The following is a 57498-nucleotide window of genomic DNA, read 5'->3' on the forward strand; positions in this document are numbered from 1 at the left end:
CTTACATTGTGAAACGGAGGGAGTATGTGTTAAATGTAAACTAAACATTAGCAATATACAAGTACACACGAACCTTAGCTTTCTATAGTTCATTATTAGAGATGAATCTCCTGTGGTCACGCTAGTCCACATGAGTAGATTGGATCTATATCAGTGTAGGTGCAACACGGCGTGTGAATAGAACATGGTGCATATTGTCGAATGATCAACCCCCATTATGGTTTCCTGTTGCCCCATATATAGGTGCGGAGGCCACCGGCTAGAGATGGTGAGGTATCCCTTATAATCTGGGTACCTATCATCTATTTACATTGGATAAGACTGACTGTCTTATCTTCAATCTTTCTTAAAACAAGTGAACCAGACGGACCCGTCGGACCCAAAGCATATAGCCCATCCCATACGACAAGCTCCAAGAACCATCTCGTGGATACTCAGGCACCATGTACCCAACAGTAATTTTTGAGTACTAAGTTTGACGAAGACTCGGAAATTGATGAAGTCCGCTAGAAGAAGAGGTGAGACTAGCTAAGTACTCATCCCCAGCCTAGCCGAGTCAATCTCCCTCAGCCGAGTAATTGTTTCCTTGGGGAGGTATTGTAAACTTTATCAAAAAGATCTTTTGGGCGGAATTTCGCCAATGCGGTTCGGCTGTCAATAACGCCATACCCCAAACCAGGCTTGAAGAACACGATGTTTTCATGATGCCACGGCACAATATTTTGGTGTGATCCTACACAATATGCCCGAGAATCCTGTCTTTAACTCGACCGTAGCCTAAGTAAAGGCTATGGTCAAAGCCGCCGTCGTCCAACACCAAGAGATGGCGCCAACCGTCTTCAACACAGAAGCTGAGTCGTCAAGCCAATCATCCTGTGGATTCCATGGTGCCATGTGCCCTACAGGGTTGGCAATTTTGCTACGGAATAGCTATATTTATGGTGTCATATTTTTTTTAAAAAAAAGTCAACATGTATTTACATTGTAAGTCCTTAAATTACGTATGTAATTTTATGTCCCTAAATTACGTATGTAATTTTATTATTTTTTTTAATGTAAGTCACAAAATTACACATGTAAATAGAGTGTAAAGTAGGGTGTAAGTAATAAGGTGTAAATTAGCAAAAAAGAATGTAATACTTGATTTCCTCGGAGAAGGTAGTAAAGCAATTTACTGTTAAACGCTAGTAACAAAGCAAAGAAGATTGGATAGTCACAGTGTGTGGAGAAATTGAACGACCGAAAAGAGGCACAGCCGAATACTTGCGGATCAATCGGACGGCTAGTAATACCGACCGTAATCAGCTCAGAAATCTGTCGAAATCTTTTTAGCAATTCCGTTTCCGTTTTGCTACAGTTAGTTTTGTGTTGGGTTGGATTCTAGCAGGCCCGCGTGCCAGTGGGTGTGTGCTCGTCAAACCCGAGAGGAAGAAGAAGGCGAGGCCAGATAGGCAGGCAGGCAGATTAGAGGCAAGGCAGGCAGGCAGGCAGGGCTCGAGCTCCCCCTTCCCACACCCATGTCCTCCTCCGCCTCCTGCCTCGCCCCTCCCCCTCTTCGTCTCCCGTGCTCCTCCTCCTCCTCCCCCTCTCCCGCCGCCGCCGCGAGGTTCGGTTCTCGGAGGAGGGCGGTAGCCGCGGCTGCTCCGGCCAAGGTACGCCGCGCCCGCCCCTCGATTCCGGCTTGATGCGTGCGTGCCGGGGAGTAATTTGAGGTTCTCTTGTCTCTCTCTCAGGGATGGAGGCTGGTGCGCGTCTCCTGCTTCAGGCAGGAGGATGTCCCGACGACGTCTGACGACGGGCCCGGCTTCGAGCACATCTCGCGGCCGGAGAGCTCGCGGGGCGCGGAGGCGAGTGGGGAGGAGGGGGAAGGGGAAGGGGAAGGCTCGAGCGGGCAGCGTGAGCGCGGTTCCGGGGAAAGGGATGATTGGTTCCTCAGAGCGCAAGAGGTTAGCCCTGATTGTGTTTTTCTAGTTGCAAAGCATTCCATTCGAGCTCCTTTTTGTGTTATGAGGAATGGTAGTCAATTCAGATTTAGAAATGCTATTTACTCCCTCCGTTTCATGTTATAAGACACTTTGATTTTCTTTCCTAGTCAAACTTCTTTAGGTTTGATTAAGTTTGTAGAAAAAAAATAGCAACATCTACAACATCAAATTAGTTTCATTAAATCTAACATTGAGTGTCAAAAGTTTCAATGCATGTTTGTTTTGTCTTAAAAATGTTACTATATTTTTCTATAAACTTGGTCAAACTTAAATAAGTTAAACTAGGAAATGTCAAAATGTCTTATAATATGAAACGCACGGAGTAGTTAGATGCTAGCAAATGGACTGTGCAAGGTACCAGCTGGCTGAACCAGTTTCTATATTCTCGTTTCACGTCACGATGCCTGCAATTGTGCAATTACCATTAGAAAACCATGAATCCATAGTTGCATTCTCTCAGTGCCTTGGATGTTTTATTACAGCGGCACATAGATCAGTGTCAAAACTTAATCTATTTAGTTAGATGGAGTTGGTCCACATTTACATATACTGTCCAATTCTTCTAATGCATAATAACTGAAATATGGGGTACACATGAAACACACTCTTATGTTATCCTCTATATGGTCTGTAAAATTTTAATTTTCTATCTACTTGCCTTAAAACACAGAAGCAAGGGAAAGAGCACCTTTTATACATTCAAAGGGAGAAAAGTTGTACATCTGTCTGCTTAACCTCTAAAAATGAGAGATCTGCTGGATAGGAACCTTAACCTATAGAGTAGAAGGATCATATGCAACCACAAGAGAGAAGTTGCTACACTTCCTGATGTTGGGAGAATTAGCAATATCACCACCCACTTGCAACTCATATTTAAGAACCTCTGACGAACATTACAATCATGCCAATTCTTGCATTTCGACTTCTCTTAAAGGAAATAAGAATCTTGAACTTACCCTATGTAAAATATTTGTACTTTCACGAGTTTATGGTACTGGTGATGCTCCACATCTTAGTCTTTCTTAACCAAGTAGATCTAGGCTTGTAGGCTTACTTCCGAACCAAGCTTAAGCCAAGGACTAAATACTGTACCTATCCTCATGAAAAAAGCTGAAGCCTGTTGTGGGATTATAGCTGCAGCTTGCTTCACCCAGCATTTTGGGATTAACTAAGAAACTTGTTTATTAATCTTAACACCGAGCTGTATAAGTTACTTTTTATGATGAGCACAGTCAAAGTGCAATCGAGGCTTTAGCAGGCAATCTTTTTCCTTGTTATCAAAATGAACAAAAATCTAGATCACTTTATTTTTATTTTTTTTCTCATTAGCAACCTTTTCCTTTACACTTTGCGTTGTACCTAGAGAAAATAATTAATATTTTTCATTAAAAATCAGCTTTTCATGACTGCCAACAGAAGGATAAATGAAAGCTTAATAAATTAGAAACAAATCTCCCAAAACAATAACTTAATCAATAGGTTTAGCCCTGAATTGTGATTCTTTTTTTTTTATGTATATATAGTGGACGTAGCAGAACATTCTAATCTTCTTGCTAAAAAAGTTACTTGTGCATACTGTCCCATCACTAGTTTACAATGCAATTTACTCATACATACATTGTCAGCTAGTCTTGATATTGTATTTTCTTGTCTTCAGTGTTTGTCTTTGTCGACTCCTTATCATCACGTAGGCTTTGTTTTTATCTTAATTTTATAATTTGTCTTGCAGATAAAGAGAAATTTACGAGAAAGAATATTCAGATTTCAGACTCAACGATGGACTGTACCTTGGACCGGAAAAACCATTGCTCAGGTTAATTCTTTACTTCTTCAATCCATGCTCTCGGTGCTCCTTTGTCTATTGCAGTAATAGACACTAGTAGACAGCTAGCTTACAACTGATTTTATCTTAAATGTGCATCATCTACTTAAAATGGGAGTATGCTATAAAGATGTATTGCGCATCTAGTGTTGATATGGATTGAAACATGCTATCTGTTATGATCCTAGGATCATCAAAGGGTAAACATCCATCCAGAGGGAGGCCGGAAGTAGAACAGCGGTATGATGGAGGGCCTCCAACTGGAGAGGAATAGATCTAGAATAGCTGGCCATATGAGAGGCCAGAACTGCAATTAGAGGCTAGAAACATGTTCAGTCATCTTTCCTTGCTTAATGAACATAGATACAACCTCATCCTTGTATAGATGGATGATTTCTCTAAAAAATATAAATAGATCTGATGATTGACCCTTAAGAAACTTATCTCTAAGATACAGGAAATAGATGATTACTCAATCTAATCTTAACTCTGAAATAAGATACCTAAAATTGCTGTACAGGAAATCTGAGGCTGTGTTCATGCACATGAAATTTTACACATGAATTGTAATTCCTGTAAGCGACACTTAATGTGCTGAATGAATGGAGATCCAATTCAAGATTTTTATTTTAGCATTGTACTGATTTGTTTACATATGGCTTCTTAGTTGTTAGGTTGTAGATGATATCACTATCTTTTATTTAATATTTATGCAAACAAACTAACACTTTTTTCCTTCAATGCATGTTCCATTTTTAGTTATGATTATCTCCAAAAAAAAGTTATGATATGTATTCTAGTGAGGTATTGACGCATGATAGAAAGGGTGATTGGTGGGCATATCGCAAGAGGCCTCATTCAACTTTTCCTTCTCACAGGGTGTATATTGGCTATGAATTACCAGGCTAAAGTTTATTAGTCAAACCAATGCTGTTGACTAAGTCAAATGATCTCTTAGTAGTTTACATAAAATGTGGCAAAATAGCTTAGGACATATAAGCTAAATGATAGTAATATATATACACATGATACCGTATTCAACTATTCCTTCTTCTCACAGGGTATATTGGTTAAGGATTACCATGCTAAAGTTATTAGAAATTGATGTTGTGGATTAAATCAAATGATCTCTTAGCAGTTTACATAAAATGTGGTACTAAGATAAACTTGGTTACACTTACTGAATGCAGGTCATGATTTTATGGATTGCCACATTTTGGTTTGTGGGTTCCTGGATAGTGCCATTTTTGGCTCATGCTGCTGGCTTTAGCAAGGAATCATTGACACATAGGGGCCAAGCACTCTATAGCCTCTTGACGGACATAACTGAAGGCCTTACTGGAATTGCTATTCTTCACCATTGTCTTGGTAGATTTCGTCCCCTTCCTCCAGGCTGGTTTGAGTTCAATTTGAAGGGCAGATGGTATTTGGATGTAGCGTTGGGGTGCCTGTTATTCCCGCTGGTCAATTTTCTCTCTCACATCAACATCAACCTAATACCAATGTCATCAGGGCCAGTCGCTGGGGTTTCCAGTGTAGAACAGTCCATTGTGGCCCGTGATCCAGTGGCGATGGTTTTGTATGCTGTGGTGGTCACTGTATGTGCACCTATATGGGAAGAGATTGTGTTCCGAGGTTTCCTCCTTCCATCTCTAACGCGTTACATGCCACTTCCATGGTCAATCCTGGTAAGCGCTGCAGCTTTTGCACTGGCACACTTCAATGCACAGAGGGTTATGCCTTTGGTTTTTCTTGGTGTTGTGATGGGAGGGGTCTTTGCAAGATCACGCAACTTGTTGGCGTCAATGGTGTTGCACAGCCTATGGAACGGTTTTGTGTTCTTGGATTTGATGAAGTGAGCTATTCTGGTGAGACTGCAACTTCGGGCACCTGAGACAAGTTCTACTAAGACTATGTTTTGCGTCTTTCGTGGAGATGATGAAGACCAGTCTATTCAGGACACAGGGGCACAAGGTGGTAGTCAGATTTTTGTGGAGAAATTGTGTAGAGTAAAGAGAAAAGAGCAGTTTGTTGGCGCGCTAGTGCAGGAGGAATAGTCTTTAGGGTGTTATTCCTTGCCTGAGGCCCAGAAGCGTCTTTGTTGCTTTCGTGTAAATTACATACGCATGAGAATAATTGTCTCATCGTGTATAGATTTCCCATTTCGTATTAAATTGTGTATTCGTTTCCCCTAGTGTGGGCTCTGGAAAATAAATTCATTTAGCAAGACGGCCACTATGCATTCGACCGATTCTTTTGCCCATTAGATTAATAAGCTGTAGTGATTCTAAATTCAGAGAAAACTATCAGTATTATGTGTTGAGATGCTTTGAGCGATGTTATGTATCTAAACGTGAATGAGCATTGGTGGTGTTCTGCATATCTCGTGTGAGTTGTAAAAATCCAGGAGAATGCCTCGATCGATGGAATATTATTTTCATGGCTCTCTTACAAATTGTTGATGTTGCTGTTATATACTTTCACCATTTTGGAGATGCAGTTTTGAGACAACGATGCGCTGAAGCTGTAGAAGTACAATATTACCAGCTGTAAAGAGTTGCAACATTAGCAGAGCAACTTCAGTGGCAGATGCGTGAGTGCTTCTTTTAACTTTGCACCTGGTAGTATCATAAACATGATATTACTACTGGCTATTATTGGTTAATGACACCTACTACGTTTACTAATTTGCCACTAAAGGGAGCATGTTTTAAATTTTAATGCCACCGAAGGAGAGACATCAATTAATCTCGTCAAAGAATTGGTTGATGCAAAAACTATAGTAATAAAATCTACTCCTGCGAGAAGTATGACTCATGGGATTCATCTAACTGCAAACCTGACTCGATGTCTTACCATTACCAAGCATGTGTCGTTCATTGTCTCCATCCACTTTGTTTCCATTAGTTTGATCCCAGCAAGAGCAGCAGCAACTTAGGACGGCAAAACCATGGCGCTGCTACCCCTAAAACTTGCCTCCATCTGCCCCAGCCCCATGTGAAACCATGTTACTCCATATTGTTGTCCCGTTCTGCGGACTGCAGCCTGTGAGCGAGAGAAGATCGTGTGTTCTCTGAACAGGGTGCAACAGAGCAAGTTAAAATGCATTCGAATACTGATTCAGTATTCACCATTTTTTAAACAACCCACACTAAGCAGTGCGAAGTTTTATATTAACACAGCAAAAGAAAATTACAAGATTCTAGGGTTGTAGCTGGAAAAAAAAAACAACACGCATCACTACAATCTGACAGCTCCTCAGACAATAGAAGGAACTAGTACCAAGCCGACCGCCTCTAAACGAGGCCGATTGCCGCTAGGTCTACAAGATGATCGCAAATGTCACACCAAAAACCAAAACCACACATCAGGTTGTCGACGAGTTTCAAGTTATCCTCAAATAGAGGGGTTCATGAGAGAGATAGAATGAGAGCAAAGGAGATCCACTCGTTTTCCGTGCCAACCTGATGACGACCTAGGAAACAAGCAGAAACCACTAGCAACAAAACCGAGGGAAGGCGGCAAAGACAGGGAACAAGGACCTCCTATACATTATACAACATCTCCAAGAAGGTCATGATGCCTTTAGCGCCACCGTCATCCGTCCATCCGAATTGGGTTTTCACTAGGAGAGTCATGCCAAGAAGGAGGCAGCCACTCGACAACACCGCAAGGGGGGTTCATGGTGCCCAGAGCCGTTGTAGTTGTTGGCTCACGGAACCCTGAACTAAGCCTATAGCACCCTCTCTCGTATCTGCCATCACCATCCCAGAGCTTCGTCACCCGAATAGTCTCTGCCAGCCCGTAGCTCTACTGCTCCAATGGACCCACCTTCGTCGGGTCTTCCGTACGACACTCTTGTAGCTGACAACTGTTGACCTAGCCGTTGGCGCTGTTTTTCCCGTTGCAACGCATGGGCCTTTTTTCTAAGTATCTATTAATATTTATTTACACAACAAATTAGCATGTGTTAGCATAATAGATTTATCTTAGTCTTTCTTCTATTTTTTTATTAGTGTGATCAAATAAAAAATAATTATATTTATCAAGAGATTATCATTAATATATACTCTCTCCGTTTCACAATATAAAACTTTCTAGCATTACCCATATTCATATATATGTTAATAAATTTAAACACAAATATGCGTCTAGATTCATTAACATATGTATGAATATGGACAATGCTAGAAAGTCTTATATTGTGAAATGGAGGAAGTATATTATATTGCTTATGTTGAGCTCGACCTCGAACCAAGCTACTTCCTCCATTTCATAATGCAAGTCATTCTAGCATTGCCCACATTCATATAGATGCTAATGAATCTAGACGCATTAGACATATATATGTGTCTAGATTCATTAGAGCACCCGCAATGGTAAAGTAAGGTGCTCTCTATAAAATATGTACATCTCAGCAATATAATAGATTAATAGTAAACCACCTCAATAGTATGTCTACATGGGTATCTATAGCTCTCTAATCCATTGTCTCGTTTTTCTCTATAGACTATCTCCAGATTAGTAGATAGCTTTGCTCTCTCTCTTCATTTAATCTCTTTCAAGTAGGAAAATATGGTGACATGGATCTCTTGTAGAGAGCTTATAGATAACCATTGCGGGTGCCCTTAGCATCTATATGAATGTGATTAATGCTAGAAAGTATTACATTAGGAAACGGAGGGAGTAGCTTAAAAGCCTGAAAGTGTAATAATTAGACTATTCCCAACCCAATAACTAGGATGGTGTTCATAGTACTCCCTCAATTCCAAATTGATCTACATATTTTATAGGTACACTAAGAACAAGAAAAGCTAATAACTCTCTTATACTATATTTATTCTAACAACAAACTCAATGCATGCACCATCCCCACTATTTCCTAGCCAACAACAAATCAAGATATTGCATGTGGGTAATAAAATACTTGTGTGCATAGATGCATGCATCAATGTCTATTTACTTCGATGCACAAATAACGAATAGACTTAATGAATGAACATAAATATATTAATCATTTAGGAATAACCTAAAAAAAACTATATGTAGATCAATTTGGAATGGAGAAAGTATTAAATAAGCTGTCACCTAAAATAAAAAATGATGTGTCAAGTGAGTAAATGAGGAAAGAGAAGGAAATCAAATCTTACATGGGACATGGTTTATACACAACATCCAAGACATCATGTGAACAAGTAGCATTGAATTTAAGTATATAAAAATGGTGTTTGTATTAAAAAAGTAGTGTCTAATACTAGATGTGGAGTTAGGTTAGGACTGCCATAAGATTGGCTCGAGATTAATATCGAGCTGGAGCCCGGGCAAATGGGCCGCGGCGCGCGGGGTGATATGCCTCTCGTGTGTGACTCGTGTCGCGTGACTAGGGATGGCAACGGGGCCATCCCGACGGATTGTGACCACCCGTCCCCGTCCCCGGGCAGTTGGAAATCCCCCCCCCCCCCCCCCCCCCCCCCCCGTCCCCATCCCCGTCATCGGGGGCAATCTTTCCCCCATCCCCGCCCCCACCGGGGTTGCGGGGCTCCGACGGGGGCGCACACCCGAGGAGAGGAAACACGGGGCAGCACTGTGCATCAATTTGGGAATAGAGAGAAGGGAGACGCGAATACAAATTGAGAAAATTTTAGGAATTTGGAAGTAGAGAATTAGAGATAATGGATACACAGAAGTCCCGTACGAATTGAGAATAAAATGCTTACACATGCACACACAGATGACAAATCTATTGTCTTTTTGTTTTAATAAAGACATACATCAGATCCATAAATCAAAAGAGAGCAGTTACATGATTCATTCCAATTCCCAAGATCAAGCGGTAGAACCAAATCAAAAGATTGCATGTGGCTGTTGTGCAGCTCTCACGCTGTGCGTTGCATTGGCAGGCGGCGACTCGGCCGATGAGCAAGGCGCACAACGGCAGAGGGTCAGGGCGCGGCGCGGGAGCCTGAAGGCGTCACTCCTCGGTGACGACGACGGAGCTTTGAGGCGGCGATGGCGTGGGGGCGGGGCGCGCAGCCTGGAGGCACGTCGCTGCCTCGCTGGCGTCCTGGCGGCCTCCCTCGCCCTGGCCGATCGGACTTGTTCAGAGAAAGAGAGGAATGGGGAATTGGGGATCATGGATAGAAAGAAAAACGCGATGTGTTCTTCTCTGTGCGCCTGTGTCATGTGACCGGCGGCCGGGAGTGGGAGTGGGAGTGGGGACGGGATTAGGGTTTCTCCATATATATATGGTCTCTCATTGGGCCTAGAGTTGGGCTATTATTTTCTAAAATGGACTGACACCTAAGGAATTTGCTCATGGGCTGATATGGCTTGGGCCCCCATGGGGATACGGGGCCGGGGAGCAGTGGAACGCTCCTACCCCCGGCCCACCCGATGGAGCCTAAATTTGGCCGTTCTTTACCCCGTGGTGGAGGATTTCACCCCATTAACTCCCCCTAATAGAGGAATTCCCCGTCGGATACCGGGTACCGGGGCCCCATTGCCACCCCTACGCGTGACTCGCGTCGTGTCATGCCGCCCCCACCCGTCAATCGCTGATTCGCTGGCAGAGGCCCCCCACCCGTCGGTCACTGATTCGCTGGCAGGGTGGTCCCGCGTGTCATTGGGTGGGGACAGTGCCGACCTCCTCCTGGGCCCACATGTCATTGGGTCGTCTGCTGCTGATGCCGCCGCCTATAAAGACGAGGCGAGGCGAGGCGCGGCGCGCACGTTGGTGGCGTTCCCGAGCCCGAGATTTCAGGGGAGCAGATAGCAAATTCGTACAAGTTCTGAAATTCTGGGCGGAGAGGAGACAGAGAGAGAGAGAGGGGGAGAGGCGCCGCGCCGCCGCCGCTGCTCTCCTCCGGTGGTGGACGCTGTGTCCGGTCCGGTTCGCCGCGCCGCCCTTGCGTGAGCGCGAGCGTGCGTGCGTGCCGCGGAGAGGAGGAGGAGGAAGAGGAGGAGGAGGAGGGGGAATGGCAGCGGCGTGGACCTCGCTGGGGCTAGCGGCGGTGGCCGTGGTGGTGGTGGGAATCGCAATGCCAGCCGCCGCCTCCGCCGCCGCCCCCGCGCAGCCGCCCGCCCCCGCGCCCTCCAGCGACGGTGACAACTCTCTCCTTGGCAGTTTCAATCCACCCCCTGTTCCTCATTTGTGTATGTGGCTGGCGCGTGGGCCCCACGCCATAATTCGATTCTCGTCCACGAAAGAAAAAAAAAATCATCTGAGACTCGCGAAACGAAGGTACTAAAGGATGCATCCGGAGTGCGATGAAACTTTTTGTTTTAATAAAAAAACGTAGTTTAATTCTGCTTCTTAGGAGCTTCTCGTTGTTGATGTAGGAGTAGGTTTCGTTTTTCGAAACGACATGGAGTAAGTTTCAAAACGACATGAGAGCCAACATCCTTAATTTTTTTTTGGTACCTCTCTCCTCCACATAAGTTTACAGTAGGCTTATAGCTCACTATTATACTTGCTCTTAGAAAAAAAACTGATTTTGCACGATCAAAGATTTTCTCCCTCCTGTAATAAGTTCATTTTTAGATCGTTTCATTTGTTCCAAAATAAACTCATTTTTAAGTAATCATTGCATCGGAGCTTGTGAAAATAAAAAAATAATTATATTAGAAGTAGATAAAGTAATAAATAGTTGCATTGGGATTTGATAAAACAGGGGTATTATAGTATTTTTGGTTCGTATTGATATATGTGAGGTGAGTGACAAATAAATTTATTTTAGGATGGATGTAGTAATTTACAAGGTAGTTTGTTGTTTGGGAGCATGTTTTGTCCCGCGCATCCGATAAAAGCTTGATAAGGATTTCCATGGAACTACAGAGTATTGAAATTTTCCATGTTTCGTGTAAAAGTTAACGTGGAATTCTAATGAATTCTTCGGAATTATTTGAGAAATTAATTACATTAGACCTTTAAGGCTGCAGATTTTGGTGATATATAGAAGATCTTCTATGATCTTATGATGCTTGACATCTCTGACTCGTACACGTTGATTCGGAAGGCCTAGATGGGTCGCGACTGTTTACGAATATTTTTATGATGGTGAACACCTCAGTCAGTATTTTTAGCGTGTCAAATTTCACAAGCAACTGTTATTATGGGATCAAATAATGTTGCCGCTAAAACACTATTTTTTACTAATGTAATAATTGATTCATTATTTGCACAAAATGAATATGGCCTCTGCTGTAATTTCCTGAGAAAGTTCAGTTTTTGTGATATACATGGAATCCCTGAATGTGTCTCTGTCAAGTTTTTCACTTAAGTTTTGTTCTTGCCAAATGTTTTGTGCGTGTTCATTGTACGTATTCTGGTACATATTATGGGCAATACTGATTGAAAGGAACAGCTAGGAGAATCCTCACATTGTGTGTCCATATGTGGAAGTGCTATTCATCGATGAGCAGTGAGCACAAATGCTGTGATAGATCACACTAGAAGGGTGCTTGCTGTCCACCTCTCAAGAATCTTGTATTTTGTTCTGCTGTACTTGTTGGGTTAGTTTGCGCTTCATTTTCATTGGTAGTATTCGCTCTTCATTGAGTAGCTTCCACTGAATGCATGATACCTAGCATCTGCTCGTTTACACTCTTGTATTTGAAGGATGCCGGGAATTTTGTTTGCCTAAAAGTGACTTCAGGTTCTCCAGAAGTTAAATGTCTCTAAATCCGATAGGTTTTCCTGTTTTACCATATGCAAAACATTTGATTCGTTTTCTTTTAGGATTAGTTCTTCTTGCAACGTGTTACAGAAAAAAATGCTCTTGGTTTGCCTCAAAAAACAATGCTATCGGTCATGCTACTCATCACGACAATTTCGGATTAGTGACGTCTTGTTGGAACTTGAATTATTATTTGGATGACTTGGTACAGGACATTCAAACCTTAGGGATGCTATGCAGAAATTTTCAAGCAGCCTGAATTATTTTAGTCCTAAAAGTTATTTTTCACCCAGAACATCTAGAGTGCATGTCTCTTCAAGGCGCCCGATTTCAAATGTTGAGCTCATTTCCACGTGTCTAAATTAGTGAATTTCTAAACTGACAGTCAATGATCCAAACTTCTTACATTTCTGTTTTGTCCTTTCGTGGCCAGTTTTTCTTTTGTTTTCTCGAGCCATCAGGCTAACCCTGCAAATACCTGCTGCTAATAATATATTCACGCAGGCACATCAATTGACCAGGGAATTGCATATGTGCTGATGCTGGTGGCCCTTGTGCTCACCTACCTCATCCATCCGCTGGACGCCTCATCTCCATACAAGCTATTTTAAGCACCTACAATCCTCTAATCCTTGTACCAGTAGAGCTAGCTATGTGAGGATAAACAGAATTTAGGTGAGGTTGAGGAGTGCTCTGATTATTTTTTTTTTGTACGCGTGACATAATGGTTATCAACATGTTTGGTGGTGATTTCATTGGCTGGGCATGATTCTGCCATTCGATTGTGATTTGCTTCTGCCCCAGTTCTGGCTATTATATGTGTGTATCCCACCTGCTTTGTGCTACTTGCCATGTGCTTGTGATATGGAGTAGATTGGGGTTCTTGTAGTTTGCATGCTGTATAAGCTACCAACCATGTGGTTGCTTTGTCCCACCCCTGTCATGGTTGATCTCTGCTGTGGGCCAAAAAAATTGTTCGGTCAATGTTCAGGTTGATCGTTTTCTTTTGTTTGCCTGTAATTGTAGTGTAAGGCTGTAAGAATTATTTTCCTGTCTCGGATAGCGACTTTTTTATTATTTGCGCCTCTGTTGTGGGGCAAAAATTCAGTTAATGTTGAAGTAGATAATTTTCATTTGGTAGCCTGTCTGCAACTGTTAAGTTTTGGAACTTTTGAGAATTATTGTTGCCTCTGGGTTATCCATATTTTACTGTTTGCAAACATTCCATTCCAATTAGAACTACAAAATAATTTCAAAAAATTCTAAATCGCCGTCCGTGGGGATCGAACCCACGACCACGTGGTTAAAAGCCACGCGCTCTACCACTGAGCTAGGACGGCTCTGTTTATTTGTAAGAAATATTTACTTTATAATTTATTGAGTTGTGCTAAAATGGATAGTCATAGTCTTAAATTTCCAATTTAGACGCAGCACGAATATAAAACTTCCCATTCAGGCCCAGGCCCCTCTGAATTTTGTTTCCTTTTTTCGTTGGATTGTAATTCATGTGAAGACATGCCCCTTTTTTTTGAAAGACTGGAAAATTCTGGTGTAGAATGTTGGATTGTGTTCCCTATCGTTTTTTCCTCCCAAACCACTTTGATGCATTTTGTTCAGAAAAAAAAATGTTTTGCACTCCCTTCTGGTTCCTAGTCTTTCTTACGACCAGGCCCTTCCTGATATTTCAGCGCAAGAAAAGGACTGGCCTTTTTATCAATAAATAATAAAGTAAATTACACTTTGAGCTACCTTTCATTAAGAAATATAGTTTTCTTAAATAAATAATCATTAATATTGTAATTTTTAAAATATCCTTTGGTAGATTTATCAAATAATTAATTTAATCTGATTTTTGATAAAATACTCAAACTATACTTAATCTTGTATGTAAAAAAGAAGATAATTGATGTTGGATCTTTTGACTTTTATCTTTTATCGAATCTATAATAGGATGTCGGATGAAGAGGGTATTGTCAAATGATTAATAGTAATCACTAATACAGAATTGCAGGTGGATCATAATTGCTCCCACTTGCAAAAATCACTCCCGCAAGGTTGGTTCAAGGGCCGCATACGAAAATGCATTTTTATTATCTTAGATTGTAACATATTGAAAATTAGTTATTTTCTAATTATGCATCATGTCGGTTCTTATGTTTTTATTAACCTCCTAAACCTAGGATATTATAATTAAAGAGACCTCCTAAAAATTAACCTGCATAAAATCTCTTTCTGGTATTTAATTTCTTTTGTGTCTTTCCTTTAAAAATATATTTAGTTAAATTAAGGAGTTTCTTGATTTTGGGTTTTAATTTAAAAACCTTCTTTTGACAAAAATTCCTTTTATTCAAATTTAGTTTGAAAATCTTTTTACTTTTATGAATCATGGTCCAAGAAATCCTCCAACACTATCCTTGAACTTAAACCGAAGCAATTCCAAATTTGTTGGAATTAATTGTCAACCTATCCTTTGATTCCAAACCTATCCTTAGTTCTCTTTCCAAATTTCAAGTATCTAAATTCCTTCTTTCAATCTAGCCGCCAATTTAATTCCCGTGGCTTGATTTCCTCCTTGGCACAAGAATAATATTATTACAAATATTGTGAATAATTGCTCTTGTGCTAAGAGAATAGACTTTGTCCCTCCGCCCCAAATTCAAAACCTCATTTAGCCCATATCTAATTCTCTAATTTTCATTCCACATATTTTGGGCTAGAATTCTATTTACTCTACTCCCTCCATATCGCCTCCATATACTCAAAAATATTCAAATCTAGAGCCATATTATTTATGGTATTGAATATTTTGAATTTCTATTTGAGTGCATTAAATAAACTCCATCTCTAAAATATTGCACTCAAACCAATTAGAGGAATATCTCTTTTGGAAATTATATTCAAATATAATTTCCTTTTAAACTTTCCTAGTCAATCTCCTCCAAATTCTATTCAAAATTTAGAAAATCATCTATTTTAAATTGGGCCAAAGTCTCCTCTTTTCTTCCTTTTGGCCCAATTGGCCAGGGTCGGCCAAGCTAAGCCGAGCCGGCCCAAACCAGCCCACACCCTCAGCCGAGCCGCCTCCTCCTCCTGGTGCGCGTGCCGTGCACGGCGCATGCCGCCGCCAACTCCTCTTCCGTCGTCGCTAAGAAACGAAGCCCGCGCCGTCTCCTTCTCCTCCACTCCACCGACATCGTGACCCTCTTTCCCTCCTCCTCCAAACCGCCTTCTCTCCCTATAAATAGCCGGCCATCCCTCTTTTCCACACAAAACCGAGTTCCAGCTCTCTCTCCTCCCCATGGCCGCCACCACCCGATCTCCCTCACCGGAGCTTCGCAAGCCAAACCATCGCGCCATCGTGTTCGCCTCGACGAGGTGATTCCATTTTTCCCCTTTCCCCTCTCCCTCCACCTTGAGATAAACCGCCACCACCACCTTCTCTTATAGCCGGAGTTGAGCTCTTGTCGCCGCCGTTCCGGCCATCTCCCTCGCTCCCTCTGCTTGCCACCGACCTTCCCGGATGCGCAGCGAGCGGGAACACGTTTGGACGCAGCCGTCGAGGCCGTTCTACCACCGGAGCACCAGCGCCCCTTTCTCACTCTCTTCTCCCTTCTCTCGGCTCTCTGTGAAGCGGGAGGAAGAAGAAGACGAGAAGGAGAGAGAAAGAGAAAAGGAAAAGAGCAGGTACTGACATGTGGGTCCATGAACAGTACATTTTCGTATTTTCTAGATTTAATTCAAAACCCAATCTTTAGAAGCCCATATTTCCTAAACCATAGATCCGATTCTGATAAAACTTGGACCTAAATTTATCTAAATTCAAACCCTATCTTTTGACACCAAATTTGCTATTTTATAATTTTATTTGAATTTATTCAAATATCGTTTGAATTCATATTGCCTTTTCAAATATTTTCTTTTGTCCCAAATTACCCTTTTAGCCACTAAAAAGTCGCCGGTTGGAACTTTATGCCTTCCATGGGGACGTTCGTGGTTTTCTATCCCCGACGTCGAACCGTTGGTTATAAAGCCCGGCAAAGCCCAAACCCAAGGTTGAAGTGCTGCTCCTGACACCCCACGCTTTGATGCGTACAGCGGTCGGAGCTTCACTATTCCCTCGACCTCCACAGCACGCCGCACAGTTAGCTCTCGGGCTCTGTATGATCCTAGCCGCTCCGCCGCCACTCACGGTTGTCAGAGTAACACTTCCGCCCCACTAAACCCATACAAACCTCCTATCCCTCTAGCCGTTATGCTGTCTGTTGACACCGGCTAGAGAAGATACCAAACCTAGTCGTTATGCTCTAGCATCGACTAGCACACAACCAAACCCTAGCCCTCCTAACCATTTATCGTTTTCTTGTTATTTTATGGCTTTTATTGAATTTAGTTCTTCGTCTTTCTTAGTAGAGTCTATTATCTTTTAGATGGCAACCTGTGATGTTTCGAGGATCGGATAATCAGGTTGCCTATCTCGGATTTGTTTGCGTTGGAGCAAGACAAGTTATTATTCCTCTCCTTTGAGCATAAATGCCCTATATTCTATATCTCTGTTCTATGTATTAGTCATACATGATTTCAAATGCATAACCTGAACATAGCAAGTCAGATATATGCTAGATTTTGCTTAGCCATGCCTAGTTAGATTGCATAAAACATAATGAATTTAGATTGGAACAGTACGGTAGAAATGGTTGATTTCCGGGTGGCTAGTACTGTTCCAACCGACATAAGATTGCCAAGTACATGTGAAGAACGAATGAGTACGACTGCAATTCTAGAATGGGGACAGACCTTGCAAAGTAAGTTATCTAGCAAAGGTGGTACCTCTGTACAGTGGTTCTTCTTTAAGTCCTCGCGCAGGAGGCAAATTTACGCCAAGCAGGGCGATTAATATTTACCGAGGCGCAGGTAAATATATTGATTATTACGCGCTGTGTGTGTATTGTGAAAACCTGGTTGGGATGACGGGGTCTCTCAACCAGTTGTCTCTAAAGACCTCGGGAATGCTAGAACTCCTCTTGCTGCTGATAACGTTACGTTTAGAGCGCATGGGGATTATAGTTCATAGAACAGGTACCACTGATGTTAGTAACCGAAAAGCTTTGCCATGACTAAGCTGATGAATATTAGCATGTCATGGATTACGGGTAAAGCGTACATCTATTGCAGTATGAGTATCTTTGAAACTATTCGAATAGCCGTGCTCACGGATATTGAGCATTAGGACTCACTATGGCATCTTGGTTAGAAATATAACTCTGGATTTATTAAATACTGTTGCATTTCAAAACATTATAGACTTTCTCCTTCTACTTTCTCAGCTTTCTGCAAATAGATCTAGCTCTACTCAAATACTATTATTTCATACATTCATACTTGAATATAATAGCTTGCTGAGTACGTTGTACTCACCCTTGCTTTAACCCCCCTTCTTTCAGAGTTAATTTGGAGTTCTTGCCGAAGCCGAGAGTTCAATCATATAAGTTAGTTTCATTTCAACCTAGTTTTCAAGTCTAGATAAATGATTTAAGTCTATAGCAATACACTAGAGTTGGTTTATTCTATAGCTTCTACTGTATTAGTTAGCCACAAGTTTGTAAATACCCATATATTTTGTAATATCAACTCCTCTGGAGCCCTGTTCAAATGTATGCGATGAAGATCCAGATTGTTGAACCTGTATCAATCTACTGATCCAGAGCTTGATACAGTTAAACATGTCGGTTTCCGAATCATTAGTTTTGGGACCCGACATAGATAGACCTCTTAAGGGGCCACAGATGAAAATGCATTTTCGTAGGCCCACCTACAAGTCCGACCTCCCACCTCTCTTCTCTTAGTATCTTAAAAACTTTCAAGTCCTCATCCTTATCTCCTCACCTTCTCTCTCACCTCTCTTTTTTCCACAACCTCTTCTCTCTCCCCGCTCATTTTTCTCTCCCCTCTATCTCCCACTCTTCGGAGAGAGGGGTGGTGGTGGCACCGACGAGGTCTGTGGTGAGCTTGGGGTGGCGGTGGCCTTGGCCTTGGACTGCTATGGATCCCACCGTCTTTCCTCCTCTCTCCCTCGGCTTCTCTTCTAACGATTGATGGGCATGGGGCGCAAGAGCGGAGTAGCTGACGGGCACATTACCCGTTGCCACCGACGAAGGAGTGGGGGTGATGAGCCAAAAAACCCTAGCTAGATCTGTTGGCCATGGGATTGGTCGGGGCAGATCCAGTAGTGGCAGGAGGTGGCGGGCTTAGGTGATGGCGGGAGCAATGGTGGTGGCGTCAACGAGGGCTATGGCGGGCTCGGCCTTGGACCGCGCGGATCTCGTCTTCTCTCCTCCCTCTTTCCCTCGGCTTCTCCTCTCATGATGGCCAACGGCCGTGGGATTTTCCGCTATCCACCACTACTAGAAAAATGATTTTTCATGGTGTCACCCTACGATTTTCGCTGGCTTAAGACGACCACCAACAAAAATGAATTATCGCTGGCGGCCGATAATCGCTAGCGAAGATCTTGATCTTCACTGGCCTTTACTTTGTGGCGGCTCCAAATTCCACCAGCGAAAACCCAAAAATGGCCACCACGGAAGATGGTTTTCGTAGTTGTGCACGAAGGAGTGGGGACGGTGGGATGGAGTGCAACGGTGACTGGTTAGCAACGGATCTTTCTAGGGTTCCGATTTTAGTAGTTTTTTTCACCGAAATTATTTTCATGCGGTCGGTATAGGTGACCGCATGTAAAAATTCTGTTTTTCGCATGCAGATGTGGTGCCCGCATGGAAAAATATTGATTTTTTCAAACACCTGATTGCAGGCGGTTGCTTTGTCTACATGCGAAAAAAAATTTGCCTGGGTAGCCCGACGAGTTACCCACTTATTTACCTATAGGTGGGTTCACGGGTCTACTCCATTGCAGCCTTAATGTTTGTGCATCAAATAGTGATTAGTTCTTGTCACAATGCGTAATGGGCTGGATCGTTGTGGGCCGGACCTTTGTCATCACGCGATTATACAGCAAATTAGACGGGCGTCCGATTAATCGCTAATGATATGATTTATGCGTAACTGATTAACGTAACAGACTGCCAGCCTACCTGTATTAATGGCTGTTAAAACCGTTTTCCATTTTTTAAGATAATGGAATGTAACATCCCGGTTTTTCTCAAAAAGTTACAGCCAATTATTACAGTCTAAACTCTAAAAGTGTGTAGTTCAAACAAAACATCAAAAACATCCACCAAAAATTAAAGAAAGACCAAACTTAGATAAGGTGAACACATTTATTGAAGGCTATTTTTGTGGCAAAGAGTTGCATAATCGTCGTATCAAGCTTACGACATGCAACTTTTATAAACTCATCATCTTCATCAGATCTTTGTAGTTGAACCCAGAGCCGAAGCCAATATGTTGCCTTGAAAATTACCTGCATATATGAAATAGATGGTCAAAAACCATATCATTCCTGGCTTCCTGCACAACCACAAAGCCCAACATATAGCAGAAACTCCTACAAGAATAAACTTGCTCTCTTCCTTGTCCACCCCAAAAGCCAACCACCAAAAACCGTTTTCCATAGTATAGAGGTCTCAAAAACCATTCGAAATTTCGTTCGAATCTACTTTTTGTCATGTCGAAACCTCCAATTTTTATGATTTTTTATCGATTTTTATCGAAAACATAAACCATGCCCTGTGTTAGCCATTTTATGCAATATGCTGATTTTACTTGTTTCTACTTTAACATAGAGGGTGTTTAGATTCAGGGGTGTAAAATTTTGGCGTGTCACATCGGATATTATATAGGGTGTCGCATGGGGTGTTCGGACACTAATAAAAAACTAATTACAGAATCCGTCAGTAAACCACGAGACAAATTTATTAAGCTTAATTAATCCGTCATTAGCAAATATTTACTGTAGCACCGAATTGTCAAATCATGGAGCAATTAGGTTTAAAAAATTTGTCTTGCAAATTAGTCGCAATATGTGCAATTAGTTATTTTTAGCCTATATTTAATACTTCATATTGGAGTTTAAACGTTTGATGAGACTAGGTGAAAAATTTTGTGGTGGGCTCTAAACAGGGCCTTAGGCCCGTTTGAGTTACGTTTTTGAGCGGATTATTATTGTGAATTATCCGCTTGGTTATGGGGTAAGGTAAAATTGCATAATCCGATCAGACTTAATTCCTTGGCGGGCCATACCAGCTAGTTGTCCAGCGTAGTTATGTCTCGAGCTTTTTCTTAACCAAAGAATGATGTTACTTCCAGCTGACAGCAAACACACCTTTCACTCGACCTTATTCGAGAACTAGTTTAACTTGGCTGATATAGTCCACTACAAATCCATGTGAAAAGAAAATAGGCTGAATGACCTACTCACGTGTGCGGAGGGATCAATTTCGGTCTAACAATATTAAGGTGGGTGAGCTTTTATAATAAAATATGTTATGGGGCTGAATCTCAAAATAAAGGTAATGATTAGGATGGTTTATATAATTTTGTCATAAATTAAATATTTTAAGCAATATCTATCTTAATAAATAGCTTAAACCAAGTGGTAAGTAAAATTTAAGCAATATCTATCTTAATAAATAGCTTAAAGTAAGTAAAATATCGTTTTGGCGGAAATGTATTTTTCAAAGCGTTTAGCGAACAATCTGAAATATTTTTATTTTTAGAAAATGAACAAGTCCATTGTCGTTTCGTGGAATTTAATTAAATTTATTTTAAGGATTTTCAGCATATCACATATCCGCATAGCTATTTTATACGGGACTACTTTAGAAAAAACCGCAACAAATTTTTTAAACAATTTTTCACTATAATTATACTATAACTACCATACAACTTTATGTAAGTATTAAAAAAATACAATTTCATACTGAGTTATGTAGAGATACATTGTCATTATAGTTATGTAGTTATTATGTAACTATAATATAATTATATTTTACAAGTTACTAGTTATACCACAAAACTTAATTATATTGTTACATATAAAAGTTTTCTCAAAAGTAACTTCCCATTTTATATACCCACCCTCTCTCACGACAACATCATCACTTCATTATCACATGACAGACCAACATATAATGATGATTAAGAAAAAAAATAAAATTGTTAACAGAATACGGAAGGAAAAAAAATAAAAAAAAAACGGCTTCTCCGCCTATCGTGCCCAGGGGTGCGGCTCTCTTCTCCTCCATCGGCGACGAGCCACTCCTGCGATGAGATGAGATTGCCCGCATCGTCGTCGTGGGCGGCGGGGCTGCAGGAGCGCATCTGGGACCTCCACGACAAGCTCAGCCACGCCATCCTCTCCCTCTCCGCCTCCGCCCACCGCTGCTGCCGCCGCCGCGCCCCCGAAGGGCGCGTGGTCGTCAAGGGGTGGCGGCGGCAGGGAGGATGTGGGGACTGCGGCCTGGAGCAGGAGGCGGCTACGGCGGCCACCATGGCGGACGCGCGGAGCCTGCACGCCGTCCGCGCCGCGCTCGAGGACCTCGAGGGCCACCTCCATTTCCTCCACGTCAGTATCCTCCTCTCCTCCTTAATTCTTGATTTTTTGTTTACTTTGTACAAGAACCATCTCCACTTGATGATACTACAAATGTAGGGAAGAGCTTCTGTTACTTCGTGGCCTCGGATTGCCATGATAATTAATTGATGAATTTCTGAGCTAACCAATCCGCGCTGATTCCACCATCCAAATCGTTGAATCGAGATTACTTTGGTACAATTGGTACTGTTCATTAAGAGAACAAGCTGGATGTACACGCTTGTATGCTTGTTTGATCCACAAATTTTTAATTCTTTGACCGTTCGTCATGGTTGCGCAGATGGAAAGAACCAAACTTAAGCCACATCGTTGTGAGCTGTATGCTAGCCTTGGTTTGTTCTTGTTGTTTGCGTCCCTTATGTCTCATTGCCACCCGTCATCGTGTTCTCTCGGAACCATTTTGTCCTCCTGTGATTTGTAGGTCCACAACTCCAGATGGGTTGGACTGTAAGCACAATTCACTGTAGAATGCAGGTGTTCATTTAAGCAGTCGTGTTGGCATTCTCTTTCATGCTCTATAAGATGCCACTCTATATGGGGGTGATCTTATCTGTTTGATAGGGACACGTCGTTTCCTTATAGCCAATAATTGTATGAAGAAATTCAATTGGTAGAGGTGACTAACCATGTATCTTGCTGTCTTCTGGCTTATGTTTGTTAGCTATATGTAAGTAGCTTGTTGTCCCAGGTTGATGGTTTCAACCGGGACTCTGAAAAATTAAACTGTAGCTTTGTACTTTATTTCTTTTCAAGGAATAATACGATCTGTCTAATTTTTTTTTTGTTTAGATCCTCACAATAAGTTGAAGCTTAGCTTGAGTTATCACATTTCTCTTGTGAAAAGAAAAGCTGTCTTATTTCTACATGATCGAAAGTTATCATTTTTGCATATTTATTTTTCAAGCATGTAGCTTATGACCTGCTAGATACTAGATTATGGAGTTCTCCAGCACCATCTAATTAAATTATCCAAAAAATAACATGGTGCCTATTGTGTCAACAATACTTGCAGAACATTCAATTACGTCAGGTGGCAGAACGAGATGCCGCGATTGCTAGGTTGCAGCAAAGTCGTATTCTGCTTGCTACAAGATTGGCTGAACATAGGTGGAAGAAGCATGAAGTTATTGAGGAGGCCTTAGCTTTTGTTGATGATGCGCTTGACAAGAGTCGATTTGTCTCACCAGAAGATGTCCGTGGGACGCATACACACAGCCAATCAGTAGAGAACCAGTGCCCCAAGATACATGATTCAAACTTCTTGGTGCGTTTTTTATCCTGTGCATTAGCTATAGCTAAGAATTCTTTAAGATTTGAGAGGATTGGTGGCGCACTCGGTAACACCGCGATGTTTGCAGTAAGTATGCTTGCATTCTTGCAGCTGCAACAAGTGGCCTTTGGTAAACAAACTCCAGCAGTACAATGTAGACGAGTCAATTATTTTCATTCTCAGATGTCTGTAAAGAACACTAAAGAAAAGCATCTGGTCGTATTGTTAGCTAGAGGATGAGGAAATCATCATTGTTTGATGTATAGATAAGTTTTGTTCTGTTCACATTTCTTGAAAGTTTTGTTAGGACACTAATCATTTCACTCCCTTGGATGGGCTGGTCTACAGCATATCTTTGATAGGAAGTTGTACCACATGAGTTGTAAATGGTTTTAGATTGGCAATAGATGAACTGGCAGGGCTTGTAAGCTTGTTTCTTTTTCTGCAGCTGAACGACAACCACCATTTATGGACAACAGATTTCGTAATTGCCATGTTTATGTGAAACCATGGTATCAGATTTGATCTTTGGGTTGCCATGTTACATGAATTTCTTGTCAGGGGCTTGTGGATGTTCATATACATCACAGGCTGAGGCACTACACCAAAATGACCCCATAAAGACGTTTTTCTCTAGATGCTTTGAAACACGTCTCTGAATATGGCATGAGATAGAAAAAAAAAAAGACGCTTCGGGAGACATTTTTATGAATCGCCACAAAATTTCTATGGTAAAGATGTCTTTTTCAGGGATCTTAATCACCAAAACAGCGTTCTTGTTATCCTTCCGAGCAGCTCAATTCCGACAGTCCAAAGCCCAACTGTTCGCGGTTGTTCGTGATTTTGTCCTTCTAATTGTCCCACTATATATCCATCGCACAATATAACTGATTTTGTCCTTCTAATTGCCCCACTATATGAGGAATTTTGGCATACTACTTATCATATATAAGTGACTTTATTCTACATGCTAGTATGTGAAAAATTCCTGAATTTGAATTGATATATGGATGCTATGTGAATATGAAAAATGCTTGCATGATGTGATTATTGTTTTTTTCTCTTTTTTTTGGGCTAAAAATAATTCTTCCATGCAAGTGACTTAAGATGCTGCCTGTGAAAATACGCGGTGATCTTAGTGCAGCCGTATGTGAAAACGATTTTTGTAGATAGTCAAAGGTCCGCTGCAGGTCTTTAGTACAGGTGGAGTATTTGGCCGCCTGAAAAACGTGTTTTGGCCACGACAAAAATTGTTTTTCTAATAGTGATAGTTAGTCAGCCATCAACTCCAATTTAAATTTCACATATTTTTAACTCTCAACTATCCACTCACCCACAAACATATCTCACCCCAACTATACATTATTTTTTTCATGATTTTATCTTGCACTAGTTATTTTTTAGAAATTCACTAAGATTAAGTTTACATATAAGTTCCTATTGTAAAAATATATTTAGGTGATTGTAAAATTTATATTGAATTGTACTATGGGTCAGTTATTATTGCCCGAGTTTCATTTTAGACTAGGTTATATCTAATGTTTTCACTTTGGTTCAGGTTTTCTTACTTTCAATTGCGCATTGGACTACTTTTTTTGTGATTTCATTAGCGAGCTTACCAGCAACATAATAAACCAATCAATATTCCATCTGACCTTGATTTCTTTTACTCCTTGATTTAGCTGCTTGACTTCTACCATTTTCCCCTTAAAAAAATCAAGTGAGCTTAGAACAAATCACTGTATTGAGCTTGCAAGCGACACTGCGACAGCTACAACAACCAGCTATCACCAGGCTTGATTTTGCTGGTTCCTCAAGCTCAGGAACAGAGCAGAGAGAGAAGGGATCCCAGTGTTTTGATTGATCATCCACGGCGCAGCTGCTTAATAGAGAAAAGGAGGGAAGAGAAGAGATGGAGAAGAAGGGTGGTCCAATTTGAAATTTTTGTAAATTTATCTAGTCCAAAGTGATAAGATAACTTTACCCCTTGTTCAAAGTGAAACTTAGGTAAAAATTCCTAGCCCAAAGTGCAATTGACTCTTTTCTATATCTCTTTGCGTAAGACTATTATGTTTCTTTTATATATAAAACTAGGTGAAACCCCACACATTGCTGTGTGAGTTTAGTATGATAGCACTAAGTTAAGTAATGTGTAAGATAGCTAGACAATATAAACTTACATAAGTTAACATGGTTCATGATAGTTTAAATTTAAATAGTATATAGAACGATAATTTAAATGTAAAAGTAAGTTGTTATAGTCTTATGAGAAAAGAAAAGGAGATAGAGAGAGTTTGGATAATAGAATAGTCATTTAATGGCTAAAAACAATTGAGATGATATGACTTAATAAAAGAAAAAAATAAGGGAGATAATTTGGACCATAGGACAAAAACAATTGATGTGATATTGCTTAGTGAGAGAAGAGAGAGCACATTAACTAAGTTAGGAGTTATAATAAACTATATATGTATATAAGATGTTATAAAAAAAAAGATGAAGAGACATTTAAATATTATGTGAATTATGTGTGATGATGATATAACATGCTTGCATTTGAAAAGCTATAAAATTTAATAAAATATAAAATTATAGATAATATAAGCATGATGTTTATATGTAATAGAGTAAATAAAGAACAAAAAAGAAAGAGCACTACAAAAATGGTAACCAATCAGCAACTAATTGAAAAGCTCACATCTTGTCCGTTCTCTCCCGATCGGACGGCTGCTACGCCATCAGAGCAGCTCCAGAAGCCACCGCGCCAGTGCGCCACTGCTAAGTGGCCCCCTCCCAACTCCGACGACCCCGCCGCCACCGCCGCCGCCGCCGCCGATGCAGAACCCCAACGGCACCATCCTCCAGCTCTACCACGCCGGCAGGCTCGCCGCCGCCCTCCGCGCCTTCGAGTCGCTCCCCTCCTCCTCCCCCGCCTCCGCCGCCGCCGCCCCAGCCCCTCTCACCGCCGCGACCTACGCCGCCCTCGTCTCCGCGTGCTCCCGCCTGCGCTCCCTCCCGCAAGGCCGCCGCGTCCACCGCCACCTCGTGGCCTCCTCATCCTCCTCGCCGGATGCACAGCTCGCTGGGAACACCGTCCTCGGCAACCACCTCATCACCATGTACGGGCGGTGCGCCGCCCCGGACTCCGCCCGCCAGGTGTTCGACGAAATGCCCGCCAGGAACCCCGTCTCCTGGGCCTCCGTCATCGCCGCGCACGTGCAGAACGGCCGCGCCGGTGACGCTCTCGGGTTGTTCTCGTCCATGCTACGGTCAGGAACTGCCGCAGACCAGTTTGCCCTCGGCAGTGCCGTGCGTGCTTGCACGGAGCTTGGGGACGTCGGCACCGGGAGGCAGGTGCATGCGCATGCGTTGAAGTCAGAGAGAGGCAGTGACCTGATTGTGCAGAACGCACTCGTCACAATGTACTCCAAGAATGGCTTGGTTGACGATGGATTCATGCTCTTTGAGAGGATTAAAGATAAAGACTTAATTTCCTGGGGGTCAATTATCGCTGGGTTTGCTCAACAAGGTTTTGAAATGGAGGCACTACAGGTTTTCAGGGAGATGATTGTTGAGGGCTCGCATCATCCGAACGAGTTTCATTTTGGTAGTGCCTTTCGTGCATGTGGGGCTGTGGGCAGCTGGGAGTATGGAGAGCAGATTCATGGCTTATCCATCAAGTATAGGTTGGACCGTGATTTATATGCAGGATGCTCACTGAGCGACATGTATGCGCGATGCAAGAATCTGGACTCTGCAAGGGTAGCATTTTACAGGATTGAGGCACCGGATTTAGTTTCTTGGAATTCCATAGTAAATGCATACTCTGTTGAGGGCCTACTTAGTGAGGCCTTGGTCCTGTTCTCTGAGATGAGAGACTCTGGTTTGAGGCCTGATGGTATTACTGTTAGGGGCCTGTTGTGTGCATGTGTTGGCCGTGATGCCCTATATCATGGTAGGCTGATCCACTCCTGCTTGGTCAAATTGGGTTTAGATGGGGATGTTTCAGTCTGCAATTCTTTACTCAGCATGTATGCAAGGTGTTCAGATTTACCCTCTGCGATGGATGTTTTTCATGAGATAAAGGATCAGGACGTTGTAACCTGGAACAGCATTCTTACTGCCTGTGCCCAACACAACCATCCGGAAGAAGTCCTGAAGTTGTTTAGTCTCTTGAACAAGTCTGAACCGAGTCTGGATAGGATTAGTTTAAACAATGTACTGAGTGCTTCTGCTGAATTGGGTTACTTTGAAATGGTGAAACAGGTTCATGCATATGCTTTCAAGGCTGGACTAGTGGATGATAGAATGCTTAGTAATACTCTAATTGACACTTATGCTAAATGTGGGAGTTTAGATGATGCCATGAGGCTCTTTGAAATAATGGGAAACAATCGTGATGTGTTCTCTTGGAGCAGCTTGATTGTTGGATATGCCCAATTTGGTTATGCAAAGGAAGCACTTGATTCATTTTCAAGGATGAGAAGCCTAGGAATCAGGCCAAACCATGTAACGTTTATCGGAGTTCTTACAGCATGCAGCCGAGTCGGTTTTGTTAATGAAGGCTGCTATTACTACAGCATTATGGAGCCTGAGTATGGCATTGTTCCAACACGAGAGCATTGTTCATGTATCGTTGATTTGTTGGCTCGTGCTGGGAAACTAACTGAGGCAGCAAATTTTATTGACCAAATGCCATTTGAGCCTGATATTATAATGTGGAAGACCCTGCTGGCTGCTAGCAAAATGCACAATGATATGGAGATGGGAAAGAGGGCAGCAGAAGGTATTCTGAATATTGATCCTTCCCATTCAGCGGCCTATGTCTTGCTGTGCAACATATATGCTGCTTCTGGCAATTGGAATGAGTTTGCAAGATTGAAGAAGGCGATGAGAACTAGCGGCGTTAAGAAATCACCTGGGAAGAGTTGGGTTAAGCTGAAAGGGGAGCTAAAAGTCTTTATAGTGGAGGACAGGTCACATCCAGAGTCTGAGGAAATATACGCAATGCTGGAGTTAATTGGAATGGAAATGATAAAAGCTGGTTATGTTCCAAAGCATTCATGGAAACATGCTATTGTTGATCATATTGATAGTGATTTGTTCAATGAAGAGATGCTAGCTGAATATGGTTGAGTGGGAGATAAAGAAAACAGTAATTGCTGACTCTGGGGTATTCGCATGTCTTCCTTGTTGTAAGAAATACTTGTTAATCACCAAGATAATTATTAAAGCTTTGTCAGAATTACAATGCAAAACATACAGAAGTTGCATAAGCTTGGCATCATGCACCATTTGAGAACTTACCAGTATGTTATAGATAATATTTTGCCTAAATAATTTGAAAGAAGAAGTAAGTCTGACCTGGATCTTTCCTTTCCCTCGCTTCACTGCTCATTTATTTGGCTTTCAGATGTGAACTGCCTAACATGAGGAAATATGTTTTGCAAGGTGGGTTCGACAAATCATGCATAGTCAGCCTGCTGAAGGAGCTAAGCTATTCATGTAATCTTGCTAATGATATGCAAAGCACAACTGGGGCTTATGTATTTGTTTGATCTGTCACATATTTCTGCCAAGTAAGATTTAATCCAGTGAGCCATACACAAGGTAAGAGTTTGACCTATTCTAGACTCTCCAAATTCCTGTTTCTATTAATCTACTCTGAGAAGACCTTTTTATTTGTAGCCACTTGTCAATATCGATTTTGTGAACAGGGGGCATTCCTTTTCCTCATCCAGCTTGCTACTCCTTTCTTTGGCTTCCAGATATGAACTTGGCTAACCTGAGGAAATGCGTTTTGCAAGGTTCGTTGACAGTGATCTTGTTATTTGATACATGAAGGCAGGCTGTATTTGTTTTATCAGCCAGATATTTCTGCTATGTAGGTTTCAGTTCAGTGCGCTATACACAAGATGAGAACTTGATCTCTTGCAGAAAGGTCAAAAACCTGTCTTTTAATCTAGGGTTAATTGTATTCATGCCATTACAAATTTGCCCGTTTTGAAAATTATCATTACAAATCTGTTGAAATCGGAAATATGTCACTACTTACGTTCTATATGCACTGATTCCTTTATGGACCAAATTACCCTTATGTTCTACCTCAGTCCCCTCCTCTATCTCTCTCTCCCTGTCCAAGTATCGTCAACGAGACTGGCGTCAGTGGAAGGCGGGAGCAGCAGCAGCCTGATGGCTGGATCCGCCGCGTCACACTGCTCATCGACGAACTCACCTGTGGGGCTTGAGGATCTGGTGAGTAGGTCGGCTTTGCAAGCACATAGTGGTTGCGCTGAAGTTCATGTGTGTCCCCCCCCTGCCCCCTCCTGGGCATGGACAAATCGACATCTTGTCCTCTGCTCCCACCAAATCTCAGCGAACTGCTAAAACTCCTCCCAAAATCAAACCTTCAGCTCAATATGCGCTGAAGCAAACAAGCACCAAAAACAAGACAAGACGCTAAAATCACTCAAAATATCCAATCTTTGCCCAGATGCGAGCAAGTCTGCTCTCCAAAATCCAACCTTTTGACCATCAACCAAATCAGGGGAAGAACAAAGACACGTGCAGAAATTTCTGGAGACAGAGAGAGATTTGAGGAGCCGGGTCCCAGACAAGATAGAAGGGAAAGAGGACAGAAAATTTTGTTGGTTTCATCATCGATTGATGAAGCTGATACACTTCGAGTTTCGGTTTCGTTGGGTGGACGCAAAGTGTGAGTTTGGCTCTGGTGATGGGTGGAAGCGGTGCTCAGCCTCAGGGACGAGGCTGGTTCGCCGCCGCTGCTGCTTGGGGATCGAGAGGGAATGAGGGATGGGAGGTAGAGTGGAGAGGACGAAGGTAGAAGATAAGGGCAATGTAACCAAAATAAAATTTCTGTGCATTGACGGAGTAAGTAGTGGCATATCTTTGATTTCAACAGATTTATAATGGCATTCTTCCAATTAGATGAATTGTAATGGCATTTTTCAAAGTGGACAAATTTATAGTGGCATGGATCCAATTAACCCTTTAATCTATCACTGATAAAACATGCCTTTTAGAATAGTTGCTTGTCAACATCAATTGCTAGCTATTTCATGAAAAAATAAGCATGCCATATTAAGTTTGGAGGATTCTCCTAACGAAAAGTTCGTAACAATAATCCCATACAAGCTGGCTATGAGGATATGTATTTGATACTTGCAGCATGAATTTTCTGAGCAAGTGACAGTGACACAAGTAACAGCATGATGATGGAGCACTGTAACAATTCCAACAGAGTTAACAACAATATTCTCCATCTTAGAGGTATGACAACACTAACAGGATTAGTACAGACTTACTAGCTAGAGTAGCAGTGATGTGTGGAATACCATGAAAAAAAATATTACTCGATTTTTGTATTAGGTTGCCTGAGCAACTTTGCATGCTAAAGTATATTTTAATATTTCAATGGTGGTAACTTTGCTTTATTCATGCTACAATACTACTGCCCATAACAGATTCTCCCAGCTAGTCAGCTACCCCATGGATGTGTAACATTATGAATGAAATTTCTGATGGGTGATCTTAGTAGTAATTGATGTATTTGTGTGATTGATTTTAAGTTAGAACACAGTGATGAGATTTTTTTATTTTTCTCATAACTCCAACTATACTCAGTAATCAAGTTAAACGGATGGAAATGATAAGTACTATACATTCCTAGTGGTGGAACTGGATGCCCTATGTTGGAAGGAAGTAGGTCCTGTTTCAATAAACATGAGAGTGTATCGACAAGGTGATCTGCAAGGCACTGTAAACCTCAGTTGGAACTGTTGAATATGAAAGTAGGATCAAATGATAATTTTAATGTCAAAATATACACTCTCTACAAGTATAAAACTCATTTATCTTTTCTACAAAACAATCAAGAATGGAAAGAAATGGCTTTCCAGGTCCTTCAAATTCAACGAGCAGGCATGCAGTGTGCATATACTAGATCTACACTAAGCAAGAGAAGTCTTAGCAGTCATGAGATACACCATTTGCTTTTTTGGTATCACTGTTGTCTTTGGTTGCCAAAAGTGGTTCAGTCTCCTTTTCTGGCATCTACAAAGACATTTAAATCATGAAATGAGTGAAATGAAAATTTAAAGTGCACATAAATTGAAGATTACCAACTTATTTGCAATGTGTTCACCATGCGGAAACTATACTGGAATTTGTAAAGCATGTCGGGAAACTCATTCAAAATCTAGTAACTTATAACGATATGATATTAGTATCTCATAAGACTGTCAATTGTAATTAAATTTACAATCTATAATTTGGTTCCACATTGGATGTGTTTAGCAGAAACATGATGTAAGAAAGTTTGTAGAAACGTAGGTCAAATTGCACTTGAAGTGCTCAATCTATTTAATAAGTTTGCATTTCTAATGGAGTCCATCTAATAAATTTATTGATATGAGGGCCTGAGCATCATTTTGTCTATTCCAGTGACTATGCCTTCCCTTTACAGTGTTTTGGTAAAAAAAATTTGTCTATACTTTAATTTTGTTGATAACTGCCTCAATTATTTTAAATGTTTATTAAGTCCCACAGTTCCTCTACATAAACAAACAAAAAGGAGAGAAGCTTGACCAATATTGTTTATGACATGTGGGCCCATTTTGTCATCTAATGGCAGTTGTAACAGAAGAATTAAATTAAATATTTTAAAATAGCTGAGGCACTGAAACCAACAAATTTGAAGTATAGGCACTTGATTAGACAAAATAGAATTTAGGCGCTCATACCAACAAATTTAATTAGAGGACTTGTCTAGTACCCCCTCCATCTAAAAGTCTAAGGCATATTTCTTTTGTCACCAAGATCAAGAAGGAATTAACTCATCCACCATGTGACAAAACCAAGAAACCATATGCATGCAACAATTTAATTTAGCACATGCAGCCTACAAATATGCCTTAGACTTTCGGATGGAGGGAGTACTAGATAAAATGCAACAGTTTAGACACTCACAAGTCTTTTGGCTTGTGAATGCATAAATTGTGCCAGCTTACTTTTATTGGCTAGTATCTCTTTCTGCACATAAGTTATTTTTATGCCTTTCTTTCGCCACCAAAAGCAATTTGAAAATGCTGATTCTGCACGCCAATTTCATTTCATTTGCAGTTTCAATTTTCAAATAGGAATTTTCATTTAATTGTTAATGCATAATGAATTATTTATTGTTGTTGCTGAGACTAGGAAGCAGAACAGTTGTTGGCATGATTGTGATATGTGGATTAGTTCATATGCTTTCAAATTGGATTAAAATATGGCAAAGCCAAACCTGTGAAACTGGCAGTGGATCATTTGTTGCCTTCTTCTTGCCCTCCTTCACTGAGAAGTAGGAGTACAATCCCATCCCAAATATGGCGATCAAAATTCCTAATATGTTCCTTGCGTTGAAAGGATCGTGTAACAGAATGTATCCAAATGAGAGAACGAGACATGTCTTAAGGTGGCCTAGCACCTGGTATGTAACTGGAGATGTTGTTCCAATCACAAGAAATGTGCTGAAGTTCACAGACACCGCAATCAAACAAGATAGCATGATGAAACCCTGCATATAATTCATAATTCAAAACATCATTTTGCATGCCATTTTCCTATCCAAATTTATGGTATATCTGCATATCTGGGAGCATTTGCCAATGCTAAATAGATGTGCAAACTCCTGAGTCACTCTGGAGCATGATAACTGATTGACAGTGTCTAAGAAATGATGATGCATTATATCAACAACATTGCAAGCTACTATCATATTGGACTTTTTGTCTACTTCCATACATATCATTGTATATTTTCTCAGTACTGGAAAAACATTGCATACAAGGAACTTTTATGTGTTTGGCATTTAGTTGCCCACTGATCAATTTTATATTGCGTCCTTTTCTTCTTCATGCCACTGGTTATTCTTCCCTTGAAAAGCATATAATAATGTTTTAAACATACTTTTAGGACATATCAATTTCAAGATGGGAAATATAATACAATGGGTGGATCATGAAATTATATTCTAATCTTATGTTTAGACTTCTTGGCTAGTTATTATGGAAGCAGCAAATATATTTGTCACCTTAGCGCCTCTAGTAATCTTGAAGATCTAAGAAATGATGAATTGTTATATTCCACAAAGTAATTTAGCTTGCATCCTGGCAACTATAAAGCATTTTCATATAATTGTAAATGGATGGAGTTTGTTAAGAAGATACCAAAACTGGAGTGGTGTACTTGTGGGCGAAGACACTGCGGTTCGTAAGGAGTTGATCTACAAAAGGGCCAGTCGCAAACAAAATTGCTGCCTGGTAAGGTGCAGATTGGTAGAGTAACTGCGTTGAGGATACCTTCAATCTCTTCTGTATTGTATTTGTGAGCTTCATTCAAAATTTTCAGGTTAAGGATACTATATTGTCATGGTTGGCAAGGTAGGGATTAGCCCATTTTTATGTCAGTAGTGTGGACGGTGCAAGTCCATCGACAATATTCAAAATGAACCATAGCAATATCTAATCAGAACTCGGTGTTTAGCTAATTACTGACGGGGTATTCATTGTGCCTAGTTTATTTAACAAAACCTACTTTACAGCTGGAAAATGAGATCAGAACATAATATTTTAAAGTATTTTTTTTTATCAGTTTGCATTTCATTTACTTCACCACTTCTTTTTCAGATGTGCACATAAATACTAAAGGTAGGATACAATTTGCCCAACACAAGTGGTCGCGATGGCGAGTCCAGAAAGGACGGATCCAAGTAGATTTAGCTTGAGATCAGTAACCGAAGCAATGCCCACTCCAAGAAGTAAGACCAGTAGAGAAAGCTTGATACTCTCGCTGCACATTTTTGGACTATCATTAGCTCAATGAATATAGAATAGATACCTTGATGACCTTCAAGCAATGACTCAACGATTGATTCAACAGAATGCGTTTATATAAATTTTTGTGTTCACTTCAGTATTTTATGTGCAACATTGGCTATCTTGTATCTTTAATTCGACCTTAAATGAGGTGCGGTGGATAGTTGTTCACTTGTTAAGAGAAAGTGCTCAGTTTACATTTCAAAACCTGAATCTTTTCTTCAGGAAGATTGTCTCCAACAGCACAGTGAAAGGTATGATCGCCAATTTTGTCATCTGCAGAATACTTAAGTTAGTGTGCTTGTTCCATGTTTTGTAGGAAACAACCAAAGAGATGACAGTACACCTAACCTGGTAGAATCCAATGGAGTTGAATCCTAAACTAAGGTTGAGAAGGCCAATTGAGGTGCCATTCAGCAACCCAAAGAGGATTACTGTTTGCCCATCAATTGCCTTTGGTTCAAAGAAATGCAAGCGTTGTGCCACATGGAGGGTGCAGAAGGTCATCATGAGATGCCAGCTTGTCAATGTTGTAGCTACATAGGTGCAAAAACAACAGAATACAGCATTAGTAAGCATGCTTGTTTGGTACATGCATTACATTCTGTTATTCAAATTATGTTCAAATGTACTAACCGAAAGGGAAACCAAGGGTACTGATGAGAGCTTTGTTGCAGATGACAATGGCAACTGATGATGCAACCGACAGCGCAAGAGACCCGATCACACCGAGCTGGAACCCAGATGACATCATCATTTGCTATTGTTATCTTCTCCTCTGAATTCACATTACACATGAAGAGGTCAGTGCAAGGTATATTTCATTGAAGGTGAAGCACCAAAGAATTTTAGTAATGGTGTCTATTAATTCCACTAAGCAGCAGCATGATACTCGAGCAAACAGCTTAATCAATATTAGTTTGCAAGCATCAATAAAAGGATTACTTTATAACATCGAACTGACAGATGTTTCTGGTTAACGAAAAAATCTCATGACACGAAAAGCATTGAAGAAGGACATGAATTAGATTGAACAATTAAAAATATCAACGGTTATATCTTACTCCCCCTGTCCCAAAATATAAAGATTTTTAGCATAGTGACAAGTCAAACATTTTTAACTTTGACTATTAATAGCAAAAATATAGAAAAGATTAATCATGTAAAATTGATGTTACTAGATTCATCATTAAACAAACTATCATAATATACAACTCTTTTTATTTAAAACATCTTACTTTTATAGATATTGTTTGTCAAAGTAGCATCTCGGAGACTGTGTCAGACTCTAAAAATGCTTATATTTTAGAACGAAGGGAGTAAATAATTCATAGATGCACGCTCACTCAAAATCATTCTTTCTAGGGGGAGACCTGTTCTGTGTCATCTCTTGGGAAGCATTAATGTTCTATTTGCTATCTATGAATGGATATTTTTAGCTTTGATTCCCTTTTTCTGCAACATATTTTTCTGTAGTATTCCTGGGAGTTTTTTTTTTCCTGAGTATTCCTTGCAGTTAACCGTGTTCTTGAGTAGATTCTGATATCTTGGTTCTAACATGTTTGGCCATGGATGGACCCAATTACGGTTAGGCAGTTAGGTGCCAGTTTGGCTATTTGTTGCCGACGGTTTATGGAGAGGGATACTGACAAAACTACGATCAACTAATCCATGGACCAAGCACCACAGAAGGCCGATGGTATCTCCAAGATTGTTATTAGGTCATGGTACAACTGAAGTTTGTCATAGTCACAGAATCATGAAAATGACCTATAAGCTTGGCATTGATTAACCCGCACTTGCACCTCTTGTACATTAGCACATTAGCATTTAGGAGTACAAGCTAATCACATCACATCAAACCGTTTTAAAGACTAGTAGGTGAAGCTTGACTATACATTGACTAGGGCTCAGTCCTGACCATGGATTATTGCGAATGTTGGAAGTCTTTTTATAGATTAGTATTTATGTTATTTAGCATGCATCTATATAAATTTCAGACCAAAGTATTCATGAGCCAGTCAGTAGCCTGTCATGATTCAGCCATTTTGCTTTTGTCCTGTAATAGAGAGTTGGTACCTGCTACCTACCGGGCTGCTTCTTGGAGGGTACAATGATCGATCGAAAGGTGGTTCAAGTCGATGTCAAAATGGTTGATCAGTTGGCAAAGTGTCAACCAGACACCAAACACATGCAATGCAAGCAAACATGAGTGAAATCCAACGCAGGCTTCATGTGTTTGGTGGTCACGTCGTAAGCAAAATGATTACAAGATGAGAAGACAGGCTTTTGGATTAATGTTTCAAATTACAAGGCAAAATTCTGAATTAATATATAATCCGTTACATGGGTCATGGATACCCATTATTACGGGTTACTTTTCTAAAATTGAACTTCTATGTTTCTTCTCTTTTGCCAATTAAATTTAAATGGATCCAAGTTTGCAGTCAGTCTAGGATTGACAAAAAGCGGTTGGTAGAACCGGAAAAGGCTCATTGCCGAGTCTTCCTCTCAAGCAATTTTTTGCCTGATTGGACTATATGTTAATCCTTAATTATATTATTTTTTCTTTTTTTGAGGGTAATTATATTATTTTTTCATAAATATATCTTGGTTTATTCCAAGAGAATCGGAAAAATCAGTAATTCATTTTTATACAATTAGCCACCGCCTTAAAGAATATAATATAAGATAATTAATCCTGGTGCGTGTAGACATGCAAATCGATCAGATTTAAAGTTGCCAACTCATGTTCTTGCAAGTGTCCAGGATCAGGCTCACAAGCTAGTTACTTATCCCTAACAAAGCTAACAATGCCGTAACGGCAAGGGTAGACAGCTCGACTATAATCTCAAACCATGACATGAGACGAGACTGTTTTTCATACACTTGCCTCTGAATTAAAGAACAAATACATGATCTCGATGAATACAAATTGCAGATAATTTGGCATACTGAAAACTGTGTTTTGTCTAGAACAGAAAATACAACATAGCAACAGGCAAAATCCTATCAGAGAACAGTAAAATGCTTCTCCGTAAGAGAGAGATCACAAAGTTTTTTTTTTTGTTTTTTTTTTGCGAAATGTTTACATTGTCCATAAATAAGTTGACTAGTTTGAAAAATCTCCGTAAGAAGGAAAAGAAAGACCAAACATAAATAAGTTGAAGTAGTAAGGCAGAGCATATAACTTAACTGAAATTCAGAAACAGCAATCCCTGCTTGCTAACTTCGTCTCCTCAAAGAAATGAAACAACAGAGCTGTAATAATGAACCTGGCAAAGAAAGAGATTTGCATTGAGATCATCGGAAAAATAACACCACGACGAGACACATGAAGGAAACGATTGCTCTTCTCTGAAGATCAATTTCAGTTCAGACCTTCCCAAATTGCTGCTGCTCTCTATACTGATGATCTACTCCTTGTTGCTCCTTCCTCTTCTCGCCGTCGCCGCTCTAACAACCTATAGAGATACAAGAAAAAAGAGAGATCTAGAGAGAAAAAGAGAGAGATATCTAGAGAGAGAGAGAGAGAGAGGCTATGGCTCTCCTTGGTATGGTAGAGAGAGGAAGGGAGGGAGGGAGGGAGAAGCAGTTTTTATGTCCAAAATTTTTGTGTATGGTAGGCATCATATGCAGTTAGGTGCATTGCGTGCTTTGTTTTGATGCTGTCAACTCACAAGCGGATGGAATGGATGCTTTCCTTTGATTTCATTGCCTTTCCTTTCCTTTCCCTTGGGGAGTCGGCCACAAGGGCAGCATATCGTGCAACGTGCTGCTGCCCCAGGAATCAACACCAACACATACTTACACATACGTGGTGTCCATGAATTTTAGTTTATGCGTAATTTGTTGACATAAATATGCTGGCAACAATGCAACAAGCATTAAAAATCTTTAGGAAATCCTACATTACAGACATGATTTGACCATATGTCCAATGTTCAAATTATTTTATTATGGGCTATATCAATTGTCGGTTGCACAAACGACACTAGTTATACGATGCTTGGATAAATGATACTCCCTCCGTTTCACAATTTATATTGATGTTAATGAATCTAGACATATATATATATATTGATGTTAATGAATCTAGACATATATATATATATCTATCTAGATTCATTAACATCAATATAAATATGAGAAATGCTAGAACGACTTACATTGTGAAACAGAGGAAGTACTAGGATATTTTTACTGCAGCGGCTTGGATTGGATTCCATTATCGGAAGAAAAGTTTAGCACTTGAAACCTAACATTGTTGTTTCATCTCTGTTGATATTGATGATTTAGGGTCTAACTGTTTGCTCATAAAAAGGAATTTATAAGTAAAATTTTTATATATGTGTTCATGGTGACTTAAAAGTCAATGCAGAAAAAGGAACCACGTTAAAAATATCTTAAATCATTCTCAAAATTAAGTTTGAAAATTTAAATTTTGGCTTTTTCTTTGGCTGATTAGGACATTCTATGAGGATTTTAATTTTTTTATATGGACTGACTGTTCAAGCAGAGGTCAAATTTAGCCGGTGTCTCTCTCTGTTGGGTTGATTTGTCTTGTGGGGGCATGACAACCACTTGGTTTGTTGGTTGTCTCTAGCCATCATCTTTGGTCCCTTTTGCTCAACCAAACCATTAGAGCAAAAACTTTTTCTTAATTTTCAAGGACCTTGCGAAAAGGATATTTGATCTCAATTGTGCGTGGAATCTTAACTCAAATTCTCATTTTACGCTAAACAACCCACATTAGGGTCACCATTGAAGAGAAGGTTTAGTTTCATTAGTTTTCTACCATATTTCTGTTAGACGCAATGCATAGATCTCTAATTGTACGTGTAACAGATCTAGTAAACAAACATAAAAATTGGAAGAATAGAAGAATGGCACTACACTAAAATGGCCTTCACCGTTCCAAGATAAGGCAGCATGTCTAATTTGTTTCCAGTAGTTTCTTCCATTATAGGCTCTACAATAGCTTCAGTTTTGCACGAATCTATCAATTCAATTTCCACGTGTTCGAGAATAAGTTTTTCTCTTACAGGCAAAAAAGGGAAAACAAATACAATGCATCATATGCCGGAGAGCTATTGGCTGTTGCATCGACCTAACAAAGGGACAGAACATCACATCTAATCAACAAATTAAATCAAGCCAAGCTAAAAAGGGATCACCAAAACATGTTGTAATAATAATACACAATATATAATATAATTTTGCATAAAAAATTTTGTCTGCCTTGCTTTTGTCACTTGGGGCACAAGCTTGGAAGGAGGGGATAGGTGGTTGTAAAAGCATCAAAGGCTTCCCGGCAATGCAAGCAACGGCAATGGCCCAACCACAGCTGCACGTACACCCGGTGATGACAAGAGCAGAGCGGCTCCATTACATTTTGATTTCTGCAAATTGTTGTTTGGTGAAACTTCGGCCTCACTCTCTCCTTTTTGTAAATTTTGCTACACTGTTTCAATAAGCTCACTATAAAGAGGTTATCATTGAAACGAACAAAATTTGATTTTAGATTAAGGGCCGATCTTTGTAGTCCCGTCTGTTTTTAAATAATTATTCAGTTCGAAATTTGACAACTCATCATTTTTACGAAATATTTGCGAAGTCTTGAAAGGATGATAAATTCTTAAATTGTATTACTCCATTAATTTAGTCTAACCATTTTAGAGTAATTAGTTAAATTCATGGTAAAGTCAGAATTGATAGCTACTTGAAAATGGAGGGAGCATGCAATCTCATGTCCATTTGGGACACGAGAAAAATTCCGCGACTCTAATAGTAAATAAATTATTTTTTAGTTGAAATATATGCATTCTAACATGGTTGAAACATAAGAAAGAAAACTTGTAATTATCTGCTGCTTCTAGAAACAAAGTATTACGGCTATGCCGAAACTTGAATAGGAACAAAATACTACCGTAAATGGTCTTTACAGGAGATGCTAATACTACTTACTGCTTCTGGAGAGGCTTCCCTTCATTCTTTCCTTCGTTTGCTCGTCACTTTGGGCCAAAGCAAGATGGAGAAAACGTGATGGTCACTATTCGCTCGAGCAGTTCATCTTAGGAAATTTAACTATTTTATTACTATTAGATGAGGGCAACTACACAACAGGATCCCGTTGTAACGAAATACATTATGAATCTAATTCCCCCGTTTTTCTTGTTCCCATGCTAGCGGCGACCCCTCACCTTTTTGCCCCCACCGACATCAACAACAAATAAGAGGAGAGATACGTTGAGGAGAGGAATTGAGGAAGGGAGAAGAAAAGAGGAGGCAATGACATGTGGCTGGCGGTCAACCAAGCGGTGACGGCATGCTCCCCTTCCCACACCTTTGACATGGTACCTGTGGTACCATAGGTATCAGGTACCACCTGATACCTATAAGTACCTAGTATCTGATACCATGCACCTGGTACCATGAATACTAGCTGGTACCTAGGTACTAGGCATTATACCCTCGAGGTACCAGATCAATCGTGCCGTATCTAAACATAACACTAGCGAGCAGAAGTGATGGGATGGCAAGCACGATAGCTTCGAGCGTCGTCTGCATGACAACCTTGAGGCCATGATACCCACAAGTACCGGGGTCTGATACCTAGGTATCAGCCATGATACCAAAGATACCAGTACCGGACATGGTACTAACGAGTATCGACTGTGGAGGTTGCATTTCACGATATACCTGCACACACTCCGGCGAGGAGCATGATAGCTCCGCTTGACCGGGCGTGCCTAGGAGAAGGGCGCAACTGCCATGTCCACCTCTTGCTTGGGCTCCAAGGCAGCGCCGGCGCTGCCGCTGTAGTACAAGGCGCTCTGCGCCAGTGCGCCGCTGACGAACAATGCGGCGGCTTCGGTGTGGCCGTCGAGGAGAGGATGGTCGGCGAGGAGGAGTTGGCTAGGGATACCTACTCCCTGATGCACGAGTCCCAGCTTGTGTTGACCTCCGCTGCCTTCCGCGGCCAGTGCTCCCCCGCCACGGCGTACTGCTGCTGCAGCACCATCGCCGCCACCAAGTCTACCTCGCTGGCTTGCCCGAACACGAAGGCGGTGAGGAAGGTTTGGATAGAGAAGAGAAAGGGAAGGGATAAGATTGATCCACTCATTTAATTTATCCTGTATTGACGGGACACCGTTCCACAATTTTTCTGTATTAGATTTGACAATAATTCAAATACCTTATTAGAGTTGCTCTTATTTTATTCTCTAAAGATATGATTTTACTATTTAGCACTTTTACCCACATGACATATCAAAGCATGGCTACATATAGTGAAAAGGGTGTGGTACGCATTTGCTAGTCTTTGCTCTTCCCTAGTTGACTAGGCGGCGGTGCCATGCGGAGAGGCCCATGCGGGGCCTGGAGTGGAGGTCGGTGGCTGTGACAGCCCTATCCCCATCACGCCCCCGTCCGCCTTCATGGCATCGATCAAGTTCCGCAATGACAAATGCCCACTGATGCCGGCCAAGATGCCAATCGGGGTACTCAGTTTGCCTTTTCAGTCCATCCTCTCCGCCGGTGGCAACCCCCATGAGCTTCGATTCAACCTCTCCACCCTCCTCTAAGCCGCAGCCCGGTGACTTCTCATCCTCTGCTCCTTCCTTACTGCCCCTGCCCCTGCCCCTGCCCCTGCCTTGTAAGGTTAGCGAGGTCTCAGACAGCGACGACCATTAGCACGAGCTGAACAACAAGGCATTCTCGTTTAGCAGAAAAGGTTCGCGGCAAGGAAGAGCAGCGGGGTCAGCACACTGCTATCCAGGATGTGGGTCATCACGAGGAGCATGCTCCTATTGTAGGGTCGCCGCTGGCGAAGAGGCCAGAGTGGAAAGACAGACTAAGCACCCTGATTAACACCTTGGCCTACATCAGCACCCGGTCGTTATCACAGAACTTGATTGATGCCATGAAGGCTGACGAGCGCGCGCCAGGAAGAGGGCCGCGCAGTCATCGATCTGCCTTTCCGTGTGGCGCCACCGCCTGATCAACTAGCAGAGGGAAAGATAAGGGGAGTGGAGAGTGACTAGTAGACCCACACTATTTTTAAACATGGGTTGTCATCTGAGAAAAAAATGACAAATAATTAAGAAGCCATCTCCTCCGAGGGAAAACGACAAATCTAAAAGCTATTTGGAGAATTTCCAAACCTTGTTATGAATAGTTAAATTTCATAAAAGAGTTTCCGTCATGCAGCCCTCGAATCTGATCGTTGCTGCTTGCTCACCTTTTGATTATGCAAGGATTTACATATTTTGTACTACTATTTAAGAATAGTTTTGAAAAGGCATTTTATTTTGTCTTCTTGATATTTTTTGGAAAAAAATAAAATAAGTACAGAGCCTTGCAAACCAAGCGACGGATTAGAATAGTTTTGAAAAGACATTTTATTTTGTCTTCTTGATATTTTTTGGAAAAAACATAAGTACAGAGCCTTGCAAACCAAGCGATGAAAAAAATCCATGGTAGATTGGTTTGGTACTAACATCAATCACATAATAAGTTATAAAATGGTAACACACCACAATGTAGTACTTTGTCCGGTCACATAATACTACCTCCGTTCTAAAATAAAGTTATTTCTAGCACGGTGTCTTGTCCCAAAACGAAGCCATCTCTTCACGTACCTTCTCATCTCAACTAACCATAATTATTTTATATTTAATTCCTTCACTACTTTCTTTTCTTAACTAATCACAACTTTCCTTTATTTAGAGCTACTTTCTTAATACTGTGTATGAAGTACAATGTTTTATATATGTCCTATCAATATGAGTTAACTTCAATCTTAGTTTAACTTTTAAACCTACAACTGTAGAAGTACAGAAGTCCAACCCTATAGTTATAATTATTTTTATTTTGCTTCAATCATGTGTCTTTAGGTTTATAAATGGTGGCCGTAAAAAGGCCTTCCGAAGTACGGCCTCTCAGTACAGCCCCTCGTAAAGTCATAATGATCATGCAAGTAATTATGTAATTTATGAAAAAAATGGTACTCTTCCCGTTTGTTTCATATTATAAATCGTTTTAATTTTTTAAGCTAAACTTAAAAATATAACAATATTTTCAACACAAAATAAATATATTATCAAAATATATTAAATACTAATTTTAGTAAAATTAATTTGATTTAGGAAATATTGCTAATTTATCTACAAACTTAATCAAACAAATTTGACTAAGAAAATAGTTGTGCAATTTAAATAACAGATAAAGTAAAATTTACCTATGTACCCGCTCCATAAGAAAAAACCCAATCCTACCTACGAACACTTGTACAAGTTTATTAAGGTTTATTACTAGGAGTTGTCTTTGTCTTTTTTTTTTTTTTTACGGAGTAGTAACTTTCAAGAGAAGAACTATTTTTTCTGTAACTTGAAAAACTAATGTTTCTGTAACTTGAAGAGTAGGAGTTGTCTTTGTCTTTTTTTTTTTTTTACGGAGTAGTAACTTTCAAGAGAAGAACTATTTTTTCTGTAACTTGAAGAACTAATGTTTCTGTAACTTGAAGAGTATCTGCCATTTTGATCCACCCACAACCCCTAACAAGTGAAATACAGCAGCAAAATTTCTATTTACAGTTGAAACCAAAATAAATCACACGAAGCTTCAGATTTGCATACACCAAAGCAGTAACCACGATAGGTCTTGTTCTTGTTCGGTTAGTTCCTCTTCAAAAGGGATAGAGGAGAATTTTTTCACATCTAGTTGTGAAATTGATCCCCTCAATCTCCTCTGATTCTCATATTCATTCCCCTCTGATTCTCTTATTCATTCCTGATGGGAATTAAATTAACCGAACAAGCTCATAAGGAAGCAATTAATATTGCAGGTAATTGAAATTTTTCTCAATAACTTCTACCATCAATCGAGAATTTGACATAAATTCAGTGACAGAAGAAATTACACCCCATGTAGGCATGTAGCAGGACATGAACACTAGATCAACAAGATAACATATATCGCTAGAGAACACTATCGGCCTACGTCGTTCAGCCCATTGCATATTTCTGGGTCCAGCCCCTCGCAGTTGATTCATATTTGGCCCGATCAGTCTTGTACATGTGCGCAATCTCCGGAACTAGCGGGTCGTCTGGGTTTGGGTCCGTCAGTAGAGAACAAATTGAGAGGAGTACCTGAAAATTGTGTCAAACGTTAGATAATTCGTGCAACTGGAAAACAAAAGTTACTCCAACCAGATTAGCACGCAGGTGATATACGGTGTTGGGCATTTGTTAAGCCCTAGAGACTATGAGAGCTCCAACTTCCTAACATTTCTATGGTGCCAAAGTGCCTAACTTCTCAAGTAAGTAGTTTCTATGTGACAACTTCAAAGAAGCTAAGCTTTTGCACATGCACAAGCTGTCTCAAAGGGTTTCTTGACTTAGTTGGAGAGGGAGAGGATCAATTCACCTTTGACACTGTCAATGCAGGGCTCCACTGTTCCTTCAGGATATCAAGGCAGATGCTTCCGTTACTGTTGATGTTTGGGTGGAAAACCTTTGTCTTAAATGCAACCTGAAAAATGATTGTTATCAGAACAAAGCTACAGTGACCGTTGAACTCAAGTGAAGCATTTTTTTTATGGTGGTGGAAGAAACAAGCATTTTCATAGTTTGTTGAATTGGTAACGCACATTTGCCAAAGTGAATCAGGACCTTTACAAAACTAACATTTACAGGTATATTATGCTTTGTAAAGGATCAGTTAGAACTCCACTTTGAGACTGAAATTAACAGGACATTTTATCCCTAGCTATGAATGCTTAGAGCAGAGCCCTAACAGCAAATATCTTGTAATCAGTTACTCAAGGGCCTTAAGATTATATAAAATTGAAGCAAGTGATGCTCTTATAATAAACTTCCACAAGTCCTAAAAACAAACAGTTTCCTGAACAACACAAAAAGAAGTGGAAGGAATGTATACCTTGGGCGGTTTGAACGGATAGTCTGGAGGGAAGTGAATAGAAACCAAGAAGACGCCACCTGCATATGGACTATCTGCTGGACCCATAATCGTAGCTTGCCAGTGGAACATATCTTCTCCTACAGGGCCTGTTAGGCGTATTTCGCGTGTTAGTCATACAAAGGTACTCCAATCCAATCTCAATTGTTGCAATGCATTTGAACAGAACATATCATGAAACCAATATTCGCCACACAAGTTGTCACATTCAGTTAGAAATATCAAAACAATTCTACAACATCCACATGTCTTGTTTGGGGTACACTAGCATGTAGACAAGAACAATTATCATCACACACATATTGAGGGTATTATTATTTCATCGTACACAAGAATTAGTTCCAGTTACACAAATTGTTGAGTTGTAAACAACGATTGTGGCCTGGTATCATTGCCAACGAGACTTATCCATGTCCTAGATATGCTACCCCATGCTTCCACAAATTACTAAAACAACGAAGGTATACTCCTAACTAAGCAGGTTGAACGAACAATAACCTCTAAAACCGTATATCCCTCTATCCAGCGTCTCTGCTTGAGCTCTCTATCCCTCTATCCAGCCAGCGGTAATAAGCGTTAAATTTGCGAAAGAAGAACAATTAACAGCTCCAGAATTATAACAAAACGCAGCTCCACACCCGCTCAGGGGATAATAATATGCACGAAATTGGTAGCAAAACCATAAACAACCACAAAATTGCAGCACTGCACAGTATGACCTCCCCCTCCTCCCCTTCCCTTGGTTCAAAATTTTTTCGAAAGCTAAAGAGTCAACAGAGGATTCCACTATCCAGCAGCCGGCACGCTAAGAAGTCGATGAATCGACAAGAAACAAAATCGCCCGTGAACCCTGGAATTGGGGGACAGCGAAGAAGAAGAAGAGGAGGATACCTACCAGCGCTGCAGGAGGTTGGGGGATCCTTCTGCAGGTCCTTGAGCTCCTTGAGGATCCGCTTGGACGCCATGGCCGGAGGGGAGAGGGGAGGGAACGCGAGGTGGGGAGGCGGAGAGCGGCGGGCGACGGCGCGAATAAATAGATTGGGTTGGGGGAATCGAAGGTGGTGGTGGGCTCTGGAAGCTTCCAGGCGCGCACGCGGTCTGGGTTTGTTTGGGTCACGGCCACGGCACGGCAGGAGAGCCCACGAGTCCACGCGGGCCGTCGAGGGATTCCTTGCTTCCGTCCACGTCTCCTCGCATCGGTTCGCCGTTCAACGCTTCAGCCGCGTGGTCAGCCAGCCACCAACAAAGACTGCCCGCGGGATGGACTGCGTGGTGATGATGCCAAAACGGGGACTCAACCCTACACTGTTCTAAATTCGACAGTAAAAATGTCATATATGGCCCTGTTTAGCCCATATTTTTTTTTCACCCTATCACATCGAACGTTTGAACACCTGCATGAAGTATTAAATATAGGCTTAAAAATAACTAATTATACAGATTGCGACTAATTTGTGAGACAAATCTTTTAAGCCTAATTGCTCCATGATTTGACAATGTGGTGCTATAGTAAACATGGCTTAATAAATTCATCTCACGGTTTCCTGACGGATTCTGTAATTAGTTTTTTATTAGTGTCCGAACACCCCATACGACACCCTATATAATACCCGATGTGACACGCCAAAACTTTACACCCCTCAATCTAAACACCCCTATATCAGGTACTCCCTTCATCCAAAAATACCTAAATTGAAGGGAGTATGCTGCTGCTACAGTGATTTTTTTTTACTTATCCACTGAAAAGGAATAGGAACGTGTGTGTCAGGGTTATGGATAAAGCATACCTCCTATCCTATGATTTACCAAATATACCAGATTTGGCATACCTCATATCCTACGATATGTTTCCGTATGCGATAAGGAAATACATAAGATATTATGGAAAATATTCTCACGGGCTGGAGATTATCAGAGTCCTACTCGGAAAGGATAGGGACTATTCTATATCGTGCATGGTTCGTTGTCCCCGAGTTCTACTTGAAGACTAAGGGCAACTCATGGTATAAAAGGCACACCCTCGGAGAGGCTCAAGATCATCGAATCATAACGCCAATACACCCACCATAGTTTACGAAGCCGAAGGACTCAAGCCGAAGCCGCCTGGAGATCTCGTCGACCAATCTCGACAAGGATCTCGCTGGTTTCATCGAATTCATCTTTTCCCTTTTATACTCTATGGTTTTGCATATCAATCTCATATAAATTGGATTAGGGCTATTACCTCACGAGGGGTCTGAACCAGTATAATCCTTGCCTTTTATCTGCTTTGATGTCGTATCGTGTAGATCCTCGTACCAACGTACCCCAATACCCTATTTATCCGATCTACGGGTATTCCTCGTCGACCGTGTGTTCCAATATGAGGTGTCGATGGCTAGGTGCTAAGTTGGTTAATAACGAAAAGAGAATAAAAACACAAATCCTATCATAGTGTAAACTTACAATCCAATAAATCCTAAAGTTTAATATACAAAGATATTATATCATCATTCACTAATAACTATTACATCTTAAACATCAAGCATGCTATATTATCTACAATTCTATAATTTATTAAATTTTATAGCTTTAAAAGGTAATCATGTTAAATTATTATCTCACATAATTCACATAATATTTAAATATATTTTTACATCATTTTCTATAATATCCTATATACCTATATATAGTAATCCTCACTTATTTAATTTTATTTCTCTCTTATCTCATTAAGCCTTATCACATCAATTTTTTAGCCTTTAAATGATTAATCTATGATCCAAATTACCTCTCTCATTTTCTTCTCTAATAAAGCCACATCACCTTATCATCATTCTATATACTATTTAAATTATTATAAACCATATAACGTATCCAAGCTTATATTTACACATTATTTCTACTTATTGCAATCATACTAAACTCCTGCAGTAATGCACATGGTTTCACCAAGTAATAAAAATTTATGCGGTTGAATGGGGGACACGCTTTAGTACTTTTTTTTTCTTTTTTTCAGCTACCAGAGAAATATAATGTTGGAGAATTCTAACGTGTGAGTATACCCGCTACCAAGTTAAGAAAGAGGATACACAACATGAAAAAAAATACAAAATTTGTGTAGTTAAGTGGGACACACGCTTAAATACTTTTTTTTTCAACGCAACCAGAGAGATAAGAATGACAAGCAATTCCAACGTGCGAGGATACCGACCGCAACCAGGTTGAAAAGGGAAAGATAATATTATACCACACGAAACATACTAGTTTGCACGGTTGAGTGGGGTACACGCTTTAATACTTTTTTTTTTCTTTTTGCGCGACTACTATAGATAAGAATGACATAGAATTCCAATGCATAAGACTATCAACCTCAACAAGTTGAAAACAAAAAGATAATATTATACCACACTGAAAATACTAGTTTGTGCAGTTGAGTGGGGCACATGTTTTAATACCTCTTTCTTTCTCCGCGACTACTAGATATATGAATGACAGAGAATTCCAACATGTGAAACTGACTGCTACCAAGTTGAAAAGGGAAAGATAATATACAAACACGAAAAATACATGTTTGTGCGGTTGAGTGGGAACACACGGTTTAATACCTTTTTCTTTTTACACGACTTCTAGAGATAATAATATAGAGGATTCCAATCTGTAAGGCTACCAACCGCTACTAACTTAAAAAGGAAAAGATAATGTACAACATTGAGTTTGGACAGTTGAGTGGGGACACATGCTTCAATACCTATTTTATTTTTACGCAACTACTAGAGATACATACTGTCGGATAATTCCAACGTATGAGGCTACCAACCGCTACCAGGTTGAAAAGGAAAAGAGGATAAGAACACATAAAATACAAATTTACGCAGTTAAGCAAGGCACTGACATTAATACTTTTTTCCTTTTTTGCATGGCTATTGAAGAGAGTAACAAAACATGAGAGAATTTTAACGTGTGAGGCTACCAATCACTACCAGGTTGAAAAGGGGTAGAGGATATGCAACAAGCAAAATACTAATTTGCGTGGTCGAGTGTAGCACACGATGTATTTTTTCGTGACTATTGGAGATACAAAATGTCGAAGAATTCCAACGTGTGAGGTTATCGATCGCTTCCACGTTAAAAAGGAAAGAGGATATGCAACACAGAAAATACTAATTTTCTTGGTCGGGTGGAGGACACGATATAATACCTTTTTCTTTTCGTTTCATTTTGCCACCAGTGGAGATACAGAATGATGGAGAATCCTATCTTACTATAAAGTTACCCCCCACTAACTCCTTAAGCTTAACATGCAAAGATGCCACATCATCATTCACTAACAAGATGCCACATCATCATCCACTAACAATCATCACATTTAAACATCATGCAAACATGCTATATTTTTATAATTTTTATAATTTAAGAGCTTTTCAATACAAACATGCTAAATTATCATCCAACATAATTATACATAATGTTTCAATGTATATCTTTATTTTTATGATATCTATATATTTATATAGTTCATCCTCACTTAGTTAGTGCTTAAATGATTAATCTATGGTCCAAATTATCTTTCCCCTTTTCTCCTTTTTTCCTCTAATTAAGTCATATCACATTAATTGTTTTTAGCCTTTAGATAATTAATCTACGGTCCAAACTATCTCCCTACTTTTCTTCTTCCATAAAGTCATACCACCTTACTTTTTACGTTTGAATCACCATTCTACATACTATTTAAATTTAAATTATCATAAACCATATTAATTTACTTAATCTGATGTTATCTAGCTATCTTACACATTTTTTTATTGTTATCCTACTAAATTCCCGCAGCAATGCGCGGGGTTTCACCTAGTTCCAATATGAGAGGCTACCAATCACTACTTGGTTTAAAAGGGAAAGAGGATATACAACACGTAAAATACTGTGGTTGTGTGGTATGAATATTTTAATATTTTTAACATCTTCTTTTATAATATGGATTAGGATTATGATTGTGCACACTGTACGACAATGGGCTTAGAGATGACAACTCAATGTTTTAACATGGTTTTGAATATACATAAAATCTGAACAAATTTACATTATATAGGTTTTTTAACATAATGTTTCCTTGCAAATTATTGTTTTAGAAATTGCTAAAAAATTATTGCAAGTTTTTGGGTAAATTTAGTGTAACTACATTGTAATTATAGTATAATTACACTATAATTAACTTAGATATAAGTTACATGATTTTTAGTATTCTTATACAAGTTATAATGTAGTTATAATATAGTATAGTTACATTTGAAAATTTTCTACTCAGAAAACTTGCGGCAGTTTTTTCAGATAGTCATAAAATTTCCCATGTTCATAAGAAGGTTACAGAAAGTGTTTTTTTAATCTTCTATATAATTTTTTTATCTTCTTATAAATATTTTTCTGTGGGAACTTTTTGATGGACAGTTTTCGTAGAGGAAGACTTTTTTTATGTTTAATAGCGAGTTTATTTCTAAAAACCCATGCGGTAAGTTTCTTATAAAAAAGTTTCTATAAAAGGTTTTCAGATAATCCTTTTGTATGAAATTCTGCACTGGAAACTTGTTCATAAGTCACTATTTGGTGCTTTGCATGGAGATAGCTAGTTTGCACTTTTGATATGTGTATAACATGTGCATCATATGCTCGATGCATGTTTGTCAATAGACGGCTTATTAATAATCTGGTGCTATATTGGAACAACAAAGTTAGAGGAGAGCAACATTAACATCCAATTTTAGTTAAGAGGATATTACAAGGGCAAAATAAATTATTTTTATTATCTCAAAAGGATATTATATTTTGTTGTCCATGATATCCAAGGAATAAATTACCATAATTTAATGATGTCGTTTCAAAAATAAAATGAAGTGTCCATTAGCAAAGAGCTAATTTTAGGGCCATATATAATTAAATTTTACCATTCATATATGTGATGAAGCTTGCAAAAATACACCAAAATTTTTTATAGGGTAATTACACACACCTAAACTACAGGGCGTATCACAAATAGCTTAGGTTATACATGTCCAAGCTACCAAAAATTGTTAACATAGAGACTGTTCCAACTTTAGTAAATTAACCGGCGGCAACAAAGTTTGACATTTACTTATTAACCATCATTAACCCAATAATACTAGTGACTTAATCCTTTAGAGAGGAGAATGAAAGCATGTTCAACACTGCTGTCGAAACGACAATCGCATACGTCGAACGACGTGGTTACTCAATAGTGGTTGGAAAACAGTTATAGTGTATTGAATTGAGATTTTTTTCTTGAGATCCCCCTATTACATGGCCCTAGGGGGCTATTTATAGCCCCATTACAGGTTCCCACTACTAGGGTTTAGGTTATACATGGGAATTTACATGGTTACCCTTATGATAGGGACATTATGGAGGGCACACTGTGTCCTTTACACATACGGGCCCCTACTGGGCCTAAATAGCTCGGCCCATCTATCTGGCGAAATCCCCCGAGGGCGTAGCGGCCCACCAAGCCTCCCCCGTCAACGGGGTTTGGTGCTATGGCGAAGCCCGTGCCTGTGTGTCGAGGCTTTCGCCACATCATCTTCGCCCGTGCCGCCTTCTGGCGAGAACTCCACTCGGCGAAGGTGGTGTTACCCTAGTCACGGCTTTCGCCCGTATGGCTTCACTCTTGTCCTTCGCCCCCCACCTTCGGCGTGAGCCTGCTGCTTGAACTTTTTGGTTTCGGCAGGTTCGGCCGAAGGCCTTCCATGGCAAGCCTCCAACAAGCCCCTCACGGGCAAGGGTGAGTAGGGAGCTTTGGCCGAGACCGTGCAGATCGAATGGTATACCACGAGGCACCCCCTTTCGGCCGATGTTCCTGCCGAAATCTGTGTTATAGTCCTGCGAAATAAATAACTTGTTTTCATGCTTACAAAAGATTCTTGAGAAAATCCCTTCCTCGCATTTGTTACAAAGTGTAAAAAAGGGTTAGCTTGTCTCTTTTATTACTATGAATACTAATGGGCCCCATGGGCCTCTCCTTTCCCGCAATCGGCCTTTTCACTGTTCGGCTCCAGCCCGATGGGAATTTACCGTTTCGTCTGCCCCTGGACATGTGTCAGGGTTTAATTGGTTGGTAGGCGAACGGTCTCGCGACGGGGTTATATAACCCCAGGCCGGCCTGCTGTTTTCTCACCCCCCCCGCACTCTTCACTTTTTTACCGCTTGACACGCTCTGTGCTTTCTTCGTTTGCCCGCCCCTTAGCTTCTTCGCCACCGTCGTGCTTTAGCCTTTCGGCTTTTTCCTTGGCCGCGAGCCTGATGGCTTCTCGCAAGCCCACTAAAGCCGGGTCAACTGGCGAAGACCCTGGCGGCCTTGGCGAAGGGTGGTCGTGCTTCCTTGGCAAATCGCTTGTCAAGGAGGCCGACTTAGGCGAGTTGGTATCCTCCGGTGTTCTCGTGGAGGGCCAAGGATCATGTGGGGGCGAAGCCATTGTCCCTTTGCCTGGTGATGGACGAACGGTTGTCTTCGCTGCCTACTTCGCCGCCGGGCTTCGCCTCCCATGTGACGACTTCTTGTCGTCTGTGCTCGCGACGTATGAGGTTAGTCTTCCCCAGCTTAGCCTATCAGCGTTCCCAAAGCTGGCGGTTTTCGCTTGGATGTGTCGAACCTGTGGGTTCGCCCCTACCGCCGAGCTATTCGCCATTCTGTTTACAGCATGCGCCTCGACCAAAGACGTGCAAACACCGGCCGGTCCGAGGAAAACTGTTTTCGGCTGTGTGAACTTCATGTTGCGGCCGGAGCGCTCAGACGCTTGGCCGGTACCCACGTCAATGGCCAAGTGGGATAGGAACTGGATGCAAAAATGGTTCTACATCACCAGCCCCTACCCTGCCGAGGATGTCAAGGCGAATTGGCTCCTTTTTGAGCGTTCCGCCGTCTCCATCATCGTGAAGCCGAACATGGAGATCGATGGGACTCTTGAGTCCCGGCTCATACTCCTTCGTAAGGTCGCTTGGCGGCTAAGCACCCAGGACCTTTGTGAGGAGTTTTGCCTCCTTTGGATTTCCCCTCTCGCCTGTGTCTGGGATGTTTCTGTGAACGAGGGCGAAGAGGTTCTCGGGCTTCCCCACCTTGTTCTCCCCACTGGGGTCGAAAGTGAGATTTTTTTTGCTCTAAGCCGCATATTTCCTTTATGGAAGTGCCCTTTAGGCTAAACACTCATTTTTGTTCTGCTTTTTTCGCAGCGCGGACTTTGGAAGACGTCGAAATAGAGGCGTCGAAGATGATAGGAGCTCTAACCACGGCCGAATTCGCCCGCTTGCTCCAGCGCCAGACCGACGGCTGGGTGAACCGGGTTCATATTGGCGAATTGCCAAGTCGATCGAACCCCTCCAGAGCTGGGGATGACGAAGTCGGCACTTCGAAGAAATGCAAGCCTGCGGTCGTGAAAGGTGGCCAAGTTCGAACTCGCCGCAGCGCGAAGGTTGCGGTCAAAAGTGATGGGGAGGAGGAGGAAGAAGAAGATGGGGAGGCTGGTTCTGAGGATGATGGGTCCCATGGCTACACCCCCAGTCCTACTCTTGCAAAATCCGGGGTAGGTTCTCATGTTTCGCCTACGCGGCCGCAAGATATCGTTGTGGCGAACACCCTCCTGGCGATTTCCAGTACAGCAGCGAAACCGGTGATGACCGCCAGGAGGAAGAAAAAGAAAGGGAAGGTTGTGCAAGTCGGCCGCGGCTTTTCGGACAGCGAAGGGTCCGATGGGACGCCTACTTCGCCGGTTTTGCGGCGTGCACCTTCTCGTGGTAGGCGTATGTCTCTGCCACCTGCCAGCGATGCCGAAGCGGCGACAGGTGGGAGTGCCTCGGCACCAGCCACTAAGGCGAATGTTTCCGAGGACGAACGGGTTGAGGCGATTCCTTCGCCTGCCCGTCAACGAGAGGGAAAAGCTCTGGCGGTCGAAGCGGCCATTTCGGACGTGACGCTCATCACCCCACATTTCGTCCCCGCTGATTTTGCCACGCGGCCGGAGATCACTCCGTTCGTGGACGGTGTGTGCCAGGTCATTGCACCGACCGATGGCCTTGGGCTCTTCAACGAGCTAAACGAGTTCGGTGAAAGCTGCGTGGCCGTGGAAAGCCTATTTGTGCGGGTATGAATTTTCTGTGTGCCGAACTTTTTCCTTTCGCTAGTGTCCTGCCGTAATGTTTTTTTGTTTCTCCTTGTCCAGGGCCTTGCCGTGCACTTAAGTGCGAAGAAATCTGCCTTAGAGAGGCTAGACGGGTACCGCCTTCGCCTTCGAAAGACCGAAGAAGACCTTCGCCACAAGGAAGATGAAAGACACATCGTGGCGGAGACTCTAAAGAAGGCGAATGCTGAAAGCAAGGTTTTTTCGGGGGACAACAAGTCTCTCCGTGCTGACCTTGAAGGGGCGAACAAGCGGGATGCCGAACGAGACCAACAACTTGCTTTGGCCGAAGAGAAGATCAAATCCCTCGAAGCTCGTCTTGTCTCGGCCGAAGCTGCCGCCGCGACCTTGGTACCGGCCATAGAGTCTGCCATGTAGGCCTGTTACACTCTCCGGCTGGCCCTTAATGACCTTGGGGCGCGGGCGGAAGGTGCTCCAGGTGAAGGCAGGACCGCGTTCGACTTCTCCGAATGGACGCAGGAAGCAGCGGGCTCGGTCGTCGAAGTGGCTGGCGCCTACGGGGACTGCTGCGCTCGTGTTTCGGCGGGATTCGTCCTTAGCCTTTTGCACGAGAACGGCTGTGACCACATCGGGAATTTTCCCAACTTCGTGAAAGAAGAATGGCCTAGCAACACGCAGTGTTCTGGGGCTGCCTTAAGGGCCTTTCGAAAAGGGTTTTGGGAGGATGGTGGTCGGGATTGTGTGAAAACTCGACTCCGCGAGAACCTTGAAAGGATCACGAGGGACGAGGAAGCCGCTACTGCCAACACCGGAGGGGATCCCGGGCCGTCGGAACAGGCCACCGAGTACGAGGGCGAAGGCAACGGAGTCCAAGACCACCCTGAGGTGTGAGGCCCTTCGCCCTCGTGTGCTTTATTTTTTTTTCTTTAGTCCTTTCGGGCTTTTTGGTAGCCTAGGTTTGTATATAGGCTTTTTGCATGTTCGGCTTTGAGCTGCTTTCGCCTTGTAATCAATATGAACTCTATTCTACTGATAAAGTATTATCCTTTCGCTGATCTAATTGTTCCGTTTGAAAGTGGAACTGATCTCGTCTATATTTCCCCCCTTTTTGCACCTTTTCCCTTTGTGCTTTGCTAGCAGGCTTGTGGCCGAAAGGTATGCGTTCGACCTCCCGCTGAAAAATGGCGAAACAAAAACGAGAATTTCGTGGCAATAAAAAGCCTGCTGAAGATTAAGTGCCCATTTCGGCCTGTTTACCGTGAGATGTTGATTAATGGCAACAGCTATAAGGTTGTAAGCATTGCTAAATGGATGCGCGTGCATCCAGGCCGAACCTTAGAGGACTACGATCGCTATCGTGTGTCACGTCACGAAGATAGTTTGAGCTTTTGGCAAAACTTTAGAAGATCGGTTCGCCAAGAGGCAATCGCCCGTCGCCGTTATAGTTTAGCTTGTGTTTGTCCTCCATCCCCTTTGAGGGTTGTTTACGATATCAGTAGTGACGACAAACCCGATTCGCCAAACCATTCCTTAGGGGGTGAGGATTGTTGTGTTGGCGAAGGTGTAATTTATCTTTAAGCTCGGCTGTAAAGCCGTTGCTTCCTTCGCCTGTATCATATTGTAAGACTTGTATTCTTCGATTATTTTTTTTTCGAAGTTAATAAAGATGTGCTTTACTTCCTTTTCGCTATTTCTCGCATTGTCACTCTTCGTGCTTTTGTTAGGTCGGAACGTGTCGGCCCCTTTGCGTATATTAGCGAAATAGGTTTGCTAACTTTTCAGCTTTCGGCTTCCGTTTTCGATCTGTTGTATTCCGCGCTGAAAGGAGCGCTTGTGTTTTCATATTGGTCGAATTTAACGGTGTTCGGTTAATTGTTTCCCGAAACAAGCTGTTGCGATTTCAACGTTCGGCGAGCGGTGCTTCGGCCGATTCATTTCGCCCCCCTGGCATTTTCGCTGATGAGGCCTTTGCCTTGGGATTTTTCCACAAATTATCATTCACACAAATAAAAAGGCGAAAGACACGAAGACTTTATACTGGTTCGGGCCTTCGGGATGGGTAATAGCCCTACATCCAGTTTTTTTTTGTCTTTTTTCTTTTTTCTTTTTTTTTTGCATTTTTGTGCCGAAGGGCTTACATAGTGCCGAAAGGCTTACATAACAGTATGTACATTTTTACAAGTTGGCGATTTGGGTGCCACCCGTTCTACACATAGAAACGCTTAAGGGAGGAAGCGTTCCAGGAATGGTCGAACTCTTCGCCTTCCAGTGTCACTAGGCGAAAGGAGCCTGTTCTGGACTTGTGCTTGATGAGGTATGGCCCTTCCCACTTCGATTCAAGCTTGCCGACCACCACCGGGTTCGCCTTCTTCCTTAGTACGAGATGGCCTGTCGGTCGAACTTTTTTGTTCTAAGTTGCCGAAGTGCCTGTGGCGTACTTGCGCATGTGTTCTAGTGCTTCGACTCTCACCCCCTCCAGGAGTTCGAGCGACACCTCGCGCCCCTCTTCGCCCCCAGAGAACATCACCCTTGGTGAATTATTAGCCCCTAGCTCTGTTGGGGTCATTGCTTCGTCGCCATAGAGAAGCATGAACGGGATGAACTTGGTTGGCCTTGTGGGGGTCATTCGAAGAGCCCAGAGAACAGATAGCATTTCGTCTGGCCATTTACCCTTCGCCGCCCCCTCAAGCCTTTTTTTGAGCGCCTCAAGAATCTTGCCATTCGTGCGTTCTGCTGCCCTATTCGACTGCGGGTGCGCGACTGAAGCGAACCTGATTTCCAGGTTTAGCCCTTCGCACATTTCTCTGAATCTGTCAGAGTCGAATTGCTTGCCATTGTCAGTGATGAATTCTTTTGGTACTCCGAAACGACAAATAATGTTGTTCCATACGAAATTCTGTACTGCTGTTGAAGTGATCGACCCGAGTGGTTCGGCCTCGATCCATCGGGAGAAGTATTCAATGGCCACAATTGCGAACTTGTACCCGTTTCGCACCACATGGAACGGGCCGATGATGTCCAGCCCCCATCTGGTGAATGGCCAGATTGGTGCGATAGGTTGCAGCTCATATTAGGGTGCGGTTTAGCTTTAGCCATGGCGCTGGCAGCTTTCACACTTCCTAACTTGCTCGACACAGACTTTCAGGATGGTGGGCTAGTATACACCCTGTTGAAACACTTTGAAGGCGACTGTTCTTGCGGCCTGGTGTGCACCACAGAGCCT

At 41.5% G+C, this 57498-nt stretch overlaps 5 protein-coding genes, 1 long non-coding RNA gene and 1 other non-coding gene across 17 annotated transcripts; 4 read left to right on the forward strand and 3 right to left on the reverse strand.

Annotated features, from left to right (window-relative positions):
• The first annotated feature begins 1446 nt into the window (after positions 1 to 1446).
• Positions 1447 to 6139, forward strand: LOC127778121 (uncharacterized). The gene is made up of 4 exons (XM_052304776.1): positions 1447 to 1652; positions 1734 to 1946; positions 3715 to 3798; positions 4998 to 6139. The coding sequence occupies exons 1-4, from the start codon at positions 1518 to 1520 to the stop codon at positions 5664 to 5666; spliced, it is 1101 nt and encodes a 366-aa protein (XP_052160736.1). The 5' UTR covers positions 1447 to 1517; the 3' UTR covers positions 5667 to 6139.
• Positions 6140 to 10914: 4775 nt separating this feature from the next.
• Positions 10915 to 13270, forward strand: LOC127775835 (uncharacterized). Its single transcript, XR_008018043.1, has 2 exons — positions 10915 to 11047; positions 12987 to 13270. It is a non-coding gene; the product is annotated as an uncharacterized LOC127775835 (long non-coding RNA).
• Positions 13271 to 13750: 480 nt separating this feature from the next.
• On the reverse strand, positions 13751 to 13822 carry TRNAK-UUU (transfer RNA lysine (anticodon UUU)). The gene has a single exon. It is a non-coding gene; the product is annotated as a tRNA-Lys (tRNA).
• A 1946-nt stretch (positions 13823 to 15768) lies between these two features.
• LOC127777873 (plastid division protein PDV1-like) lies at positions 15769 to 24183 on the forward strand. 2 transcript variants are annotated; one of them, XM_052304491.1, is made up of 4 exons: positions 15769 to 16166; positions 17924 to 22002; positions 23045 to 23296; positions 23751 to 24183. In XM_052304491.1, the coding sequence occupies exons 2-4, from the start codon at positions 21709 to 21711 to the stop codon at positions 23805 to 23807; spliced, it is 603 nt and encodes a 200-aa protein (XP_052160451.1). In that variant the 5' UTR covers positions 15769 to 16166; positions 17924 to 21708; the 3' UTR covers positions 23808 to 24183. The 2 variants fall into 2 exon arrangements, with proteins under 2 accessions (XP_052160451.1, XP_052160450.1); XM_052304490.1 differs by lacking the exon at positions 23751 to 24183 and having other exon boundaries at positions 23045 to 23744.
• Positions 24184 to 26100: 1917 nt separating this feature from the next.
• Positions 26101 to 34593, forward strand: LOC127775628 (pentatricopeptide repeat-containing protein At3g53360, mitochondrial-like). 10 transcript variants are annotated; one of them, XM_052301904.1, is made up of 5 exons: positions 26101 to 28655; positions 28754 to 28912; positions 28991 to 29109; positions 30491 to 30592; positions 33988 to 34105. In XM_052301904.1, the coding sequence occupies exon 1, from the start codon at positions 26138 to 26140 to the stop codon at positions 28436 to 28438; it is 2301 nt and encodes a 766-aa protein (XP_052157864.1). In that variant the 5' UTR covers positions 26101 to 26137; the 3' UTR covers positions 28439 to 28655; positions 28754 to 28912; positions 28991 to 29109; positions 30491 to 30592; positions 33988 to 34105. The 10 variants fall into 10 exon arrangements, with proteins under 10 accessions (XP_052157864.1, XP_052157863.1, XP_052157857.1 ...); XM_052301903.1 differs by lacking the exon at positions 33988 to 34105 and adding an exon at positions 29191 to 29243 and having other exon boundaries at positions 30491 to 30768; XM_052301897.1 differs by lacking the exon at positions 33988 to 34105 and adding an exon at positions 34496 to 34593 and having other exon boundaries at positions 28991 to 30592.
• Positions 31102 to 37746, reverse strand: LOC127775630 (UDP-xylose transporter 1-like). Its single transcript, XM_052301905.1, has 9 exons — positions 37558 to 37746; positions 37373 to 37451; positions 34813 to 34954; positions 34528 to 34712; positions 34385 to 34452; positions 34018 to 34150; positions 33529 to 33690; positions 32604 to 32876; positions 31102 to 31375 (listed from the first exon to the last, which is right to left on the reverse strand). The coding sequence occupies exons 3-9, from the start codon at positions 34931 to 34933 to the stop codon at positions 31289 to 31291; spliced, it is 1029 nt and encodes a 342-aa protein (XP_052157865.1). The 5' UTR covers positions 34934 to 34954; positions 37373 to 37451; positions 37558 to 37746; the 3' UTR covers positions 31102 to 31288.
• A 6254-nt stretch (positions 37747 to 44000) lies between these two features.
• Positions 44001 to 46217, reverse strand: LOC127778068 (ubiquitin-conjugating enzyme E2-17 kDa-like). The gene is made up of 4 exons (XM_052304712.1): positions 46052 to 46217; positions 45118 to 45245; positions 44605 to 44709; positions 44001 to 44327 (listed from the first exon to the last, which is right to left on the reverse strand). Exons 1-4 carry the CDS (start codon positions 46119 to 46121, stop codon positions 44184 to 44186), a joined length of 447 nt encoding a protein of 148 aa, XP_052160672.1. The 5' UTR covers positions 46122 to 46217; the 3' UTR covers positions 44001 to 44183.
• Between the last annotated feature and the right edge of the window lie 11281 nt (positions 46218 to 57498).

Source organism: Oryza glaberrima, chromosome 6 (assembly GCF_000147395.1).
Source record: "Oryza glaberrima chromosome 6, OglaRS2, whole genome shotgun sequence".
Taxonomy (NCBI): domain Eukaryota; kingdom Viridiplantae; phylum Streptophyta; class Magnoliopsida; order Poales; family Poaceae; genus Oryza; species Oryza glaberrima.

Excerpts from the sequence above, each read along its gene's own strand:
- LOC127778121 (XM_052304776.1), top strand. The coding sequence starts at position 1,518 with ATGTCCTCCTCCGCCTCCTGCCTCGCCCCTCCCCCTCTTCGTCTCCCG. Across the intron at positions 1,947-3,714 it reads GGTTCCTCAGAGCGCAAGAG|ATAAAGAGAAATTTACGAGA; the intron begins GTTAGCCCTGAT and ends TTTGTCTTGCAG. Across the intron at positions 3,799-4,997 it reads CCGGAAAAACCATTGCTCAG|GTCATGATTTTATGGATTGC; the intron begins GTTAATTCTTTA and ends TACTGAATGCAG.
- LOC127777873 (XM_052304490.1), top strand. The coding sequence starts at position 21,709 with ATGAGATTGCCCGCATCGTCGTCGTGGGCGGCGGGGCTGCAGGAGCGC. Across the intron at positions 22,003-23,044 it reads GCCACCTCCATTTCCTCCAC|AACATTCAATTACGTCAGGT; the intron begins GTCAGTATCCTC and ends CAATACTTGCAG.
- LOC127775628 (XM_052301897.1), top strand. The coding sequence starts at position 26,138 with ATGCAGAACCCCAACGGCACCATCCTCCAGCTCTACCACGCCGGCAGG.
- LOC127775630 (XM_052301905.1), bottom strand. The coding sequence starts at position 34,933 with ATGATGATGTCATCTGGGTTCCAGCTCGGTGTGATCGGGTCTCTTGCG. Across the intron at positions 34,713-34,812 it reads TACCCTTGGTTTCCCTTTCG|CTACAACATTGACAAGCTGG; the intron begins GTTAGTACATTT and ends GCACCTATGTAG. Across the intron at positions 31,376-32,603 it reads ATCCACTGCCAGTTTCACAG|ATGCCAGAAAAGGAGACTGA; the intron begins GTTTGGCTTTGC and ends ATGTCTTTGTAG.
- LOC127778068 (XM_052304712.1), bottom strand. The coding sequence starts at position 46,121 with ATGGCGTCCAAGCGGATCCTCAAGGAGCTCAAGGACCTGCAGAAGGAT. Across the intron at positions 44,710-45,117 it reads ATCCGTTCAAACCGCCCAAG|GTTGCATTTAAGACAAAGGT; the intron begins GTATACATTCCT and ends ATCATTTTTCAG. Across the intron at positions 44,328-44,604 it reads CTGCATTGACAGTGTCAAAG|GTACTCCTCTCAATTTGTTC; the intron begins GTGAATTGATCC and ends CACAATTTTCAG.